This window comes from Phoenix dactylifera, chromosome 4 (assembly GCF_051530095.1).
Source record: "Phoenix dactylifera cultivar Ajwa chromosome 4, Ajwa_hap1_PhDact_Kaust_v1.1, whole genome shotgun sequence".
NCBI lineage: Eukaryota > Viridiplantae > Streptophyta > Magnoliopsida > Arecales > Arecaceae > Phoenix > Phoenix dactylifera.
In genome coordinates, this window is record NC_143193.1 from 15,069,112 (window position 1) to 15,141,200 (window position 72,089).

General features: G+C 43.3%; 1 protein-coding gene and 1 non-coding gene across 2 annotated transcripts; both read left to right on the forward strand.

Annotated features, from left to right (window-relative positions):
- Nucleotides 1-25,542: 25,542 nt before the first annotated feature.
- Nucleotides 25,543-27,979, forward strand: LOC148703738 (protein DETOXIFICATION 29-like). Its single transcript, XM_088719769.2, has 2 exons — nucleotides 25,543-26,078; nucleotides 26,156-27,979. Exons 1-2 carry the CDS (start codon nucleotides 25,635-25,637, stop codon nucleotides 26,723-26,725), a joined length of 1,014 nt encoding a protein of 337 aa, XP_088575895.2. The 5' UTR covers nucleotides 25,543-25,634; the 3' UTR covers nucleotides 26,726-27,979.
- Nucleotides 27,980-40,234: 12,255 nt separating this feature from the next.
- On the forward strand, nucleotides 40,235-40,340 carry LOC149753674 (small nucleolar RNA R71). Its single transcript, XR_016409280.1, has one exon. It is a non-coding gene; the product is annotated as a small nucleolar RNA R71 (small nucleolar RNA).
- The last annotated feature ends 31,749 nt before the right edge of the window (nucleotides 40,341-72,089 follow it).

Here is a 72,089-nt window from a genome sequence, read left to right on the forward strand (position 1 = left end):
TGCCTTTGGGTCGACTCATGTTAACTTGGGGTCGACTCAAGTTTCATTTGGGTCGACCCTCTCAGGATTTCCAGAGAACTGTTTTCTTGAGGCTTGAGGATTGGGTCGACTCATCCTTTTCTTGGGTCGACCTAAGTACTGTTCATCCGTGCCATTTTTGCAGAAGTGTGCCAGATGGTTTCTTGATGTGCTGGGGTCGACTCAATCAATCTTGGGATCGACTCAATCCATACTTTGCTGCAACTTAAGGTTAGATTCATCCATATAATCAATGAAATAACCTTTAAACAATTTTGAATATATGTCATGGTAGTGCTACATACTCCAAACAATGAAAATTACTATTATCCACTTAAGAGTATGTTTCACTTGAAACTTTGCCGAATTAGAATTTAGAATTCACTATCCCTTTCCTATCACAAATTTTATCTCTTTAATAATCATTAAAATACATCTTAATCTTATTATACTAATGTATCGAGAGTGACAGACTTATTAATGATGTATCGAATTAACTTGTAACATACTCTTAATCATTGTATTAATCATCAAAATACCACTATCATCCTCATCTAACTCAGATTTATGAAATCTAAAGAGAAGATTAAAATTAAAAACTAGATTAACTTTCAGATCTACTACAATTCTCAATTGTAAAGGATTTATAAAGATCTAATCTTTACCTTTGAGCGGGTAGAACTTCACCACTATCTGATGATCGTTGGATTTAGTTTGCTTGAAGCCGCACAAGTGTCCGGCCTCTACAAGTATCTAGACGAGGTAGATCGTTCCAAGGTCCTTGATCTCACTGGGGTGCTAGCTTCCTTGCAGAGATTGCTTAGATGGCTGATTTTCTTTCCCTTTAATCAACTCTTTGATTATTTTGAGAGGAAGAAGAAGGAGGATGAAGAAGGATGAAGGTGAAAAGAAGAAGACGCCTCTTTTCTTCTTTCTTGTGCTCACGCCAGGGAGGAAGAAGGAGGAAGGGGTGGGCGGATGATTCAAGAGGAATTTTCCACTGCTTTAATGCCTCATGCCTGGCCCCCTTTTATAGACATCTCATGCCCATACAAATAAGTAATATTCTTAATGATAAATCACTCTTTGATTCATCGCTCCAAGTTCTACCACACCCCTTACTTAATTCTATCACACCCCATACTTAAAAAGATTGGAGAGAATCTAAGGGCTGAGCTTGCGCCATGTGGCAAACTGCGTGAACGAGGAGGAGGAGGAGGGACGGATGCCCCTCCTCTTGGCGTGTGGACCAATAAGGAAAGGAGGGGCGGACACCCCTCCTTCCTTTGGGCGTGTGATTAGGAGGAGGGGCGGATGCCCCTCTCTCTTTCCTTCTTTGCCTCACATGCATGAAGGAAGGGATCTTTCCCTTCCTTCCATGCATACGTCTCCTAATCCAATTAGGAATTACATAGTCTCACTTGATCAATTGAATCCTAATCCAATTAGAACCTAATATGTCCTCCAATTTGATTTATGTGAATCCTAATCCAATTTGGATCCAAATTGGACTTTATGAATTAAGTTTCTTATCTAATAAGGAGTTCTAATTAATTAGGTCCAATTGAATCAATTAAATTGCAATCCAATTGCAAATCCTTCTTTTCTAACTCACTAACTCTTAGTCGGTTAAACCAATTGTCAATCAAATTGACAATCAAGATCAATTGCGATTCTAAATCGCAATCCAACCGTCGGAACGATCAAAACCACTAATGTGTGTGATCCCGTAGGTTCTATTCTGTCTCGTAGTGAGATATATTATGATCTCTATCATAATATCATTGAAACTTCTTTCAATGGGTTGAAACAATTTCAACTCTTCTCCTAGAGTTTACTGATCACCAAGTGAATGACTTTGAGTCTCACAATCCACTAGTGATACCTAGCAGCATATAGTGGCAACCCAGCAGAACGAAATGGATGAACCTCTAGGTGCAGTTAGCGTATGATATAGTACCTCTATCGTGGATCCCGACGAGACGGAAGTTATGAATAACTCGTCAAACCCCATCGTTTGTCTTATGTCAAATTTATTTGACTCAAGTTCGAGATTGAAAAATTCTTTTTTCAGAACTGCCCTGACTAAGGTCTTTTGAACTTAGTCTTATAAATCACATAGGATCACTTCTAATCTATCAAGGTTGATAGATCCTGTTACGGGGGAACTTAGCCACCATGCCCCACGTGACCGGCACGCGCGCCCAGGAAGACTACGGCAGCCCCTTGATCCAGCAATCCGACCCCGAGTCGGACATCTTCGGCTCCGCAGCCCGACCCCGAGTCGGCTGCCCCTTGATCCAGCAATCCGACCCCGAGTCGGACATCTTCGGCTCCGCAGCCCGACCCCGAGTCGGCTGCCCCTTGATCCAGCAATCCGACCCCGAGTCGGACATCTTCGCCTCCGTAGCCCGACCCCGAGTCGGCAGCCCCTTGATCCAGCAATCCGACCCCGAGTCGGACATCTTCGGCTCCGCAGCCCGACCCCGAGTCGGACATCTTCGGCTCCGCAGCCCGACCCCGAGTCGGCAGCCCCTTGATCCAGCAATCCGACCCTGAGTCGGACATCTTCGGCTCCGCAGCCCGACCCCGAGTCGGCTGCCCCTTGATCCAGCAATCCGACCCCGAGTCGGACATCTTCGCCTCCGCAGCCCGACCCCGAGTCGGCTGCCCCTTGATCCAGCAATCCGACCCCGAGTCGGACATCTTCGGCTCCGCAGCCCGACCCCGAGTCGGCAGCCCCTTGATCCAGCAACCCGACCCCGAGTCGGACATCTCTCGACAACGACAGGCTATTCCCCAGAGTTACGCCGCAGCCTCCTGCTCCACTACTCCCTGCAACGGTTGTATCTGGCGCTACTCCACGATCCCCTGTAACAGCCGTACAAGGCGGAGCTCCACTACGCCCTGTCACGGCCGTACCCAGTGCTGCCCCACGACGCCCTGTAACGGCCGTGTCAGTGGCAGCTCCATCGTGCCCCACGATGACGAACCCCCTCTGAAAGACCCCCCAACCTGGTATATATGCGGCTGGGGGGAGAAGGGGGGGTAAGCAAGAACTTTCAGTGCATTCTCTTGTTAGATGTATGCCCTAGAAGCCAATTTGGCTGACACATTGTTGATTCTAGGGACATAATTTTGTACTTGACTATTTATTATTGAATAAATAAAAGGCATCTTTTTCATTCATATTGTTTATGTGTCTATGAATCGTCCAAGAAATTAATAAGATGATGATACATATTCTCAAGAGTTGAGAATTTGAGCCATGTATCATTGGTGATTAATTTCTAAATGCTCCTGATCAAAGGATCATCACGAGGACGGTGATCGATCCGATCAGTGCACAGATCACTCTCCTTCTGGATGGACGAGACTTGAGTCCACAGTGTAGGGACACTGAAGTGATAGTGCAGATGCTTGTTAGAGAACAAGGGTACTGAGCGTGACCAATACAAGAAGTCACTTGGATGTCTATCCACTCGTCAGTGACTTGCTTGATGTTGCAGTAGTGTGACTGGTCCTTTGACCTGCGGCGCTTCGGCTACTCACAGTGAGGTTATTGTAGTTTGACTGCACACATACATGGTCTCTAGCCATATGGGTCCATGCAGTGTAGATTGGCTGCAGTAAGTTCACTGTAGGAGTAGGGTATGCACCTATATGGAATCTATCGACCTTGATAGATAAGGAGAGATCCTATGTGATTTATAAGACTGAGTTCGTAAGACCTCGGCCGGGGCAGTATGCACAGTGGAGAAAGAGTTTTTTCACTATCGAACTCGAGTCGAATAAATCTTGACATATGACAGACGATGGGGTTTGACGAGTTGTCCATGACCTCCGTCCTGTAGGGATCCACGATAGTAGGACTGTATCACATGTTAACTGCACCTAGAGGTTCATCATTCCATTCTGCTGGGTAGCCACTACATGCTGCTAGGTGTCACTGGTGGATGGTGGGACTCATAGGGATTATCTTGATGATCGATAAACCCTAATGAGTTGAGTTGGAATCGTTCCAACCCATTGAAAGGAGTTTTCAATGATATAGTGATAGAGATCACAATATATCTCACTACCAGTCAGAATAGAACCTATGGGGTCACACACACTAGAAGTATTGACCGATCCGATGGTTGAAATCGTGATTAGGAATCACAAGAAATCAATTTGATTGATAAGAAGTTGAAGAAGAACAAAGGGAATTAATTAATTAGACTTAAACACAAATCCTACTTCGGGTAGGATTCCTAGAGTCCTAATTGGATTAGGGCTGGGAATCCTAGTTGGAGTAGGACTGGAATTCCTACTTGGAATAGGATTCCTAAAATCCTAATGAGATTAGGAGTTTTGAATTAAAATTGGATTCCTACTTGGAGTAGGATTCCTAGAAATCCTAATTGGATTAGGACTAAAATTAAATACATCCTAATTAGATTAGGATTCCTTAAGTCTAAATTAATTATTAATCTAATGAATCAACATGACTCCTAATTGGATTAGGATTGAAGAGTTCAATTGAGTCATGGTTCATTCAAGTCCTAATTGGATTAGGACTAGTATAGATTGAACCCAATTTGGCCAATCCTAATTAGATTAGGATTAAACCATGAGAGAGGCACCTAATCCTCTTTGGAAGAGGATTAGGTTAACCAAGTAAGAGGGGCATCAGCCCCTCTCATCTTGGATGGTGCGGATTGAAGGAGAGAGAGGGGCCGGCGCACCCCCCCTTTCTTTCTTTGGAAAACCATCTAGGGCTCCTACTTTGGAGGAGCCCTTGATGGCTATAAGAAGCACCATGAGGCCGGCGCCCTAGGTATTGGAGCCATCCTCCTCTTGCTGCCGCCACCCTCCCCTCTCCTCTCTTAGTTCAGCCGCAAGCAAAGGAAGAGCAAGGTCCAAGCGTTGGCGCCTTCCTCTTCCTCCAATCCTTCTTCCAACGCAGGGAAAAGAAAGAAGGCTGCAGAAGCTGTGTTCTTCTTCCTTGAGTTCCTTCTTCTTCTTCCTCCTCTCAAGCACTTTCAAGAGTTGAAAGAAAGAGAAGAGATCAGCCATCAAAGGAGTCTTTGCAAGGGAGCTAGCACCCCGGGAAGACAAGAAAGCTTTGATCGGTTCTCTACTTCGTGTGGATACCCGTAGAGGCCGGACGTTTGAACGGCTTCAAACGAACCCTCTTCCAAAACCACGAATTCAGATTCGCGGTGATCATCTACCCGCGCAAGGTGAAGATTTGATCTTCCTATTAGTTCTAAAAGTTTTAATTCTTACCTAATTACGAAAGGTCTCGAAACAAGCGTTCATGCGATGAACGTCGAACCCGTGCATGCCGATTCCGCTGCCATCTGAAAATTTTTGAAATATCAGCGGCATGGGCGGGTTCCCAACAGTGGTATCAGAGCCTAGGCTTCGTAGATTAAGGTAAGAATTAAATATCTAAAGGCATATTAGATCTGAAAATTAAATGATCATGCATGCTGAAAAATTCTGCATGCAGATTTTTCAGGGGTGCTGATTTTTTACATGCTGATTTTTATGTGATAAAAAGATGATTCTAATTGCATTGTTAATGGGATTACAAAGTTTAGAATCATGATTAGCATGATCAGCGACCTATGTCATGATATAATCAGTTAGTTTTCAGATCTGAAATTATAATTGTAGCATACGGTGATGATCATAGGATTCAACCCCTTTTGGTATCAAATGTAATGACCTGCGATGTGATCTGCGATGTCATGTAATTTTTCAGATGCTTGCATGCATCTTATTTGATGTTTTGAGAGGCCTGCGTGCCTCCTAAAAGGAGATGTAAATTATTTTTATTTTTATTTTACATCTGGTTGTATTTCTGTGATGTGATGTACATCAACGATCAAGTTGAAGCAAAGGCATGAGATGAAAGGTGATCTAAGCGGTTGATGGCGATGGGATCAAGAGTTGATCAAGGATCGAATCAAGGAAGCTTGGATCCAATTCAAGAGTTGAAGACCACTTGATCGATTGATGTGCATATGCTTGTAATACGACCTAATTAGAATCCATGATCATCACCTAGTTAAAGTTTAGCTTTAATTATTGCCGCGATTATAACTGCCTGCAATGCGCCGTTTGCATGTGATGTGAATGAGAGTCGGGTAGATAGGTCTACATGTGATGTAGCAAACCCAATTGAGACCTAAATCAAAACCTCCTCAATCAAGTCGAGAGTGAACCGACATGAGCAAGTCATATTAGATTAATTGATCTAATTGGTGTCTAGGAAAGCATGAAAGGTGGTTACTTAATTAGGACCTTACTCTCTGAGTAAGGGGAGCCTCCCACCTGCTTACCTGGCCAATTGTTCGATTACCTCTTATGAAAGGCTCAAGTTGCAAACACTAAGACCTGATTAACCAATATTAAGTCAATAGGTCTTCCACTGTAGTAGAGCTGCTAAGGCCTTTCTGATGTTGACTTGTCTCGGCTGGATACAGTGGTCAAGTTGCATTGGGGGGCTGGACCTCTCTATAGACATGAGATGTTGTAGGGTAAAGGTGGGGTTGGGCACCAATAACTGTTAGGTGAGGACCCAATGACGACTTTATTCCTACGGTTATACGGTGGGTCTGACTTAACTAAGAAATGAGACCAATAACTGTTAGGTGAGGTCTTCATGGCTTAGAGACCAAGTTGCACTGCAACATGCTTGAGAAGCATTGTACAAGAGTTGTACACTCATCCATCTATGTGTCACCAATAACTGTTAGGTGAGGTGGCATGTAAATTGGTGGGACCGCAGTACCCACTAGAAACCCTAGTCGTGTGGGATTACCGTTTTCCTACCAGGGGAGTGTGAGGAATTCGAGAAAATAGTGGGAGTCACAATTTGTTCTAAAAGACCTTAGGACAGATTAGGATCAAGTACAAAAGTCTAACTAGAATCTTTACTCTCTGCAGATACAATGTCGGCTTCAAACCCTTTGACCCGTATTCTTGAGACCAACCGACTGACCGGAACCAATTACAAGGACTGGCTTAGAAATCTCAAAATAGTTTTGAACTGTGAGAAGATAGGCTACATACTCGATTCAGATATCCCCACATTACCAGCACGTCCCACTGATGTTCAGCGTGAGATGCATAAAAAGTGGTTGGACGATGACATTAGAGTAAAATGCTATATGATGGCATCTATGTCTAATGAACTCCAATGCCAGCATGAAAATATAAAGACTGCTAGGGACATACTGGCACACCTGCAAGAGTTGTATGGTGAGCAAAGTCGCACAGCTCGTTTTGAAGTGTCCAAGAGGCTTTTCAAAGCGAAGATGCGCGAGGGGCAGTCTGTCCATGATCACGGTCTGACCATGATCAAGGACCTAGAGGAGCTTGAGAAGCTCGGTATGGACATGCACAAGGAATTGCAAGTGGATTTGATCCTACAGTCACTTCCTGATTCATTTGGTCAGTTTATAGTAAACTACCACATGAATAAGATTGAATGCACTAAGACTGAACTAATCAACATGTTGGTAACTGCTGAGGGAGCCTTGAAAGGTTCAAGGGGCAATGTCCTCGCTGCTGAGTTGACTTCTGGTTCCAAGAGAAAGTCTACTTGGAAGAAAAAGAAGCCTGCAAAGAAGCAGAAGAAAGACAAGAAGCCAAAGAAGGAAGTTCAAAAGAAAAAGGCTAACGACAAAGAAAAATGTTTCCACTGCAATGTCGAAGGCCACTGGAAGAGAAACTGTCCTTCATACCTCGAGAGCCTGAAGAACAAGAAAAGGTGACACACCTTCAGAAGGTATAGACTTGCTCATTATTGAAACTAATCTAACGGTTTCTTCTACTTCTAGTTGGGTTATAGATTCTGGTTCTAGTGCTCATTTGTGCACTACCATGCAGGGTCTAAAGGAAAGTAGAAGGCTGGCGGAAGGTGCAGTAACCCTTCGGGTTGGCAACGGGGCAAAAGTTGCTGCTGTGGTTGTGGGCACCTACCATCTGCGACTACCGTCTGGATTTAGTTTAATACTTAGAGACTGTTATTATGTACCTGTTGCTAGCAGAAATTTGATTTCTGTTTCATGTCTAGCACAGGAAGGTCATGTTTTTACATTTGACAAAGACTGCTGTTCTATTTATTTAAGAAATAAAATAGTCGCACGTGGTTTCATGATTGACAGTCTCTATCATTTACATATGGATGTATCTGTGAATGTTACCGAGCAAGATGTGAGTGCCAAAGGATCCAAAAGATCCAGAGATGAGATAAACCAAAGGTATTTGTGGCACCTTAGGCTTGGCCATATTGGAGAGGACAGAATGAACAAAATGGATAAAGATGGGCTTTTAGGCTCATTGACTTTCGAGTCATATCCAGTTTGCGAGTCCTGTCTTCAAGGAAAGATGGCTAGACTGCCCTTTGTAGGACATAGGGAGAGGACCACCGAAATACTTACCCTAGTACATACAGATGTATGTGGCCCATTCGATGTGCTAGCCAGGGGACGTTATTCATACTTCATTACCTTTACCGATTATTATTCACGGTATGGGTATGTGTATCTTATGAGACACAAGTCTGAATCCTTTGAAAAGTTCAAAGAGTTCAAGAATGAAGTAGAAAAACAAACTGGAAAACCTCTTAAGGCCCTTCGATCAGATCGAGGAGGAGAATACCTTAGTGGGGAATTCCGGGACTATCTCAAAGAAAACGGCATAGTCTCACAATGGACACCTCCGGGAACACCTCAACTCAACGGGGTGTCAGAGAGGAGAAATCGGACCCTATTGGATATGGTCAGGTCCATGATGAGCTTCACTGATTTACCTATGTTCCTTTGGGGAGATGCCTTACTCACAGCGATTTATTTATTGAATAGAGTTCCCTCTAAATCCGTTCCTACCACACCGTATGAGATATGGCATGGTAAGAAACCAAGTCTGGGTCATCTCAAGATTTGGGGATGTCCGGCCCACGTCAAGCGACTACAGGCGGACAAGTTAGAGGCTAGGACCATAAGTGCTCGTTTTATAGGATATCCTAAAGAGTCATTAGGATACAATTTTTACGTCTCAGAGGATCACAATGTGTTTGTGAGCCGTCATGCCATCTTCTTGGAAAATCAGTTTATCCTTGATAGAGGCAGTGGGAGGAAAATTGAGCTTGAAGAGAAAGTCTCTGAAAAGCAACGAGTCATGGATCCTATAGAACCTATTCATAAGGAGCCAGTACACGATGTCCCTCAACCACCTCGTAGATCTAGTAGAGTCTCCCATCCTCCCGATAGATACTTAGGTATACTTGAAGAGGATACTGAGGAAATGTTCCTAGTGGGAGATAGGGATCACATACAGGATCCCAAAACATACAACGAGGCGATATCTGATATCGATTCCGAGAAATGGCTGGAAGCTATGAAGTCAGAGATAGACTCCATGCATTCCAACCAAGTCTGGACCTTAGTAGATCCACCAGAAGGTATTGTACCTATTGGATGCAAATGGATCTACAAAAGGAAGATAGGTTCGGATGGAAAGGTAGAGACCTATAAGGCAAGGCTTGTGGCGAAAGGGTATAGTCAGCGCGAAGGCATTGACTATCAGGAGACCTTTTCACCTGTAGCCATGCTAAAATCCATCCGAACATTGCTTGCCATTGCAGCATTTCATGATTATGAAATCTGGCAGATGGATGTGAAAACTGCTTTCCTGAATGGATATCTTGATGAAGATATCTATATGGAACAGCCTTTGGGTTTCACTTCCAGTGATGGAGATCACAAGGTCTGCAAGCTGCAAAGATCCATCTATGGACTAAAGCAAGCCTCTCGGAGTTGGAACACTCGTTTCGATGATGCAATCAAAACGTTTGATTTCATCAAAAACGAGGAGGAACCATGTGTTTATAAAAAGGTTAGTGGGAGTGCTGTCGTTTTTCTCGTACTGTACGTAGATGACATTCTCCTGATTAGGAATGATATTCCCATGCTAACCTCAGTCAAGGTCTGGTTGTCAAAAGAATTCTCCATGAAAGACCTTGGGGAAGCATCCTATATTTTGGGAATAAAGGTCTATAGAGATAGATCTAAAAGGATGCTTGGCCTGTCACAGAAAATGTACATAGAGGAGGTGCTGAAGAGGTTCAGCATGGAAAACTCCAAGAGGGGTCTCTTACCCCTAAGGCATGGAATTCATCTCTCCAAGAAGATGTGCCCCAACACATCTGAGGAGATTCAACGCATGAGCAAGATTCCTTATGCATCGGCAATAGGAAGCCTCATGTATGCCATGCTATGTACACGACCTGATATAGCTCTTGCTGTGAGTGTCACAAGCAGATATCAGTCGAATCCAGGTGAAGAACACTGGACAGCTGTGAAGAATATTCTTAAGTACTTGAGAAGAACTAAAGATTTATTCTTGGTTTTTGGAGGATCATCAGAGTTAAAGGTAGAAGGGTACACAGATTCAGACTTCATGACTGATGTCGATGACAGGAAGTCAACATCTGGATACGTGTTCTTGTGCAATGGTGGTACGGTGAATTGGAAGAGTTCTAAACAACCGATCATTGCTGATTCGACTATGGAAGCCGAATACATCGCCGCCTCTGAAGCTGCTAAGGAAGGCTTCTGGTTCAAGAAATTCATTGCAGAGCTGGATGTGATGACATCAGATGCCATAACACTCTACTGCGATAACAATGGCGCCATAGCCCTTGCTAAGGAGCCAAGGTCTCATCAGAAGTCTAAGCATATAGAGCGGCGCTTTCACCTCATACGCGACTATGTGGAGAAGAAATATGTAGAGGTGCAGAGAGTAGACTCCGCGGATAACGTGGCAGACCCTTTCACTAAGCAGCTGAGTCAGCAAAAGACTGAAGCCCACCTTGAGAAGATGGGCCTAAGATATATGACCAATTGGCTTTAGTGCAAGTGGGAGATTGTTAGATGTATGCCCTAGAAGCCAATTTGGCTGACACATTATTGATTCTAGGGACATAATTTTGTACTTGACTATTTATTATTGAATAAATAAAAGGCATCTTTTTCATTCATATTGTTTATGTGTCTATGAATCGTCCAAGAAATTAATAAGATGATGATACATATTCTCAAGAGTTGAGAATTTGAGCCATGTATCATTGGTGATTAATTTCTAAATGCTCCTGATCAAAGGATCATCACGAGGACGGTGATCGATCCGATCAGTGCACAGATCACTCTCCTTCTGGATGGACGAGACTTGAGTCCACAGTGTAGGGACACTGAAGTGATAGTGCAGGTGCTTGTTAGAGAACAAGGGTACTGAGCGTGACCAATACAAGAAGTCACTTGGATGTCTATCCACTCGTCAGTGACTTGCTTGATGTTGCAGTAGTGTGACTGGTCCTTTGACCTGCGGCGCTTCGGCTACTCACAGTGAGGTTATTGTAGTTTGACTGCACACATACATGGTCTCTAGCCATATGGGTCCATGCAGTGTAGATTGGCTGCAGTAAGTTCACTCTAGGAGTAGGGTATGCACCTATATGGAATCTATCGACCTTGATAGATAAGGAGAGATCCTATGTGATTTATAAGACTGAGTTCGTAAGACCTCGGCCGGGGCAGTATGCACAGTGGAGAAAGAGTTTTTTCACTATCGAACTCGAGTCGAATAAATCTTGACATATGACAGACGATGGGGTTTGACGAGTTGTCCATGACCTCCGTCCTGTAGGGATCCACGATAGTAGGACTGTATCACATGTTAACTGCACCTAGAGGTTCATCATTCCATTCTGCTGGGTAGCCACTACATGCTGCTAGGTGTCACTGGTGGATGGTGGGACTCATAGGGATTATCTTGATGATCGATAAACCCTAATGAGTTGAGTTGGAATCGTTCCAACCCATTGAAAGGAGTTTTCAATGATATAGTGATAGAGATCACAATATATCTCACTACCAGTCAGAATAGAACCTATGGGGTCACACACACTAGAAGTATTGACCGATCCGATGGTTGAAATCGTGATTAGGAATCACAAGAAATCAATTTGATTGATAAGAAGTTGAAGAAGAACAAAGGGAATTAATTAATTAGACTTAAACACAAATCCTACTTCGGGTAGGATTCCTAGAGTCCTAATTGGATTAGGGCTGGGAATTCTAGTTGGAGTAGGACTGGAATTCCTACTTGGAATAGGATTCCTAAAATCCTAATGAGATTAGGAGTTTTGAATTAAAATTGGATTCCTACTTGGAGTAGGATTCCTAGAAATCCTAATTGGATTAGGACTAAAATTAAATACATCCTAATTAGATTAGGATTCCTTAAGTCTAAATTAATTATTAATCTAATGAATCAACATGACTCCTAATTGGATTAGGATTGAAGAGTTCAATTGAGTCATGGTTCATTCAAGTCCTAATTGGATTAGGACTAGTATAGATTGAACCCAATTTGGCCAATCCTAATTAGATTAGGATTAAACCATGAGAGAGGCACCTAATCCTCTTTGGAAGAGGATTAGGTTAACCAAGTAAGAGGGGCATCAGCCCCTCTCATCTTGGATGGTGCGGATTGAAGGAGAGAGAGGGGCCGGCGCACCCCCCCTTTCTTTCTTTGGAAAACCATCTAGGGCTCCTACTTTGGAGGAGCCCTTGATGGCTATAAGAAGCACCATGAGGCCGGCGCCCTAGGTATTGGAGCCATCCTCCTCTTGCTGCCGCCACCCTCCCCTCTCCTCTCTTAGTTCAGCCGCAAGCAAAGGAAGAGCAAGGTCCAAGCGTTGGCGCCTTCCTCTTCCTCCAATCCTTCTTCCAACGCAGGGAAAAGAAAGAAGGCTGCAGAAGCTGTGTTCTTCTTCCTTGAGTTCCTTCTTCTTCTTCCTCCTCTCAAGCACTTTCAAGAGTTGAAAGAAAGAGAAGAGATCAGCCATCAAAGGAGTCTTTGCAAGGGAGCTAGCACCCCGGGAAGACAAGAAAGCTTTGATCGGTTCTCTACTTCGTGTGGATACCCGTAGAGGCCGGACGTTTGAACGGCTTCAAACGAACCCTCTTCCAAAACCACGAATTCAGATTCGCGGTGATCATCTACCCGCGCAAGGTGAAGATTTGATCTTCCTATTAGTTCTAAAAGTTTTAATTCTTACCTAATTACGAAAGGTCTCGAAACAAGCGTTCATGCGATGAACGTCGAACCCGTGCATGCCGATTCCGCTGCCATCTGAAAATTTTTGAAATATCAGCGGCATGGGCGGGTTCCCAACATCTCTTACTTGCTACTATTATCTCTCCTTCTCCTCCAATCTCCTCTGACTTGATCGTCGGAGGGCCCCCACTACCCCAGTGGTGGTGCGAGGCTTGCTTGCAGGTTTCCCGGTGGAAGGTGGAGCGCAATCAACACCAACCAAGGCAACTCAAACGGAACCCCGTTCACACCGCTGTGCCAATCGTTCTCGGTTTGGACCACCAGCAACAGTTGGCGCTAGAGGAAGGGCAACCGAATCTCAGAGCGATCGTAATGGCACGGCGAGGTGGTCGTGGAGCTTCCAATGCCTCCAGTCGCGGGGCCTCTCGCGCCTCCGGCCGGGAGGCCGCTGCATCTCCAACACATTCTCAGCAACACTCCACGGTTCCACCCCCCATTCAGATGGTCGAGGCCGCTCAGTTCGACCAGTTAGCCCAGCAGGTTCGCACCCTCGCGGAGGCAGTGCAGAACCTGCAGGGTGTGATGTCTCGGGCGCCGCAGCGGGCCCAGGAGCCGCTGCTCCCTGAGCGCTCACCTGTCCTCCTCAACCCGCGCTCCTTCCTCTCCCATGGGGAGGAGCGCCGGCGCGAGGAAGATTCTCGAGCACGGTCCATTCTGCCGGGACCTTCCCATCGGAGCTGCGCGGGGTACGAGAGGCGGGCCCGGGTGCGTTCCCAGACCCCTCAGTCCTCAAGGAACCCGCGCTCCAGTCGGTCCCCCTCTCGGTGCTCCTTGTCTCCCACCCATCGGTCGCGCTCCCTGGACCGGCGGGTGGACGATCTCCACCGACAACTCCAGGTCCTGAAGGGCCACTCCAAAGATCCCTTCGCCGACTTGGAGATCTCCTCCCAGCCGGCGCTTGCCTCGAGGATCCTGCGGACCCCGAATCCGCCGGGGTTTAAAATGCCGGCGATCGAGCCCTATGACGGGGCGGCGGACCCGCGGGATCACGTCGAGAGTTTCAGGACCCTTATGCTCCTCCACGGAGCATCAGATCCTCTCCTCTGCAAGGCCTTCCCGGCGACCCTCCGTGGCCCGGCAAGGGCGTGGTTCGCCGGCTTGGAGGCTAACTCAATCCAGTCCTTCGACCAGTTTACTCGCCTCTTCATCACCCATTTTGCCGTCAGTAGCCGGCGGCGACTGGTCTCCGACTCCCTCTTTGATGTCCGGCAAAACGAGGGAGAAAGCTTGCGGGATTATCTTACCCGCTTCAACAAGGCTACGCTGGAAGTCCGGAACCTGAGCCAGGAGGTGGCTCTTTCAGCCCTGAATCGTGGCTTCCGAAAGGGCAGACTCACCTTCTTCCTGGACAAACGCCTGCCGCGGAGCTTCCCGGAGATGTTGTCCCGGGCGAACCAGTATGCGGACGCCGAGGAGGCGGCCGCCCACCGGAGCAAGGAGGCCGCCGAGATCCCTCCAAAGCTCGGGAAGAAAAGGCGAAAAGAGGCACGCCAGAGGAGGAGCCCGACGCCTCAACGTCGGCGCAGAAGCCTGTCGCCGGCGAGGAACCACGGCGCCCTACGCCCTCGTTCTCCGCCCCGACGCTTCAACCGGTACACTCCTCTCCTGACTCCCCGGGCCCAGATCCTCATGGAAATCAAGGGGCGGGAGGACCTCCCATTCCCGAGACAGATGAAGAAGATTCCTGGGAGGAGGCCCTCTCGGGCGTACTGTGAGTACCACCGGGACCACGGCCACGACACCAAAGACTGCTTCCAGCTTCGGGACGAGATCGAGGCTCTCATCCCCCGAGGGTGTCTCGGTCGATATGTGAACGACCGACGTCCCCCCGCAGACCCGCGTCCGGCCGACCCGGCCCCTCAGGAGCCACGGGAGCAGAATCGACCCGTCGCGGGCGTGATCCACACTATCACTGGGGGCTGCCCCCGGCCCGAGAGGAACGCAGGGGGCTCGACTGAAGCGTCAGGGGCGGCCGTCGCAAAGAGGCAGAGGGTCGGTAATGTAATCACTGCACCCTGGCCCTTCGCCCAGTGGGGAATGGATATCCTCGGACCATTCCCCGTCGCTTCAGCTCAGCGGAAATTTTTGATTGTTGCAATCGACTACTTCACCAAGTGGGTGGAGGCAGAGCCGCTGGCCACTATCACGGAGGCACAAGTCCGGAAGTTCGTGAAGAAGAACATCATTGTCCGATTTGGGGTACCTCGGGTCCTCATCTCGGATAATGGCCGACAGTTCGACAACAAGCATTTCCGTGACTTCTGCGAGGAGTTCGGGATCGAGCATCGGTTCACATCTGTGTCGCATCCCCAAACCAACGGCGAGGCCGAGGTCACAAATCGGACAATCCTCCAAGGAATCAAAGCGCGAATCGGTCGGACGGGGCAAGCTTGGGTCGAAGAACTCGAGAATGTCCTTTGGGCGTATCGGACCACGCATCGGACCCCTACCGGGGAGACGCCTTTCAGCCTAACCTATGGCACGGAAGCCGTTGTCCCCGTGGAGCTCGGACTCCCCTCACCTCGGGTGGCCGTGCACCGACCCGAGGCCAATTCGGAGCAACTCCGAGGGAACCTGGATCTCTTGGAAGAAGCGAGGGAAATGGCGCAGGTTCGGATGGCGATGTATCAGCGGAGGGTGGCCCGATATTACAACTCCAAGGTCCGACCGAAGCTTTTCAGAATCGGAGATCTGGTGCTAAGGCGAGCTAAAGCATCTCAACCTGCGGAAGGTGGGAAGCTAGCGCCAAATTGGGAAGGCCCGTATAGGGTTCGCTGGGTAAACCGACCTGGCTCCTACCAGTTGGAGGCCCTAGATGGTCGAGAAATTCCAAGGAGCTGGAATTCCGCTAACCTGCGGATGTATTACCAGTAGAACGACAATGCCAGAAAGACAGTTCGAAAATGTATAACACTTTTCATTTCAATAATTTCTGGTTACAACGGCGTGCTCGTGTGATTACAAGGAATTCCCAGAGGGGAATTAGGGTGTAAAGAAAGTAAAGAAGAGGTGGAGACTCCGAGGAGCTGGAGATCTGGGATCCCGAAACCTCCATCCGAAGCGGCTGCAATCCCACCGGAAGTGGGTGCTTCCAACCGGAGGCGCCATCGACGTCTCACGAAAAAGACGAAGAGCCAGCGCGGATGAAGAAGAAGTGGACGAAGGAGAAGTCCACACTGCTCCTACCCAGAGGCGCCATCCACGCCTCATGAAAAAGACGAGGAGCCGCCGCAGACGAAGCTCCCGCTGCCTCCAGGGGAACGCCACCTCCAAGGGATATTCCGGTCCTCCCCAGTGTTAGGAGAGAGAAGGAATACAAGGGAGAAGAGCATATGGAGGCGCGGTCCCGGATCAAGCGCCTGGTGCGGAGCTCAATCGGAAGGCCGAACTTCAAGGAGGGGAGACGTGATCCCGAATGAAACGCCTAGAGCGGAGTTCCGCCGGGGAGAACCTCCTTGTTGATCCCAGATGAAACGGCTAGTTGGCGGAAGTCGCGAAGGGCGCGCCTCCCGTTCCTTCGGTAGGGGTCTTTCAACCATGCGCCGGAGAGGAGGCCCATGATCCATGGCAACCTGAACAGCTCCGGCTTGGCAGGCTCCATCGCACCTGCACCTATATTTATAGCCAAACTGCGGCCCCCCGGTCGTTCCGATGTGGGTGGCTCCAATAAATGCGGGCGCATTGAATCCGGAGCCGATCCGGCTCTCGAGGCGTATCTTCCCGCGATTTCCTAAGCGTTATTCTTCTTAATCGCATTCTTTGTGCAGGACACTCCGGGTGGCCTGTACCCCTAGGTCCACATATCTCCGCTCGCGCCCAGGCCGCATCCGCCTCGAAGAACGCGCGTATCGCGGCCGCTTAACTGACACTCCTCGCAAGCAGCAACTGGCGATCCGATTTCCCAGGTAACCCCTCAATTAGCATTTAATGCCCATCTGGTGTTCCCCAGGCGACGCTTGGAGAGGAGGAGAAACACGATCGCAGCTGGCCGTGGAGAAATTCCGTCGGGCGGCAAGCGACAGGCGCACGACCAGCGAGCGGAATTTCCCGAGGCTCGGCCCTCGGATGCCAGGCTAACCCGATGATCATCCCGGGAGCAGACTAGCCTGAAGCCCCGACCGGTCGCCTCGGCTTGCGCCAGCCTTGGCCGACCAACGAGCAGAATTTCTCGAGGCTCGGCCCTCGGATGCCAGGCTAACCCGATGATCATCCCGGGAGCAGACTAGCCTGAAGCCCCGACCGGTCGCCTCGGCTTGCGCCAGCCTTGGCCGACCAACGAGCGGAATTTCCTGAGGCCTGACAACCCTCAGATGCCAGGCTAACCCGATGATCATCCCGGGAGCAGACTAGCCTGAAGCCCCGACCGGTCGCCTCGGCTTGCGCCAGCCTTGGCCGACCAACGAGCAGAATTTTTCGAGGCTCGGCCCTCGGATGCCAGGCTAACCCGATGATCATCCCGGGAGCAGACTAGCCTGAAGCCCCGACTGGTCGCCTTGGCTTGCGCCAGCCTGGGCCGACCAACGAGCGGAATTTCCCGAGGCTCGGCCCTCGGATGCCAGGCTAACCCGATGATCATCCCGGGAGCAGACTAGCCTGAAGCCCCGACCGGTCGCCTCGGCTTGCGCCAGCCTTGGCTGACCAACGAGCGGAATCTCCCGAGGCTCGGCCCTCGGATGCCAGGCTAACCCGATGGTCATCCCGGGAGCAGACTAGCCTGAAGCCCCGACCGGTCGCCTCGGCTTGCGCCAGCCTTGGCCGACCAACGAGCGGAATCTCCCGAGGCTCGGCCCTTGGATGCCAGGCTAACCCGATGATCATCCCGGGAGCAGACTAGCCTGAAGCCCCGACCGGTCGCCTCGGCTTGCGCCAGCCTTGGCCGACCAACGAGCGGAATTTCCTGAGGCCTAACCCTCGGATGCCTGGCTTAGCGCCGGAAGAAGTTCCTGAGGCCTAACCCTCGGATGCCTGGCCTAGCGCCAGAAAAATTTCCTGAAGCCTAACCCTCGGATGCCTGGCTTAGCGCCGGAAGAAGTTCCTAAGGCCTAACCCTCGGATGCCTGGCTTAGCGCCGGAAGAATTCCCTGAGGCCTAACCCTCAGATACCTGGCCTAGCGCCAGAAGAATTTCAAGAGTCGGGAGTCAGCGAGACGCTACCAAGAGTTAAAAAGAAGAAGGACGAAAGTGAAATGAAGAAACTCTATTTGCATTAACTTTCATTGTTTCAGGGCCGAGACCCATACAACTTGGCAAAACGCCAACACACAAAGAAAAGAACAAAAATACAGAAGGTCAGCTTGGAGGAACCCCCGGGTCGGGAACGCCGGGCACGTCCGCAGGGGGTAGGGAGACGGTTGGAGAAGCAGCAGGCAATGGCGCCGGAGGGGAGTTGAGAAGGGAGATCCCACTCAGGTCAATTTCGGGGTACTTAGCCGACACCCTTGCTAGGCCTTCCTCGAAGCCTAAGACAAAGGAGTCGGACCCCGCGTCCGACATGTCACGGACGAACTCGTCAGACTGACGATAGGCCTGTACCGCCTCCGACATATCACGGGTGAACTCGGCGGACTGACGATAAGCCTGTACCGCCTGACGCCCGATCTCCGCACTCTTCTCGGCCAGCGCCGCCTCTGCCCGCTCCATAATCTGAGCCTTCGCCTCCAAGACCTTCGCCACAATCCGGTCATCCGCCTCGGAGGAGACCCTCAGCAGATCAGCCTGAGCCTCCTTGTGCTTCGCCTCGGCAGCAATGCGAGCAGCCTCAGCCTCCTCCAGGCGCGAATGAAGCTCCTGGTCGCTCGCGCGGAACTTCTCCAAGGCCGACTCCAATTCGCCCAGCTTGGCTTCAAGAGACCGGGTTCGGTTGCGGGCGTTGTCGGCTGACCGCTGGGCCTTCTCCCACCTCTCCCGGTAGTCGGCAGCCTTCCGGGACTGCTTCTCGGCCCGCTCCTCCGCCTTCTTGATCTCGCCCTCGAGACCCGAGGCAACCTTGAGTTGCTCCTGGGCCTCCAACAGTTGCTTCTCGAGGGTGGCGAAGCCGAGTGCCCGCTCTTCGGCCACCTGGAGCCTCGTCTCGAGGTCCCTGGTCGTCCTCCCCGCCGCAGCCTGACCTCTCTCCTCTACTGCCTTCAGTTGGCTCTCGGCCCTCGCCAGAAGCCTCGCCTGTTCCTCGTAGCACTCCTCCAGGCGGATCATGTACTGGGCGAGCTAAGAGATAAGAAAAACGAGGGCGTCAGGCGGGGATCAACAGAGCCTATAAATGATGAAAGCGACCAAAAGAACACTCACCGACATGAGACAGACGCAGCTGGCGGCCCCAACGTCAGGGACCCTCATCTCCCGGACCCGCCTGCGGTCTTTCTCCAGCAGCACCGTCTCGATGAGGTTTCGGGCGCCGGCGAAAGTGAAGGCCGACCCCGACTTCTCTCCGGAGTCGGACGGTGGTTCTGCAGCCTTACCCTTACCCATCGCTTGGGGAAAAGTCATGCTGACCATGCTCGGGGCGGGGACCGCCCCTGGAATTGACAGGGTCCTGCTCGGCTGGGGCCTCGGCGCGTCCCTCCTCGTATCATCCGGAGCCGACCGAGTCGAAGGCTGGGCTGGTGACCGATCACGTCCGACCCGTCCATCTCGGGCGCGCCCGGGTGATGCCTCCGGAGAAACGGTAGTCTCGGCATCGGAGGGCTGATACAGCGTCAACTGCCGGTCCGCACCCGCGGCGTCCCCCTGATCGGTGGGTCCGGACCCGTCTGTCGGCGTCGGAGTCACCTGCTGGCGGGACTTCTTCGCCGGTGGGGCCCCGCTCGGAGGAACTCGTTTCTTCCTCCGGACTGCTTCCAGTAGGGACGTCCTACCAACAGCCGTTGCCTTGTCCGACCGCATGACGTCGTCGATCTCTGCAAAAAGGACGAGGTGGTCGGAGGTTGAGAAACTGAAGGAAAGAACAAGACGAAAGAGGAGAAAAGAGCTAAAAAAGAAATGGTGGCGGGCTCACGGTCAGTGGGGACCGAGCTCAGACCAACGTTCACCAAGGTATCCTCGGAAATAAGGCAAGCCACCGGGGGGAGCCGGCCCTCGGCAACCAACCCCTTCAAGACGGCGACGCCATCGGATTCCTCCCTCGACAACCTCGATAGGCCAATCGGGGACTTCATCGGCGTCTCCCAGGTTGCCCTGATTCCCCAAGAGGGATCTACGTCAATAAAAAAGAAACGCTCCTTCCAGCCGTGAATGGAGGAAGGAGCCTCCTTGACGAGGCCGCACCCTCGCCGCGCCGCAAAGCACCACCACCCTTTGTCCTGGGGGTGGCCGCTCAGGCCGTAGCATTCCCAAAAGACATTCAGGGTAGGAACCTCGTGCATGCGGCAGAGAACCTGGAAGGCCGTCAGGGCGCGCCATGAGTTCGGCACCAGTTGCGTCGGCGCCACTCTTAAACCCCGAAGCACCTGCACAACTAAGTCCGAGGGGGGAAAGCGAAACCCGGCCTGAAGAATGCCCTCATTGATGGCGACCTTCCCTGGAGGAGGATGGGACATCCTCTCCTCAGGCCCCGAGAGCGTAACATTGCAGGCCTCGGGAAGGTGGTATCGAGCCACGAACCTATCTAGGTCTTTAGCGACCAGCTCCGACTTAATGCGGTCTGCTCTCACTTCGCCCATCCCTAATGGCCAGTGAATCTACGGTCAGGACGGGGTCAAGAAGGGGGAAAGGACCGGAACGACTGGAGTACCCTAATACAAAAGGAGAAAGTATGGAGAGCCTTAAATTGAAGAATGGGGCAACTCACCGGAAGAAAAGGAAGAACGGCTCCGAGAGCGTCAAAGGAGGAGCAAGCGAGCAGTCCGACGGCAATGACGGCAGCGCAAAGGAGAAACTCGGAGATGTCTGTAAAGAGAGAGGCGGACGGAGGAGGGCCCCCGGTTAAATAGGCGGAAAGGTGGGTGACGCCACGGTGAGGACGCCTGGCTGCCGAAGGGTCGCTCGCGCCCCAAAGGCGAATCGACGCCATTAAGGAGGGATGTCCGCCGAAATCCTCAGACTGCCAGGTCAGCAACAACCGCCATACGCCATAAAGAAGGTGGGAAGCTCGAAGCGCGCGCGCCTCTCCGAGGGATGGCGGCAATCACGAAACATCACTCCCTTCACCCGTTCCCCTTCTGGTTCCAGGCTCGGAAGTGGGGGGCTACTGTTACGGGGGAACTTAGCCACCATGCCCCACGTGACCGGCACGCGCGCCCAGAAAGACTACGGCAGCCCCTTGATCCAGCAATCCGACCCCGAGTCGGACATCTTCGGCTCCGCAGCCCGACCCCGAGTCGGCTGCCCCTTGATCCAGCAATCCGACCCCGAGTCGGACATCTTCGGCTCCGCAGCCCGACCCCGAGTCGGCTGCCCCTTGATCCAGCAATCCGACCCCGAGTCGGACATCTTCGGCTCCGCAGCCCGACCCCGAGTCGGCTGCCCCTTGATCCAGCAATCCGACCCCGAGTCGGACATCTTCGGCTCCGCAGCCCGACCCCGAGTCGGCAGCCCCTTGATCCAGCAATCCGACCCCGAGTCGGACATCTTCGGCTCCGCAGCCCGACCCCGAGTCGGCTGCCCCTTGATCCAGCAATCCGACCCCGAGTCGGACATCTTCGCCTCCGCAGCCCGACCCCGAGTCGGCAGCCCCTTGATCCAGCAATCCGACCCCGAGTCGAACATCTTCGGCTCCGCAACCCGACCCCGAGTCGGCTGCCCCTTGATCCAGCAATCCGACCCCGAGTCGGACATCTTTGGCTCCGCAGCCCGACCCCGAGTCGGCAGCCCCTTGATCCAGCAACCCGACCCCGAGTCGGACATCTCTCGACAACGACAGGCTATTCCCCAGAGGCACGCCGCAGCCTCCTGCTCCACTACTCCCTGCAACGGTTGTATCTGGCGCTGCTCCACGATCCTCTGTAACAGCCGTACAAGGCGGAGCTCCACTACGCCCTGTCACGGCCGTACCCAGCGCTGCCCCACGACGCCCTGTAACGGCCGTGTCAGTGGCAGCTCCATCGTGCCCCACGATGACGAACCCCCCCTGAAAGACCCCCCAACCTGGTATATATGCGGCTGGGGGGAGAAGGGGGGGTAAGCAAGAACTTCCAGTGCATTCTCTTACTTGCTACTATTATCTCTCCTTCTCCTCCAATCTCCTCTGACTTGATCGTCGGAGGCCCCCCACTACCCCAGTGGTGGTGCGAGGCTTGCTTGCAGGTTTTCCGGTGGAAGGTGGAGCGCAATCAACACCAACCAAGGCAACTCAAACGGAACCCCGTTCACACCGCTGTGCCAATCGTTCTCGGTTTGGACCACCAGCAACAGATCCCATGTAGATGCAATCCTAATCCAATAGCGAACCTACTGCAGCCAATCTGTACTACAAGGACCCTTAGGGCTTATGTTTATGTGCTCGTCAAACTACAGCAATCTCACCGTGATTAGCTGAGGCATCGCAGGTCTAAGTACTAGTCATACAACTACAGCATCAAGTAAGTCACTGACGAGTGATAGACATCCAAGTAACTTTCTGCTTTGGTTACGCTCAGTATCGTTGTTCTTTAATAAGCACTTGCACAATCACTCCAATGGCCCCATACTGTGGACTTACTACTCATCCATCAAGAAAAATGATCAGTGCACTAGTCGCATTGGATCGATCACTGTCCTTCGTGATGATCCATCGATCAGAAATAATTCAGAAATTAATTATCTAATTACACATGTCTTAAATTCTCAACTTCTGAGAATATGCGTTATTATCTTATTAATTCCTAGAACGATTCATGGATACATAATAACAAGAATTAATAAATTGCCCAATTTTATTAATTAATAAAAAGATCAGGTACAAATTTTATGCCCTAAAACAAATACAATGCGTCTGCCATATTGGCTTCTAGGGCATACTTCTAACAATCTCCCATTTGCACTAAAAACAATCAGAAATATATCTAAGCTCCATCTTCTCAAGATGTGCTTCTGTCTTCTGTTGACTCAGCTGCTTAGTGAATGGGTCCGCCACGTTGTTTGTGGAGTCTACTCTCTGCACCTCTATATACTTCTTTTTTAGGTTGTCGTGTATCATATGATATCGCCCCTCTATGTGCTTAGACTTCTGGTGAGACCTCGGCTCCTTAGCTAGTGCTATAGTGCCATTATTGTCGCAGTCGAGTGTGATGGCATCTGATGACATCACGCCTAACTCTTCAAAAAATTTTTTATACCAGAATACTTTCTTTGCAGCTTCAAAGGCAGCAATGTACTCAGCTTCCATGGTAAAATCTGTAATGATCGGTTGTTTGAAACTCTTCCAATTTACCGAACTACCATTGCACAAGAACACATACCCTGATGTAGACTTTCTATCATCAATGTCAGTCATAAAGTCTGAATCTGTGTATCTAGCTTCTACCTTTAATTCTGATCCTCCTCCAAAGACTAAGAACATATCCTTAGTTCTTCTTAAGTACTTAAGAATGTTCTTCACAGTTGTAGAGTGCTCCTCGCCTGAATTTGACTGATATCTGCTCGTGACACTCAGAGCATGTGCTATATCAGGTCGTGTACGTAGCATGGCATACAAGAGGCTCCCTATAGCCGAAGCATAAGGGATCTTGCTCATGCGTTGAATCTCTTTAGATGTGTTGGGGCACATCTTCTTGGAGAGATGAATCCCATGCCTAAGGGGTAGCAATCCTCTTTTAGAGTTTTCCATGCTGAACCTCTTCAGCACTTCCTCTATGTACATTTGACAGGCCAAGCATCCTTTTAGATCTATCTCTATAGACCTTAATCTCCAAAATATAGGATGCTTTCCTAAGGTCTTTCATGTAGAATTTCTTAGACAACCAAACCTTGACCGAAGTAAGCATGGGAATATCATCTACGTACAATACGAGGAATACAATAGCCCTCCCACTAACCTTTTTATAAACACATGGTTCCTCTTCATTCTTAATGAAATCAAACAATTTGATTACATTATTGAAATGAGTGTTTCAACTCTGAGACGCTTGCTTAGTCCATAGATGGACCTTTGCAGTTTGCAAACCTTGTGATCACCATCACTGGAAGTAAAACCCAAAGGCCGCTTCATATAGATATTTTCTTCAAGATATCCATTTAAGAATGCAGTTTTCACATCCATCTGCCATATCTAATAATCATGATATGCTACAATAGCAAGCAATGTTCAAATGGACTTTAGCATGGCTGCAAGTGAAAAGATTTTCTGATAGTCAATGCATTCATGCTGACTATAACCTTTCGTCACTAGTCTTGCCTTATAGGTCTTTACCAGGCCATCCGAGCTTAATTTCCTCTTGTATATCCATTTACATCCAATAGGTATTATACCTTCTGGTGAATCTACTAAAGTCCAGACTTGGTTGGAATGCATGGAGCCTATCTCTGACTTCATCGCTTCTATCCATTTCTTGGAATCGATGTCTAACATCGCATCTAACATCGCCTCGTTGTAGGTATTGTGATCCTTACAATGATCCTTATTTCCCATAAGGTACTTTTTAGTATTTTCATGATATTCAAAAGCTAGTAAAAGATCAATTTGTTATTGCATATGAATGGCACTATGAATACTCATATCATGTTGCTTCGAATCAGGTATTGCGTGATGAACTAATATCTTTGCATGAATAAGAAGGATTATATGTTTATAACTTACCGAGGGACCTTTTTGTAAATTTTTCAGCAAAGTTAAGGTGCATGATTCATAAATGTAAATCTTAACAATTTTCTAGTAACTGGCATGGATAACAGTATGTGAAAAATGCTAAAGACGATTACTATAATATTCAGCTTGGTATGGGATGCTTGGGTTTTGGGCTGGACTACACCCAACCCTCATCGGCTCATACCCTCAAACCGCTTATTGCACCAACCTTTTATATGAACCAAGGATCTGACTTGTGAAAGGACCGATTATGGGTAGCATTACTCGGCCTATTTATCCTTTAATTAAGAGGTTTCTGCTAACTTACTCTTCCTATGGATGTCAGCACAGCTACCCAAATAACACCCCGACTGAAGGAAAACGAAGAACATAACTCGACTAAAAGTCTCGAAGTAGTGTTGGAATTATTTGCCAATGCCAGCCACATTCATTACTAGGTTGGGTTTGGAAGGTATATGACAAAACGCGTAGAGACCGTTCAGATCACCCACCGCCTTCCAAAACTTGCCGAGGATAGCGTTTTACCATATCGATCTACGGCAATCAATGCTATCTTTTTTGGTAACTTTCTGCAATAAGTGCATCGAATGGGACAGAAAGCTAAGTTGCCCTACCAATGATAAATAATACTTATGCAACCTCATCACGTGAAAAAAAAAAGAAGATACCCACCGGGGAGCTCTCTTCCATCAATTTAGCTGGTGTATGGCAGTGGTCCCGCATGATTAGTAGTTTTGTGGTGCATGATCTTCCAGCGAGAGCAAACCGAAAACAAAGGGACAATAAAGGCATTCGATCGGCCGTCGTCGCCCTTGGAAGCATGGCCACAACGAGCGAACCGCTGCTCTCCATGAGCTCTCGTCAAGATGAGCGTAGCGAAGAGCATGGCAGCGCTATCGCCGCCCATCCGTCAACTGTCTTCGTGGCGGAGATCGGAGAGCTCGGAGATATCGGCTCCATAAGAGGACCAGGAGATTTCTGGAGGGAGTTCGCAGTGGAGTCCAAGAAGCTATGGTACCTCGCCGGCCCCGCCATCTTCACCTCCATATGCCAGTACTCCTTGGGCGCCATCACCCAGATGTTCGCCGGCCAAGTCGGCACGCTCGAGCTCGCCGCCGTCTCCGTCGAGAACTCCGTCATCGCCGGCTTCTCCTTCGGTATCATGGTAACAACAGATACAAAAATATCCTATATAAGAAACGTGTAAATTAATTAAAAGTTTTGCATGATCGTTGTGGGAAGTTGGGGATGGGGAGTGCTCTGGAGACGCTGTGCGGGCAAGCGTACGGGGCGGGGCAGCTGGACATGATGGGGGTGTACATGCAGCGGTCGTGGGTGATCCTGATCACGACGGCGCTGCTGCTGAGCCTGCTCTACGTGTTCGCGGGGCCGGTGCTGCGGCTCATCGGGCAGACGGAAGAGATCGCGGGCGCGGCGGGGACGTTCTCGGTGTGGATGATCCCGCAGCTGTTCGCGTACGCGATGAACTTCCCCATCGCCAAGTTCCTGCAGGCGCAGAGCAGGATGATGGCGATGACGGTCGTGTCGGTGGTGGCGCTGCTGCTGCACGCGTTGTTCAGCTGGTTGTTGACTCTGAGGCTGGGGTGGGGTCTGGTCGGGGCGGCGGTGGTGCTCAACGCCTCCTGGTGGCTCATCGTGCTCGGCCAGCTCGCCTACATCTTCGGCGGAGCCTGCGGCCGGGCTTGGTCGGGTTTCTCCTTGAGGGCCTTCGCCAACCTTTGGGGATTCGTCAGGCTGTCTCTCGCCTCCGCCGTGATGCTTTTTTCTTGCATGTCTCTAATTCATAATTAATCTTAATCGTATATGTATATATCTAGGTTAACGGTATCTGCCACAAACCGGTCGGGTGTCTTTAGATTATTTATTTATTTATTTATATGGGTTTCTGCAATACGAGGTTGGACTTGGTCATCAGGCACGTTCCGGCACCGAACATGCAGCTCGGAGATCTTAGATTAAGAGAGCCCCGCTGGCGTAGTTGACTTTTAAAATGGACCCTGGTCGATGTAATCTTAGTATATCTTACTTGATCAAGGCATCTTTGTCTTTTCTTAAAAGAAACCAGTGATGGTTAGGTTATTGAGAAATAGAGTTTAAAATGAGAAAGAAACTTATGAAGTCATTGTAATGTAACGTGGCTCTAGAGTCCAGGTCAAAGATGGGAACGGTGGAAGAGCCTACCATCTTAAGCTACCACGTTTATTGACTGTGACAGCGAGCTTGCCTTCTGTCGGGACGCAATGATGATAAAGACATAGCTTAGGTTCTTTCGCCTCTTTGCCTTCGCATTTTTCGCTTCTTCGACCAATTCTGCGTCAGATTTATTGGACATAATGCACAGCTTCGTTGACTAGGTGCAGCTTTCAGGCCTAACGGTCACATGAGGACACTCAGACCTCCAAGAGGTGCCCGATGAATGGAAATAAACAAACCACGGTGCCTTCAGGAATTCTTCTTCTGTGTGCACGTCAATGATTTCAGCCGAGTCCACGGCTGGCATGGGCATAAAAAATGCTACTATAAGTATATATGCACTATAGCATTGTCAGCACTTTATGTCACTTAGGGACACGAAAAAAAAATGGTGTGACTGGTCCCGATGCTTTCGAAAGCATGGAACAAGCATCGGAAACATAGATGTGAAAATATAATTTTACCACATTTTTGGTCCACGCCCTGTATTGATGCAAAGGACGCTTTTAAACATCACTAATCAACAATGCTTTATGATGGGAATCAAGCGTGCATGAAGCCCAACCAAAGGCGTGCGGGTGAAGCCCAACCAAGAGCGTGCCTGAAGCCAACCAGGAGCACGTACTCTGCCATGTAGTTAGAGAGTCCTTTTGTTTTGCTTTGGTTGTTTACTTGTTTCATTCAAAAATTTGATTGTTAGCGAGTCCTTGTTTAAAGTCTGAGTTTGATTTATCATCTCAAACTTCTAGTCTTGAGTGGATAAGTGCTGGTTGTTAGTGTTTTCTTTACTTCCAACCTCTTGCACTATAAAAAGAGGGATGATGAATAAAGTCGGCAGAGTTGAGTTGAACATTCAATTTATTTTTTTTTTGAAGTGAGATGCCTCTCCTTTCCCTAGTAAGACGCCAAGTTAATTGAGAGTTTGAGTGAAGGTGAGACTCCTCCACCCATCCTCTTACGTATCTTGTCCTTTCCACGCCAACATATTTGAGAGTTTGAGTGAAGGTGAGACTCCTTCACTCACCCAATCTAGCCACGTCTTCACCCAATCTAGCACGCCTTCACCCAATCTAGCAACGCCTCCGCTCATTGTATCATGCCTTCAACATTTCCATCCTCACCCAAGCCGCATCCGCATCAAGAGAAAAAACAAAATTGTCATGCTTTTCTCTGAATTCATCCTTCTCTATCCCATCCTCTGCATCAATTTTGGTATCAGAGCGGTGGTTCCATGAGAGCTGCCATCATCATGAGTACGAACAGTGGTCGTGCTTACAACACCGGTCGGCTATCACAACATCAACGAGATGAGTTGCTGGTCGACGTTGCCAACCAAGTTACTGTCTTTTTGCAGAAGATGGATGCTGTTTGGGATCAGGTTTTTTTAGAGCAGAGGAACATGGTAAACCTGGTGGCCCTGACAATCCAGAAAATCAAGAGGCACTAGCAGGAGAAGACCCTGAAGCCGAGTTTCGACCACCTAGGGGTCCTCCTCCCCAGCCACCTTCATGGGGTCCTCAAGCACCACCACAAATTAATCCTCGCATAGGGATGAATTTTGGGAACTCTTACTGGAAGCAGCATAAGCAATGGGATCATGATGCTTTTGACGAAGCATCGAAGCGGGTCCGTGTTGACGTCGCTAATTATAGTGGGAGCTTGGATCCGAGCAGTTTTCAAGACTGGTTGATGTCGTTGGAAGCTTACTTCGAGTGGTACAATATGACTGTCAGATTACCTCCGCACGCATTGTAACGAACGCAGCGGAAGGACACGCATGGGGTTGTTCATCTCATGAATATTCTAGGGAACGTAGATTTCAAAAATTTTCTTGAGTTCTCTAACTCAGATTTATGAAATCTAAAGAAAAGATTAAAATTAAAGACAAGATTAATTTTTAGATCTAGTACAATTCTTAATTGTAAAGGATTTATAAAGATCTAATCTTTATGTTTGAGCGGGTAGAACTTCACCGCTATCTGATGATCATTGGATTTGGTTCGCTTGAAGCTGCACAAGTGTCCGGCCTCTACAGGTATCCACACAAAGTAGATCGTTCCAAGCTCCTTGATCTCACCGGGGTGCTAGCTCCCTTGTAGAGATCGCTTTGATAGCTGATTTTCTCTTCCTTTAATCAAATCTTTAATTACTTTAAGAGGAAGAAGAAGAAGGACGAAGAAGGACGAAAAGGAAGAAGAAGAATATGCCTCTTCTCTTCTTTCTTTTGCTCACACCAGAAAGAAAGAGGAAGGGGTGGGCGGCTGAATGAAAGCTCCAATTCTTCTATGCCTCACGCCTGGCCCCCTTTTATAGGCATCTCATGACCATACAAATAAGGAATAATCTCAATGATAAATCACTCCTTGATTCATCCCTCCAAAATCTGCCACATCCCTTACTTAATTATATCACACCCCTTACTTAAAAGAGATTGGAGAGAATCTAAGGGCCGAGCTTGCATAGTGTGGCAATCCGCGTGAACGAGGAGGAGGAGGAGGGGCATCCGCCCCTCCTCTTGGCGTGTGGACCAAAAAGGAATGGAGGGGCGGACGCCCCTCCTTCCTTTGGGCGTGTGAGAAGGAGGAGGGGCGAACGCCCCTCCCTCTTTCCTTCTTTGCCTCACACGCATGAAGAAAGGGATCTTTTCCTGCCTTCCATGCATGGGTCTCCTAATCCAATTAGGAATTACATGGTCCCACTTGATCAATTGAATCCTAATCCAATTAGAACCCAATGTGTCCTCCAATTTGATTCATGTGAATCCTAATCTAATTAGGATCCAAATTGGACTTCATGAATTAAGTTCCTTATCTAATAAGAAGTTCTAATTAATTAGACATTCCTATCCTTATCTAACAAGGTTAAGCCTAATTTAATTAAGTCCAATTGAATCGATTAAATTGCAATCAAATTGCAAATCCTTCTTCTTTAACTCACTAATCCTTAGTGGGTTAAACCAATTGTCAATCAATTTGACAATCAAAATCTATGATGATTTTAAATCGTAATCCAACCGTTGGAACGTTCAAAACCACTAATGTGTGTGATCTCGTAGGTTCTATTCTGTCTGGTAGTGAGATATATTATGATTTTTATTATAATATCATTGAAACTTCTTTCAATGGGTTAAAACAATTTCAACTCTTCTCTTAGGATTCATTGATCACCAAGTGAATGCCTTCGAGTCTCACAATCCACTAGTGACACCTAGCAGCATATAGTGGCAACCCAGCAGATCGGAATGGATGAACCTCTAGGTGCAGTTAGCGTATGATACAGTACCTCTATCGTGGATCTCGAGATGACAGAGGTTATGGATAACTCGTCAAACCCCATCGTCTGTCTTATATCAAATTTTTTTGACTCAAGTTCAAGATTGGAAAACTCTTTTTCTAGAACTGCCCTGGCCAAGGTCTTTCGAACTTAGTCTCACAAATCATATAGGATCACTCCTAATCTATCAAGGTCGACAGCGAACCTACTGCAGTCAATCTACACCATAAGGATCCTTAGGGCCCATGTTTATGTGTTCATCAAACTACAGTAACCTTACCACGATTACCTAAGGCATCGCAGGTCTAAGTACTAGTCATACAACTGCAGCATCAAGTAATTTACTGACGAGTGGATAGACATCTAAGTGACTTCTTGCTTTGGTCACGCTTAGTATCCTTGTTTTCTAACAAGCACTTGCACAATCACTTCAGTGTCCCCACACTGTGGACTTAAGACTCGTCCATCAAGAAAAGTGATCTGTGCACTAATCTTATTGGATCGATCACCGTCCTTTGTGATGATCCATCGAGTAGGAGCAATTCAGGAATTAACTAACTAATGACACATGTCTTAAATTCTCAACTCTTGAGAATATGTGTTATTATCTTATTAATTCCTACGATGATTCATGGACACATAATAACATGAATGAACAAAATGCCTAATTTTACTAATTAATAAAAAGGACAAGTATAAATTTCATGTTCTAGAACAATTACAATGCATCTGCACTAATGCCAATCAGACATATATCTAAGCCCCATCTTCTCAAGATGTGCTTCTATCTTCTATTGACTCAGCTGCTTAGTGAATGGATCCGTCACGTTATCTATGGAGTCTACTCTCTACACCTCTGTATACTTTTTTTCGAAGTAGTCGCGTATCAGATGATATCGCTGCTCTATATGCTTGGACTTCTGGTGATACCTTGGCTCCTTAGCCAGTGCTATGGCGCCATTGTTGTCGCAGTAGAGTGTGATGGCATCTGATGACATCATGCCTAACTGTTCAACAAACTTTTTGTACCAAAATGCTTCTTTTGTAGCTTTAGATGCGGCAATGTACTCAGCTTTCTTGGTAAAATCTGCAATGATCGGTTGTTTGGAACTCTTCCAATTTTCCGAACCACCATTGCACAAGAACACATATCCTGATGTAGACTTTCTATCATCAATCTCAGTCATAAAGTCTGAATCTGTGTATCCTTCTACCTTTGATTCTGATCCTCCTCCAAAGATCAAGAACATATCCTTAGTTCTTCTTAAGTACTTAAGAATGTTCTTCACAGCTGTCCAGTGCTCCTCATCTGGATTTGACTGATTTCTGCTCGTGACACTCACAGAATGTGCTATATCAGGTCGTGTACATAGCATGGCATACATGAGGCTCCCTATAGCCGAAGTACAAGGGATCTTGCTCATGCGTTGAATCTTGGGGCACATCTTTTTGGTGAGATGAATCTCATGCCTAAGGGTAGCAATCCCCTTTTAGAGTTTTTCTTGCTGAACCTCTTCAGCACTTCCTCTATGTACATTTTCTATGACAGGCCAAGCATCCTATTAGATCTGTCTCTATAGACCTTAATCCCTAAAATTTAGGATGCTTTCCCAAGATCTTTCATGGAGAATTCTTTAGACAACCAAACCTTGACCGAAGTGATCGGTTCTTTTCAATTTCAAAAATAAACCACGCAATAGCACGTATCCTGTAGGATAGTGGTTACGGGTGTCGGTCCACAGGGATTGGAGAATAAGTTATTTTTCTTTTAAAAATAAATCAAGAAGAAGGATTTGCTAACTTGATTAAACTAAATTAATCTATGAGTACGAATTGAAATTTTATCAAAGTAAATAGATCTAGGGTTCGGAATCCACCACATAGCATTGCATCAAGAATTGTGTTCTTAATTTTTATCTTTTGGAGAAGCATGCAATTTTGGCTACAAGCCTTTTAAAATAAAAGCATAAAGAGTGTTAGGAAGATCCATCTTCGGTGTAGCATGAAGTGTCTACCTAAGTATGCTAATCTAGGATGCAGCACACTTCATCTTCCTAGGCATGGATCATCTTAGACTACTTTAGCAAACATGATTAGTAACTAGCATGCTCAAAATTTAAATATCATGAAGAAATATTTCATTGGAAATAAGAATTTAAACAAGCTCCAAAATAATTAAAAAAAATAAGAACCACAATGCCCTGATACATTGCTAGGGCTTCATCCAGCCCTAGACTAGATGTTTAGCCGATCATGGCTTCCGGACGACCTCCCATCTTCAAATGAAATTGAGCACCTCTCATTCTTCCCAAAATATCACAAATATTCTCTTTCCCTCTCTCTCTCTCTTCTTTTTTTTTTTTATTTCTTTCTCTCGGCTGGTGGCCTCTTTTCTTCTTCACCGAAACAGAGTATCCTCTGTTTCTTTTCTCCCCCCCGAGCTCTCCCCCCTTTTGCCACCGAACGATGGCCTCCTTTTATAGGTCCCCAGCAAGCTTGGAGAGGGCGGAGGGCGTCAATCCGTGGCTGGATTTCGGGCGGAAGATTGGCACGCGGATGTGGTTGCTGCTGGGATGACGGGAGAGGGGCTGAAGATCATGGTGCGGATGCTGTGATTCCGGGACGAGATTTGCAGATGCTGGTGGCTGGTGTGGTCGTTGGATGCTGCTGGAACGGGCTGATGTGGAAGATGTCTGGCTGCGGGATCGACGGAGGAACGGTCGCAGGCAGAACACCCGGGGACGACGACGATGCCACAGGTGCTTGAATGCGGAAAATGCCTGGCTGGATGCATCGCGGGAGAAAGGGGAACGTGCGGAGAATCTGGCTATGGCTGCTGGGATTGGATCCGGATGAAAACGGAGGCGCTGGATGCGGTTGGGACGTCGGGATCACGCTTGCAGTCGGACTGAAAGGACTGGATCACGGGCGGAAGGGAAGGGCAGACGCCTGGATGGGTGAATCACGAAGGAGTTCATGGAAGATGTTGAAAACGTGGATCCGTCGCGTGGAACTCGTGGCTGGAACGGGAGGGAGGAGCATATTTCGGCCGTGATGCTCAATTTGGGGCGCCTGAATTTCTGTAGTACCCTGTGTGACTTGTGTTCGAACCCAACCAAGCAGCAGCCAAGGATTGGATCCTATTCAGCAGGCGAAGACTGACTAATACAAATCAGAACCAAGTAGAGGAGGATTAGGCGCCTAAAGTTCAGCCTCTTAGTGCTGAACCTTGGGTCAACACAATCTCCTCCTTGAATGTTTTTATGAAAGATCTCAACCAGAAGAGAAACAAATTCAGAGTCTGTTTTAAGAAAAGTATTATTTACCTCTTACCATAATTTAAATTTATTTCATTGTTTATTCAATTTCTTGGTAAAACAAGTAGTTATCCATTTAAGATCATTGATAAGTGCTGGAAAAAGAATATTAAATTATAGATTAATCAGCACTTATCACACCCCCAAACCTATGTTTTGCTAGTCCTCGAGCAAAATAAAATTAGAAAAGAAAAACTCTAACTCACTTTCGCAGGCATCGCGATTGCATTTACCATATGCAACATGGCTTTAAACCCCTAGGTTACCCTAGTGGACGAGTTATAGTCTCGTGAGAGTTTTCAGTGAAGATATCCACAAACTTCAATAATTCATATATTTTTTTTTAAATTATTATTATTTTTTATTATTATATTATTTTTATTTTATTATTATTATTATTATTATTATTATTATTTTTTAGATCGATTGATCTATGAAGTAAAAATCGAATTCCAAATGCATACTAGTAAAGAATTTCAAAACCTCTCTTTTTTTTTATTATTATTATTATCTAAGATACATAAATGATAAGAATTTCAAAGCACACACGGTTTTATTTACTAAGTCAGCCCAAATTCTAGGTTAGTATGCAATCTAAGTTAAAGTCATTAAGTTTCCTTTTAGGGAGTTGTAAGACTTATTTATACTGGAGTGCTCGATGAAATCTGGACCGTACACAAGCTAAGGGTTCGGATCTCCAAAATATTGTTAATACTAGTAGTTTCCAAGGATTGGTCGAAAAGACCTACTCACTGATTCAAAATCATCTTATCTGCAGGATTTCGAGAGTTGTGAATGTTTACTTTAGTACCTCACGGGCTTTATCTGTAATATTCCAGTTTACTCGAATTTATACAACGACGGCTTTCACACTATTGTCTTTTCGGTCAATACAACATTTTTTTCCTTTTTTCCTTTTTTTTTTTCAAGAAAGATATATAAATTGTGCACTTTTACTCTTGTGGTGATTTCTCCGTGTAACGAGCAATCAGTCGACAACTCTCACACCAGTTGGCATAAGGTGTCGGGCATCAAGACTCCCCTACGGACTTATGCTCGGAGTCCTCATCACAAGCCCACTTGACCTTTGACAATAGGTAGCCCTTTTCGATGTTCCTGACTAAATCCATTTTTATTGTTTTTTTTTTTTTTTTTTTTAGTATGATTCATCAGGGTCCAAGGTTGCTACCATACTCTCAACATAATATCGAGCCTAGACCTTAGAAGAGTCGGCCAGTGTGTAGTGAAATTCCAAAGTATTAATTAGCTTACAACTCCCTAAGAGAGACTTAATAAAAAGAACTTAAATTTATATTACTTCCCACTAGTCATTGGGCTTTTTAGATTTTATATACCTTATGTGTTTATCATTCTCGCATAAATGTATATAAATTAGGGTTTTTTTTTTTAACAAAACTTTTTTTTAATATTTTTTTTTATTATTATTTTATGAAAATAAACATATTTTAAAATTTTTTTATTTTTTTTTAAAAAATATTTTTTTTTATTATATTTTTTTTTAAAACTTTTTTTTTTGATGAAAATCAAGATGAATACCCCCAAACCTAAACTTAACATTGTCCTCAATGTTAAGAAATAATCTAAGAGAATTGGGTTGCCTCCCAACAAGCGCTAAGTTTATTGTCTTCAGCCAGACACAGTGGGTCCTTAATTATTTTGATAAACAGGGTTCGTTAAATTAAGAGATTCGATCAATTGCCCGTCGGCAACACAGTCTACATAAGGTTTTAACCTTTGACCATTGACTTTTAAAACATGTCCACCATTGAGGTGTTGGATCTCTACTGCACCATAAGGAGAAACCTTTTTCACTACGAATGGTCCATCCCACCTAGAGCGAAGTTTATCCGGGAAGAGTCGCAACTTGGAATTGAACAGCCAAACCTTTTGACCAGGTTCGAAGGACTTACGGTTAATATTTTTATCATGAAAAGCCTTAGTCCTTGCTTTATAAATTTTAGCATTTTCATAAGCCTCATTACGCAATTCTTCAAGTTCACTTAGTTGGAGTTTTCGGTGAGGACCAGCTACTGCCATGTCTAAGTTAAATTTTTTTATAGCCCAGAAAGCTCTATGTTCAAGTTCTACCGGTAAGTGACAAGCTTTACCAAAAACTAATCGGTAGGGGGACATGCCAAGAGGAGTTTTGTAGGCGGTACGATAAGCCCAGAGTGCATCATTTATCCTTTGAGACCAATCTTTCCTATCGGAACGTACCGTTTTCTCTAAGATGTGTTTTAGCTCTCTATTGGACACCTCGACTTGTCCACTCGTTTGGGGATGGTATGGGGTAGCAACTTTGTGGGTGATGTTATATTTGCGAACCAAAGCCTCGAAAGATCGGTTGCAAAAATGAGATCCCCCATCACTGATAATGGCTCGGGGTGTACCAAAACGACAAAAGATGTTTTCATGTAAAAATTTAATCACAACCTTGTGGTCATTAGTTTTAGTGGCGACAGCTTCTACCCATTTTGAAACATAATCAACCCCTACCAGAATATATTCGAAACCAAAGGATGGTGGGAAAGGGCCCATGAAGTCAATACCCCAGACATCAAAGATTTCTACAATTAAAATAGGATTGAGAGGCATCATATCTCTACGAGAGATGGTACCCATCCGTTGGCACCGTTCACAAGTTTGGCAAAAGTTATGGGCATCTTTGAAAAGTGTGGGCCAATAAAATCCACTTTGTAAAACTTTTGCTGCAGTTTTTCTACCCCCAAAATGTCCCCCACAAGCTTGTGAATGGCAGAATGAAAGAATACTTTGAAATTCACATTCAGGGACACATCGACGGATGACTTGATCGGGACAATACTTGAATAAATCAGGATCATCCCAATAATAGAACTTTACTTGTGAAAAGAATCGGTTCTTATCTTGAGTTGACCAATCATCAGGAATTCGTCCTATGGCAAGGTAATTCACTATGTTTGCAAACCATGGCGTTTTTATTCTTTGTACCTCAAATAATTGTTCATCTAGAAAAGAATCGTGCAAGGGTGAGGTATTTTTACAAGAGGGCTCAAGAAGAATCCTAGATAAGTGGTCTGCTACGACATTTGCAGTTCCTTTCTTGTCACGAATTTTTAGGTCAAATTCTTGTAGTAAAAGAATCCATCGAATCAGACGGGGTTTGGTATCCTTCTTTGCAAGAAGGTGTCGAAGGGCAGCATGATCAGTGAATACGGTAACCTTGGATCCTAATAAGTAAGATCGAAACTTGTCTAGTGCGAATACTACCGCTAGCAATTCTTTCTCAGTGGTGGTGTAGTTTAATTGTGCATCTGAGAGTGCTTTACTAGCATAGTAAATGACATGAGGTACTTTATCTAGCCGTTGCCCTAAGACTGCCCCAATAGCATAGTCGGATGCATCACACATTAGTTCAAATGGAAGGGTCCAATTAGGGGGCCGTATGATAGGTGCAGTGGTTAATTTCGAGCGAAGATTTTCAAATGCCTCCTCGCATGTTTTATCAAAGACAAAGGGAGTGTCCTTGGCAAGAAGATTGCACAAGGGTTTGGAAATCTTACTGAAATCCTGAATAAAGCGACGGTAGAAACCAGCATGGCCAAGGAATGATCGGATTTGTTTCACAGTTTTTGGTGGAGGAAGATTGGAAATAAGATCGACTTTGGCTTTATCTACTTCAATGCCCCTCTTGGACACGACATGTCCTAAAACTATGCCTTCTTGAACCATGAAATGGCTCTTTTCCCAACTTAATACTAGGTTGGTCTCCTTACATCTTTTCAAAACTAAGGTCAAATTGTTCAGACAATCATCAAAAGATAGGCCAAAAACTGAGAAATCATCAATGAATACTTCTAGAAAGTTTTCCACCATATCTGAAAAGATGGCCATCATGCATCGTTGAAAAGTTGCGGGTGCATTACATAGTCCAAAAGGCATCCTCCTATATGCAAATGTCCCAAATGGGCAAGTAAAGGTGGTCTTCTCTTGATCGTCCGGGTAGACAGGTACTTGGTTATATCCAGAATAACCATCTAAGAAGTAGTAGAAACCTTGACCAGCCAACCGTTCCAAAATTTGATCTATGAAAGGTAGAGGGAAATGGTCCTTCCTAGTTATTGAATTAAGTTTTCTATAGTCAATGCACACGCGCCAACCCGTGGTTGTGCGTGTTTGTATTAATTCTCCTTCCGTATTCTCAATCACAGTGATACCTGATTTCTTGGGTACCACTTGTGTCGGACTCACCCACTTACTATCAGAAATTGGATAAATGATTCCGGCATCTAATAACTTCACCACTTCTTTCTTGACTACCTCCTTCATGTTAGGGTTGAGTCTTCTTTGCATTTCTCGGGTAGGCTTTGCATCATCTTCGAGATGAATTCGATGCATGCAAACAGAGGGGTCAACCCCTTTCAAATCGGCTACAGACCATCCTATGGCATGTTTATTTTCTTCTAGCACCCTCAAAAGTTTACCCTCCTGTTCAGTAGATAAGTTGGCTGCGATAATTACAGGGAGGCTATCTTCTGGTCCTAGAAAGGCATACTTAAGATTTGTTGGAAGTGGCTTTAACTCAAGTTTAGGTGGTGAATCAATGGAAGGACAAAGTGGCGCGCTAGCAATGGGAGGAAGAGGTTCAGGTCGGCTCTTCCAAGGAAGGGAACTCACAGGAGATTGATTGTCAAGTAAGATGTTAACTTCTTCTATGGCTTTGTCTATATCAAAGTTGTCAATGTCAAAATGGGCCAGACATGCCTCTAAGGGGTCATTGGCTAAGATATAGGGAAGGGCTTCCTCTACAAGATCATCCATTTCGTCAATTAGGCAACACTCGTCTTCCCTCACATGTTGGTCAGCGGCATGAAACACATTCAATTTAATTTTCATGTTCCCAAATGATATATCCATTGCCCCAGTTCTACAATTGATGCATGCATTGGCTGTCGCTAAAAAGGGACGACCAAGAATCACAGGGATTTGTTTTTTTAGGTTGGGCACATGTTCCATGTCAAGGACGATAAAATCTACTGGAAAATAGAATTTGTCTACCTTGACAAGAACATCTTCAATCATCCCCCGTGGTATCTTCACAGATCGATCAACCAATTGTAAGGACACTGAGGTAGGTTTTAATTCACCTAACCCAAATTTCTCATAGACTGAATAGGGTAGAAGATTCACAGTTGCCCCTAGATCTAAGAGTGCTCGGTCAATGGAGTTATCTCCTATGACACAGGAAATAGTGGGAGCGCCAGGATCTTTGAATTTTGGAGGGGTGTTGTATTGGAGAATGGAACTTACCTGTTCAGTAAGTAAGACCTTTTTAGGCACATGTGTCCTAGATTTTCACTTTTGGGTGCAAAGGTCTTTGAGAAATTTGGCATAGGAGGGAACTTGTTTGATGGCATCAAGAAGTGGAAGGTTGATTTTAACTTGTTTGAACACCTCCATCATCTCTTCTAGTGAAGTTCCCTTCTTGCCAAAGGGAGTGGGTGCATTAAGTGCTTCAGGAAATGGAGCCTCTAGAGTATTGGTTGTGACAGATGGTGGACTAGCTGAAGAAGGTTTTAGGTTTTCATGTGAAACATTCCTCTCCTCTTCTTCATCCTCCTTATTGTTACCCTCCCCAACCTTATTATCTATTATACGTCCACTCCTTAGGGTAGTCAAAGCATTCGCTTGCTCATGATTTAGGCGAGTTTCTTGAGCCACATATTGTCCCCTAGGATTACTCATTGGTTGACTTGGAAGCTTACCTTCCTCTCGCTTGTTTAATGCATTAGCTAGTTGACCCATTTGGGATTCTAGCTTAGCAATTGATTGTGTGTGAGAGTGCAATAGTTGTGTATTTGCCTCCAAACCTTGAAGGGCAGTCAACACTTTCTCCTCAAAGGCTGTATTTCTTTGGGTTGGAGGAGGAGGATGCTGAAATTGAGTTGAGGGACGGTAGAGATGAAAATTCTGAGGGTTTTGAAAATTTTGGGAGAAGGGTTGGGAGGTATTAGAAGCTTGCTGCCTCCAAGAAAAATTTGGATGATTCCGCCATCCCGGATTATATGTATTGGAAAATGGATCATTACCCGGTCTGGGCTGTGTTTGGGCAGCATTGATGTGTTCTTGCACGAGTTCGGGATATTGGGGTGCTGAGGGGCACTCATGAATAGGATGCGATGGGCTAGAACAGATAGCACACACTTGTGCATGGGAAGAGCTAACGACATGTCCTCCTATCATTAGTTGGTCAATCTTATGGGACAATGCATCTACCTTGCTAGACAGGTCCATAGAATGACTTATTTCACAAATGGTCCCTTTTCTTTGAGAACTCGGGGGTGCTTGACGAGAACATGAAGCATGGTGGAGGGAGTTTTCATTAAGATTTTCAAATAATTTCCATGCTTCATGCTCATTTTGAAGCATAAAAGTGCCCCCGCATGCAGCATCGATCATCTGACGGTTTTGTTCTGTCAATCCGTCATAAAAACATTGCACTAATTGCCACTTAGGTATTTGATGATGAGGGCATTTACGGATTAGGTCCCTAAATCTCTCCCAAGTTTCATGAAATTCTTCTCCCTCAGTTTGGGAGAAGCTTGTCATGGCACGTCTAAACTGGTTCGTTCTTCCTATGGGAAAGTATTTTTTAAGGAATTCTTGTTGCATTTGATCCCAAGAACGAATTGAGTTAGCTTCTAAAGAATTCAGCCATTGTTTGGCTCTATCTTTAAGGGAGAAGAGGAATAACCTAAGTTTCAGAGCATCATCAGTGAAATTCTGAATCTTGACAGTGGTGCAAATCTCAAGGAATTCATCTAGGTGTTTATATGGATCTTCATTGGTGAGCCCATAAAAAGATGGAAGCATTTGGATCACACTAGACTTTATTTCATATTGTACAGCTGCTACCTCAGGTAATCGAATGCAAGATGGGGAAGTGTAAATAGTGGGAGTAAAATATTCCCTCAGGAGTTTGGGTTGTTCTTCAGCCATCTTAAGAGGTGGGGATGATCCTAATGTTTTGATCTTAGCTCGAATGTTCCTAAGGGTTCGTTCTATTTCAGGGTCAAAAGGTAATAGGTTTTGTACGCTAGAACGACTACCGTGCATACACTAGTACTCGATCAATCAAGCATGCAATAAAAGAGAAAAGCATATCAATCCTAGTCTTTGTCCTAAAATCACTAGACAGCTCCTAACTGGTTTGAAGAGGGCACCTAAGCCTCCAATCCGGTCTAATGAACCAAGTTGACCAGGTAAGCTCCCAGGTAAGTGGAGGGGTCACGATGCGTTCGCAAAGGTCCCACTTAAAACCCACTTGCCTCGAACAGATGAACTGTCTCCCTTATAGGGACAAAGCTTGCCTAGACATCAACTAAGCCACAGAGCGAAATTGGTGCAACTTTCGGTGATCTTCGTCCTATTGAGCTCGAATGTCCCTAGGGGCCAACGTCTAATTGATTTTAATTAAAGATGACACTATGTGAGATTGAGTTCACCTAAGTTGGGCAAGAGTCCGGTGATGAAATCCGGCTCTTATCTTGTTGGGGTGATTGCCCTTACTATGTGCAAATTGATTTGTGTATGTGTATCAAGCATGCATTCACAATTTTGCTATAATTAAAATCAAACAATCACCACAAAATTTCAAACCAATAATTAATTTAAATAAGAAAAGTTTAGAGGTTACCAAAGGGAATTTCTCCAGCAATTTATTTTTTATTTTTTTGCAAACCTCTACAGTATTTCTTTTCCGGCAGTTCTCCTTTTGATCATCCCAGATTTTTTTTTCTCGATTCCTGAAAAAAACTAAATAAATAAATAAAAATTAGTAAGGGAGAAAAAGAAGATAAGAAAAGTAACAATAATAGAAATTTTTTTTAAATTTTTTTTAAATTTTAAATATTTTTTTTAATAAGAAAAATAACTATGCTAGCAATCCCTGGCAACGGCGCCAAAAATTGATCGGTTCTTTTCAATTTCAAAAATAAACCACGCAATAGCACGTATCCTGTAGGATAGTGGTTACGGGTGTCGGTCCACAGGGATTGGAGAATAAGTTATTTTTCTTTTAAAAATAAATCAAGAAGAAGGATTTGCTAACTTGATTAAACTAAATTAATCTATGAGTACGAATTGAAATTTTATCAAAGTAAATAGATCTAGGGTTCGGAATCCACCACATAGCATTGCATCAAGAATTGTGTTCTTAATTTTTATCTTTTGGAGAAGCATGCAATTTTGGCTACAAGCCTTTTAAAATAAAAGCATAAAGAGTGTTAGGAAGATCCATCTTCGGTGTAGCATGAAGTGTCTACCTAAGTATGCTAATCTAGGATGCAGCACACTTCATCTTCCTAGGCATGGATCATCTTAGACTACTTTAGCAAACATGATTAGTAACTAGCATGCTCAAAATTTAAATATCATGAAGAAATATTTCATTGGAAATAAGAATTTAAACAAGCTCCAAAATAATTAAAAAAAATAAGAACCACAATGCCCTGATACATTGCTAGGGCTTCATCCAGCCCTAGACTAGATGTTTAGCCGATCATGGCTTCCGGACGACCTCCCATCTTCAAATGAAATTGAGCACCTCTCATTCTTCCCAAAATATCACAAATATTCTCTTTCCCTCTCTCTCTCTCTTCTTTTTTTTTTTATTTCTTTCTCTCGGCTGGTGGCCTCTTTTCTTCTTCACCGAAACAGAGTATCCTCTGTTTCTTTTCTCCCCCCCGAGCTCTCCCCCCCTTTTGCCACCGAACGATGGCCTCCTTTTATAGGTCCCCAGCAAGCTTGGAGAGGGCGGAGGGCGTCAATCCGTGGCTGGATTTCGGGCGGAAGATTGGCACGCGGATGCGGTTGCTGCTGGGATGACGGGAGAGGGGCTGAAGATCATGGTGCGGATGCTGTGATTCCGGGACGAGATTTGCAGATGCTGGTGGCTGGTGTGGTCGTTGGATGCTGCTGGAACGGGCTGATGTGGAAGATGTCTGGCTGCGGGATCGACGGAGGAACGGTCGCAGGCGGAACACCCGGGGACGACGACGATGCCATAGGTGCTTGAATGCGGAAAATGCCTGGCTGGATGCATCGCGGGAGAAAGGGGAACGTGCGGAGAATCTGGCTATGGCTGCTGGGATTGGATCCGGATGAAAACGAAGGCGCTGGATGCGGTTGGGACGTCGGGATCACGCTTGCAGTCGGACGGAAAGGACTGGATCACGGGCGGAAGGGAAGGGCAGACGCCTGGATGGGTGAATCACGAAGGAGTTCATGGAAGATGTTGAAAACGTGGATCCGTCGCGTGGAACTCGTGGCTGGAACGGGAGGGAGGAGCATATTTCGGCCGTGATGCTCAATTTGGGGCGCCTGAATTTCTGTAGTACCCTGTGTGACTTGTGTTCGAACCCAACCAAGCAGCATCCAAGGATTGGATCCTATTCAGCAGGCGAAGACTGACTAATACAAATCAGAACCAAGTAGAGGAGGATTAGGCGCCTAAAGTTCAGCCTCTTAGTGCTGAACCTTGGGTCAACACAATCTCCTCCTTGAATGTTTTTATGAAAGATCTCAACCAGAAGAGAAACAAATTCAGAGTCTGTTTTAAAAAAAGTATTATTTACCTCTTACCATAATTTAAATTTATTTCATTGTTTATTCAATTTCTTGGTAAAACAAGTAGTTATCCATTTAAGATCATTGATAAGTGCTGGAAAAAGAATATTAAATTATAGATTAATCAGCACTTATCAGTAAGCATGAAAATATCATTTCCAATTAGAAGGATATCATCCACGTACAATACGAGGAATATAACAGCCCTCCCACTAACCTTCTTTTATACACATGGTTCCTTTTCGTTTTTGATGAAATCAAATGATTTGATTACATCATTAAAATGAGTGTTCCAACTCCGAGACATTCGCTTTAGTCCATAGATGGACATTTGCAGTTTGCAGACCTTGTGATCACCATCACTGAAAGTGAAACCCAAAGGCTGTTTCATATAGATATCTTCCTCAAGATATCCATTTAAGAATGCAGTTTTTGCATCCATCTACCATATCTCATAATCATGATATGTTGCAATAGCAAACAATGTTCGAATGGAATTCAGCATGGCTACAGATAAAAAGGTTTTCTGATAGTCAATGCCTTTGCGCTGACTATAACCTTTTGCCACTAGCCTTGTCTTATAGGTCTCTACCTAGCCATCCGAACTTAATTTTCTCGTATAGATCCATTAACATCCAATAGGTACTATACCTTATGGTGGATCTACGAAGGTCCAGACTTGGTTGGTATGCATGGAGTTCATTTCTGACTTTATCGCTTCCATCCATTTTTCGGAATCGATGTTTAACATCACCTCGTTGTAGGTATTGGGATCCTTACAATGATCCCTATTTTCCATGAGAAACACTTCTTCTACTTCCTTTGTAAGCATACCTAAGTACCTTTCAGAAGAATGGAAAATCCTACTAGATCTACGAGGTGGAGAAGGTTCTACGTGTATTGGCTCAATATGAATAGGTTCTATAGGCACAGTGGCTCATTGCTCCTTAGAGACTTTCTCTTCGAGCTTAATTTTCCTCTCACTATCTTTATCAAGGATAAACTGTTTTTCTAGAAAGACAGCATGTCGGCTCACAAACACTTTGTGATCCTCTGGAACGTAAAAATTGTATTCTAATGACTCTTTTGGATATCCTATAAAACGAGCACTAATTGTCCTAGCCTCTAACTTGTCCGCCTGTTGTCGCTTGACGTGAGCCGGACATCCTCAAATCTTGAAATGACCAAGACTTGGTTTCTTACCATGCCATATCTCATATGGTGTGTAGGAACAGACTTAGAGGGAACTTTATTCAATATATAAATTACAGAAAGTAGGGCATCTCCCCAACGGAATAAGGGTAAATCAGTGAAGCTTATCATGGACCTAACCATATCCAATAGGGTCCGATTCTTTCTTTCTGACACTCTGTTGAGCTAAGGTATACCAGGAGGGGTCCATTGTGAAACTATACTATTTTCTTTGAGATAATCTCGGATCTCTCCACTAAGGTATTCACCTCCTCGATCTAATCGAAGAACCTTAATGAGTTTTCCTGTTTGTTTTTCTATTTCATATCTGAACTCTTTGAACTTTTCAAAAGCTTCAGACATGTATCTCATAAGATACACATATCCATACCGAGAGCAATCATCAATAAATGTTATGAAGTAAGAATAATCTGAAAGAGTAGATGCCCTACAAGCCAATTGCAATATGTATTGCGAAGGGTTTTTCTTTTGATTTGTCCAAATCATGTACATGACATTTAAATATGAATAAAGGCATTATATTTTATCATATGCTGTTGATTATATTTATGATAAACTCCTTAGATTAGGGCAATGGTTTTAAGACTATGATGAGATCATACTAGTGAGACTTAAAATCCTAAAATTCTAATCTTAAATATTCTCAGTCATTGGTACATTGAGTCGGAGATCAATGATTACCGGAAAGACTGGCATGTCTTATGTATGCTCGATGCAGAGGATGATTGATCTCACAATCATTTGTGTGGAGACACTAATACAAAGATATGGGCGCTCATTAGAAGAATGAGTTCACTGAATTGACCTACAAAGAGAAATCTTATGAAGTCTTACTTACATGTCAAAAGATGATTCTCTTAGTGGGAGTTGTGCAACTGATCCTTTGACCTGAGACCACCATGGTATCTTGTGCACATGAACCTATGTTTTGGTTTACACTCATTCATGACAATAAGTTATGTACGAGGTCTTCTGGATATGGTGGATTGTGTACGAAGATTATGAGTAGGTCAACAAGGAATTAATCACTTCTAGTAAGAGAAGATAGCATCCTATTTATTCTAATCATATGATAATTCAGGAAGCCTTTGATCAAAGCAGAATGAAAATTAGAAAGAGTTTCTAATGTTTCATTATTTGAATTATCATTAAAAGATCGAGAAAAATATGAATATGAAATTGAGTTTGACATATATTCATACTCATATACATATTTGGGATGCAGTTTGATTAAAGGATTGAATTGCATGGTAACTTGCCACTGAAGGGTATTTTTGGTATTTCCACCAAATTCCATATTTTCCGGATAGACATGACACGTTGCTAGACGTCAATCTTGTCTTATAGGTTTGATCGAATTAAAGAGTTTAATTCGATCACCAATTAGAAAGGATTCTAATTGTTAAGTTTGGGTTCGCGCAGTTTGGACTTAAATCGATTAGAAGAGTTCTAATCAAGTTGGGTCAACTCGCACTCACACCTATTGCTGGCTAAGTATGGAACCCAATGGGTCACACACAAGAAAACTTATCAAGGGTCTAATTGGATTAGATCATGTTTGCAAGATAAACATCCTAGCAGGTGTTGCAAACCTTAGCTCCTGATTCGAACTGGATTCGAATCTGATTCGAATTGGATTCGAATCTGATTCTTAATTGATCTAATTTGATTAGATCATATTCTAATATGGGTTAGCCAAGAGTTGGCACCTAATTGGCTTGGTTTGAGTCTAATTGGATTAGATTTGATAAATCATTCATTTTTGACCGTTGGATCAACATTTGGATGAAGAGATGGATCAAATGGATGGCGCCATGAATTGGAGCCATTGGATTTTCATCATAGGATGATGGGAGATCATGATGACGTGATGGATATCATTGGGAGGCGTGGAGATGAAAAATAGGTGAAGGAAAGAGAGAGAATACGTGAAGATTAAATGGATAAGGATGAACCATTTATTTGATCTTATCCATTCTCTCTCTTCTCTCTTCATCACGCCTAAGGGATATATGGCGCCTTCTTTCATGGCCTTTGGATCATCATCAACCCTTGATGAATGGATAAGGTTGGTTCCTATTTTTGTTGCGTGAGAAGAAGTGAAGAAAGGGAAGAGTACGGCGCATTTTCATGAAGAGGTGCTTAGGGAATCAAGCGCCACATCATAAGCGCTTGATCTTATCTTAACCACTTTTGATACGCCTCTCCCTATTTTTGTGGCGCCTTCTCTCCTCTTATCACGCCCCATCTGAAGGATGTGTGGATGGGATGCATCCTTTGGTGATGCATCCCCACGCCATCTATAAATAGGAATGCTCCCGGTGTTTTCTGATCATCGGAAATCAATCCAACTCTCTCTCTCTCATATTCCTTCTTTCTTACATTAGTTTCTTTCTTTCTAACATTGCTTCTAGTGTGTCCTAAGCCAAGACAAGGTGGTCTTCATTAGGACAAAAGGATTAGAAGTGATTTTAGAAGGCTAAAGAAAAATAGAAAGGAAGGAAAGCAAGCCATTAGAGTTCTTTAGAAGAATTCTGCATTAAGGATCAAAAGTCTTTGGAGCTAAAGTCTTGATCAAGTTTTCGTGTGGATCACCATTGGAGGGCGGACACTTGGACGCCTCGTGGAGATTGTACACTTTGGATTAGCATTTGAGGTATTCTACTAATTCTGCATTTATTTTATATTATTTGATTGTAATCATTAAGGTGATCTAGGCTTAAAAGGGTTTCATGCATAGGGACTTTATTAAGAAAATTTTTAAAATCCCTAGCTTCCGCTGCCCATTATGACATGCTAGAACCCTACAGTGGTATCAGAGCTATCCTTAATTGGTTCAATCAAATAATAATGCATGATGTATGATTATTAATTTACTATGAGATAGTAATGTCATATGCTTAATGAAATGCTGAAATATATGATTCATATATGATATGATATGTAATAAAATGTCATGATATGAAATTTTCCATATGAAGATATGTTGAAGCATGTTAATTAGTTGCTTATGATTTATACATGCTATGAGATAGCTATGATGCATGATAGCTTATTTTAGATATGTTAAATATATGTTACAATTAAAGAATGTGCTAGAGACTAGTAAGCCCTCAATAAAAAGTATATTAAGTCATAGTGTTAAAAAATTTTGAGCTAACCCATTCTAGAACAATTAATTTAATTGGTGTCTAAGGAAAGCACTAAAGGTGGTTACTTAATTAGGACCTTACTCTTTGAGTAAGGGGAGCCTCCCACTTGCTTACCTGGCCAATTGTTTGATTGCCTATTATGGATAAGCTTAATATTGATATAACACTATTGATAGCCTTCCTTCATGCCTCGATATTATTATGTCAAGATCCATGCTAGTTTGTTGTGCTAACACAAAACTTGCAATGGGGACTGATGTTATACTGTCTTGGTGCATTAAGATGCTTATGGCATATTTTAATATATTGCCTTGTTGTGCAACCACAAGGGCAATATTATTCGAATATGACTATATGGAAATGAAGGATTTGACTTAACTAAAATATTATTGTTTGTTGTGCTAACACAAGGCAATAAGTATTTTAAGAGGACAAGATAAAGTTGAGAATTGCATGAGATGCAATCGGAAAGAGTTTCCTACCTTTGAACTCATAAAGGTTTGTTGTGTAACCACAAGGCTTTTTATGATGAATTAGGATCTCAACCCTACTAAGAAAAATTATATTTTCACGTTTATCATAGGAGAGGGCTATGATATTCGATAAGAATAGTAGGAGACAAATTAGATTAAAGTCCTTATCTAGTTGCAAACATGTCATCATGATTGGTCTGCTTATATTAGTTATGTTCTTGCATATGTAGAATTATTAAATGGCTTCTTCACTTTCACTAAGAGGCATCTTAGATGCCAACAAGTTGACCGGACCAAACTATGTGGACTGGTTGAGGAATTTAAAGATAGTACTCACTCAGGAGAAAATTTCCTATATACTTGAAACCCCTGATCTTGGAGATCTAGGGGATGATGCTACAGAAGAGGAGGTTGCTACACATAAGATGTGGAAAAATGACAGTTTGACTGTCAAATGTATCATACTTGCCTCTATGAGCAATGAATTACAGAGGCAACATGAAGGCATGGACACTCAATCCATACTTCTCAATTTAAAAGAGTTGTATGGAGAACAAAGCAGGACTGCTAGGTATGAGATATCTAAGCAGTTGTTTCGTGCTAGAATGAATGAAGGAACTCCAGTGCAAAACCATGTTCTTATGGTTATAGACTTAATCACTAGATTAAGTCAATTAGGTTTTGCTATGGATAGTGAGCTCAGTCAGGATTTGATCCTGCAATCACTGCCTGATTCATTCTCTCAGTTTGTTGTGAACTTTCACATGAACAAGCTGAACACCTCCCTGCCCGAGCTGTTAAATATGCTCAAAACAGCTGAAGGCCATATTAAGAAGGATAAAGGTCCACTCCTTCTTATAGATGGCACCTCTAAGAGAAAATCGGGCAATAAGGGTTCTAAGAAACGATTGAACCCTAAGAGTAGCATCAAAAAGAAAAAAGGAAAGAAAAACTCCGGATCAAGTACCTGTTTTCATTGCGGCAAAGCTGGACACTGGAAAAGGAATTGCAAGAGTTTTCTTGCAAGTATGAAGACCGATGCAAGAGTTGCATCAAAAGGTATGTTTATGTTACATGCCAACTTGTCATTAAGTTCTTCAAATTCAAATTCATGGGTATTGGATACCGGCTGTGGTTTTCACATTTGCAAATCTTTGCATGGACTACAGAAAATTAAAATTTTGAAGAAAGGTGACTTCGAGCTGTATGGCGCTGGAGGAGAGTCCATCCAGGCTGAAGCTGTTGGAACCTACAACTTGGAGTTACCTTCGGGAGAGCTCCTACAATTAGAAGATTGTTATTATATGCCCAAAATTATTAGAAATGTAATTTTCATTCCTTTGTTGTTAAAGAAAGGATTTGAAATTAATGGAAAGGGCAATGGTTGCTCTATTTATTTTTCTAATAAGCATCTTTGCAATGGTATTATGGAAAATGGTCTTCTTGTTTTATTACTTAATGACAATGTCTTTCATATTAATAAAAGCAATAAAAGAAAGAGAGAGGAAGTGAATAACACCCTTCTTTGGCATTGCCGACTTGGTCACATAAGCGAATCAAGAATCAACAAGTTATACAAAGAAGAGTTCTTTGATCCTTATGATTATGAATCATTAGGAACTTGTGAATCTTGTCTTATGGGTAAAATGACTAAGTCTCCATTCACTGGACATGGAGAAAGGGCAAGTGAGTTATTAGGACTTGTACACACAGATGTATGTGGTCCTATGACAACTCCAGCTAGAGGTGGATACTCTTACTTCATCACATTCACTGATGATTTATCAAGGTTCGGATATGTGTATCTTATGAAACATAAATCCGAAGCTTTTGATAAGTTTAAAGAGTATCAAAGTATGGTTGAAAAACAAACCGGAAAGTGTATTAAAATCCTTCGATCTGATCGAGGCGGTGAATACCTTTCTAGTGAGTTTTTAAATCATCTTAAAGAAAAGGGCATTCTCTCTGAATGGACACCTCCGTATACGCCATAATTAAATGGTGTAGCTGAACGGAGGAATCGTACTCTATTAGATATGGTAAGGTCCATGATGTGCTTTACTGATCTTCCTATTTTCTTCTGGGGTTTTGCCCTAGAGACCGCTGCACTAATATTAAACAGGGTACCTTCTAAGTCTGTACCTAGCACTCCATATGAGATATGGAGAGGAAAGAAGCCTAATCTTAAGTATCTTAAGATATGGGGTTGTCAAGCTTATGTCAAAAGAAATTTTGGACACAAGCTAAGTGCTAGATCAGATAAATGTATTTTTGTAGGTTATCCTAAAGATAGTATAGGATACATCTTCTATCATCCTACCGAACAAAAAGTTTTTGTAGGTAGGCATGCCATTTTCTTAGAAAAAGAGTTTATCTTAGAAAAGGGCAAGGATAGGAAAATTGAACTTGAAGAAGTTCAAGACCTACAAATAGAAACACAAGAAATTCTTCAACCAGATGTACCCATTGATGAGGTACAACCACAACACACATCTCCTCTCCGAAGGTCAGATAGAGTGCGAAGAGCACCTGAGAGGTATGGGTTCATCATTGGGAATGATGAAGCCCACATTGTTCAGAATAATGATCCTCTGACCTATTCGGAAGCTGTCATGAGTAGTGACTCTGACAAATGGCTAGAAGCCATGAAATCCGAAATAGATTCTATGTATACCAACCAAGTATGGACTTTGGTTGATGCACCAGAGGGTGTAAACCCTATAGGTTGCAAATGGGTCTATAAGAAAAAGATTGGAGCAGATGGCCAAGTAGAAACCTACAAGGCTAGATTAGTGGCAAAAGGTTTCAGGCAAAAGCAAGGAATTGACTATGATGAAACTTTTTCGCCAGTAGCTATGCTCAAATCTATTCGGATTTTGCTTGCAATAGCTGCATACTATGATTATGAAATCTGGCAGATGGATGTCAAAACCGCCTTCCTTAATGGTTATCTTGAGGAAGAGGTTTACATGACACAGCCAGAAGGATTTGTCTCAAGTAAGAGAGCAAATCAAGTATGCAAGCTTAAGAGATCCATTTATGGATTAAAGCAAGCATCAAGGAGTTGGAACATCCGTTTTGATACAACAGTCAAAGAGTTTGGTTTTATCAAAAATGTGGATGAACCATGTGTGTACAAGAAGACTAGTGGGAGTGCCATTGTCTTCTTAATATTGTATGTAGATGACATACTGATCATTGGAAATGATATTCCAATGTTACAATCGGTCAAGACTTGGCTGTCAAAAAGCTTTTCCATGAAAGACTTGGGAGAAGCATCCTATATACTTGGTATAAAGATCTATAGGGATAGATCTAAAAGGATGCTAGGCTTGTCCCAGTCTAGGTACATAGATAATGTGCTGAAAAGATTCAGCATGGAAGAAAGTAAAAGAGGTTATTTGCCTATGAGTCATGGCATACGTCTCTCTAAGAAGATGTCTCCTAAGACATCTGAAGAGAGGAATAGAATGAATTCTATTCCCTATGCTTCGGCAGTAGGATCGATTATGTATGCTATGCTATGTACTAGGCCTGATGTTGCTTATGCCTTAGGCATAACAAGTAGATTTCAGGCTGATCCAGGAGAGGATCATTGGATAGCTGTGAAAAATATTCTTAAGTACTTGAGAAGGACTAAAGATATTTTTCTAGTTTATGAAGGATCTGAGTTGAAACTAGAAGGATTTTCTGATTCTAGTTTTCAATCAGATCCAGATGATAGCAAGTCCACTTCAGGGTATGTCTTTACCCTAAATGGTGGTGCAGTGAGCTGGAAGAGTTCCAAACAGCAAACTGTAGCTGACTCAACTATTGAGGCAGAATACATTGCCGTAAGTGAAGCCGCTAAGGAAGCTGTCTGGATGAAGAAGTTCATCTCTGAGTTAGGAGTAGTTCCCGAGATTGCTGGACCAGTCCCAGTTTATTGTGATAACACTGGAGCTGTTGCTCAAGCGAAGGAACCAAGGTCTCATTACAAATCCAAGCACATTCTAAGACGCTTCCATCTTGTTCGAGAGATTGTCGAGAGACAAGACATAGTCATTGAACGAGTAGACACCAAGAACAACTTAGCAGACCCGTTCACTAAAGCTCTACCACAACAGCAGTTCGATCGCTACCTCGATTGTATGGGGATAAAATATAAGAGCGATTGGCTTTAGTGCAAGTGGGAGATTGAAAGAGTAGATGCCCTACAAGCCAATCGCAATATGTATTGCGAAGGGTTTTTCTTTTGATTTGTCCAAATCATGTACATGACATTTAAATATGAATAAAGGCATTATATTTTATCATATGCTGTTGATTATATTTATGATAAACTCCTTAGATTAGGGCAATGGTTTTAAGACTATGATGAGATCATACTAGTGAGACTTAAAATCCTAAAATTCTAATCTTAAATATTCCCAGTCATTGGTACATTGAGTCGGAGATCAATGATTACCGGAAAGACTGGCATGTCTTATGTATGCTCGATGCAGAGGATGATTGATCTCACAATCATTTGTGTGGAGACACTAATACAAAGATATGGGTGCTCATTAGAAGAATGAGTTCACTGAATTGACCTACAAAGAGAAATCTTATGAAGTCTTACTTACATGTCAAAAGATGATTCTCTTAGTGGGAGTTGTGCAACTGATCCTTTGACCTGAGACCACCATGGTATCTTGTGCACATGAACCTATGTTTTGGTTTACACTCATTCATGACAATAAGTTATGTACGAGGTCTTCTGGATATGGTGGATTGTGTACGAAGATTATGAGTAGGTCAACAAGGAATTAATCACTTCTAGTAAGAGAAGATAGCATCCTATTTATTCTAATCATATGATAATTCAGGAAGCCTTTGATCAAAGCAGAATGAAAATTAGAAAGAGTTTCTAATGTTTCATTATTTGAATTATCATTAAAAGATTGAGAAAAATATGAATATGAAATTGAGTTTGACATATATTCATACTCATATACATATTTGGGATGCAGTTTGATTAAAGGATTGAATTGCATGGTAACTTGCCACTGAAGGGTATTTTTGGTATTTCCACCAAATTCCATATTTTCCGGATAGACATGACACGTTGCTAGACGTCAATCTTGTCTTATAGGTTTGATCGAATTAAAGAGTTTAATTCGATCACCAATTAGAAAGGATTCTAATTGTTAAGTTTGGGTTCGCGCAGTTTGGACTTAAATCGATTAGAAGAGTTCTAATCAAGTTGGGTCAACTCGCACTCACACCTATTGCTGGCTAAGTATGGAACCCAATGGGTCACACACAAGAAAACTTATCAAGGGTCTAATTGGATTAGATCATGTTTGCAAGATAAACATCCTAGCAGGTGTTGCAAACCTTAGCTCCTGATTCGAACTGGATTCGAATCTGATTCGAATTGGATTCGAATCTGATTCTTAATTGATCTAATTTGATTAGATCATATTCTAATATGGGTTAGCCAAGAGTTGGCACCTAATTGGCTTGGTTTGAGTCTAATTGGATTAGATTTGATAAATCATTCATTTTTGACCGTTGGATCAACATTTGGATGAAGAGATGGATCAAATGGATGGCGCCATGAATTGGAGCCATTGGATTTTCATCATAGGATGATGGGAGATCATGATGACGTGATGGATATCATTGGGAGGCGTGGAGATGAAAAATAGGTGAAGGAAAGAGAGAGAATACGTGAAGATTAAATGGATAAGGATGAACCATTTATTTGATCTTATCCATTCTCTCTCTTCTCTCTTCATCACGCCTAAGGGATATATGGCGCCTTCTTTCATGGCCTTTGGATCATCATCAACCCTTGATGAATGGATAAGGTTGGTTCCTATTTTTGTTGCGTGAGAAGAAGTGAAGAAAGGGAAGAGTACGGCGCATTTTCATGAAGAGGTGCTTAGGGAATCAAGCGCCACATCATAAGCGCTTGATCTTATCTTAACCACTTTTGATACGCCTCTCCCTATTTTTGTGGCGCCTTCTCTCCTCTTATCACGCCCCATCTGAAGGATGTGTGGATGGGATGCATCCTTTGGTGATGCATCCCCACGCCATCTATAAATAGGAATGCTCCCGGTGTTTTCTGATCATCGGAAATCAATCCAACTCTCTCTCTCTCATATTCCTTCTTTCTTACATTAGTTTCTTTCTTTCTAACATTGCTTCTAGTGTGTCCTAAGCCAAGACAAGGTGGTCTTCATTAGGACAAAAGGATTAGAAGTGATTTTAGAAGGCTAAAGAAAAATAGAAAGGAAGGAAAGCAAGCCATTAGAGTTCTTTAGAAGAATTCTGCATTAAGGATCAAAAGTCTTTGGAGCTAAAGTCTTGATCAAGTTTTCGTGTGGATCACCATTGGAGGGCGGACACTTGGACGCCTCGTGGAGATTGTACACTTTGGATTAGCATTTGAGGTATTCTACTAATTCTGCATTTATTTTATATTATTTGATTGTAATCATTAAGGTGATCTAGGCTTAAAAGGGTTTCATGCATAGGGACTTTATTAAGAAAATTTTTAAAATCCCTAGCTTCCGCTGCCCATTATGACATGCTAGAACCCTACATAATCTTTTCTAGCCTGTACATCGAATGGGCCGCACACATCAGTGTGTACTAGAGCAAGTATTTCAGGGAACTTCTCTCCGTGTCCTATAAAGGATAATTTGGCCATTTTTCCTTGAAGGCAGGATTCACAAATCAGATATGACTCGGAAGTCAATGAGCCTAGAAGCCCATATTTCTCCAATATGTTTATTTTGTCTTCTCCAAATGACCAAGCCTGAGGTGCCACAAATACTTTTGATTTATCTCATCTCTAGATCTTTTAGATCCTATGGTACTCACTGTTCACTCAGATACATTCACAGATACATCCAAATGTAAGTGATAGAGACTGTCAATTATAAAACCATGTGCAACCATTTTATTTCTCAGATAAACGGAACAGTAGTTTTTATTGAAATTGAATTCAAAATCTTTTTGTGCTAGACAAGATACAAAAATTATATTTCTGCTAGCAGCAGGTACAAAATAACAGTCCCTAAGTATCAAACTAAGTCTAGACGATAATCGTAGAGGGTAGATGCCCACAGCAACAGCATCAACTCTTGCTCCATTGCCAATCCGGAAGGTCATCGCACCTTTCGTAAGCCTTCTACTTTCCTTTAGATCCTGCATAGTAGTGCACAATTGAGCACTAGAACCAGAATGTATAACCTAACTAGAAGTAGAAGAAACCGTTAGATTAGTTCAATAATGAGCATATCTGACATACTTTCAGAAGTCGTGTCTCCCTTCTTGCTCTTTATACTCCCCATATAGATTGGACAGTTTCTTTTCCAACGACCGTCTTCGTTGCAATGGAAACACTTTTCCTTGTTCTCGGCCTTTTTCTTTAGAACATCCTTTTTCGGCTTCTTCTCGGTCTTTTGCTTCTTCGTAGACTTCTTCTTCTTCCAGGTAGACTTTTTCTTAGAAGTAGAAGTCAACTCGGCAGCGAGAACTGTGCCCCTTGAACTCTTCAATGCTCCCTCAGTTGTTACCTACATGTTTAATAACTAAAGTTTGGTGTATTCAATCTTGTTCTTGTGGTAGTTTACTATAAACTGCCCATATGAAGAAGGAAGGGCTTGCAGGATCAAATCGGTTTGCAATTCCTTATGGATGTTCATGCCGAGCTTCTCAAGCTCCTCCAAGTCCTTTATCATGGTCCAACCATGATCATGGACAGACTACCCATCACGCATCTTAGCCTTGAAGAGCTTCTTGGACACTTCAAACCGAGCTGTGCGACTCTGTTCACCATACAACTCTTGCAGGTGATTCAATATGTTTGTAGTAATCTTTATTTTTTCATACTGGCATTGTAGTTCATTGGACATGGATGCCAAAATGTAACTGTTGGGGGCCTGCCCATGCCGCAGAAAAATTAAAAAAATTCAGATGGCAGCGGAAGGCATGCGCGAGATCCCGTTCATCGCATGAACATATTTCAAAAACCGTCGTTCGTTGATAAATTAGGATTAAAACCTTTTTCATACAATTAGGAAGATCAGATCTTCACCTTGTGCGGGTAGAAGATCGTCGCAAATCTGATGATCATGGATTTGTTGAAGGTTCGCTTGAAGCCGCACACGCGTCCGGCCTCTACGGGTATCCACACGAGGCAGAGGACCGTTTGAAGCCTTTAAATCTCCCCGGGGTGCTAGCTCCCTTGCAGAGAAGACTTTGGATGGATGAATCTCTTTCTTCTTGCAGCAAACAACTCCTTGATTGCTCTCCCTTGAACAAGAAGGATTGGAGAAAGAAGAATAAAAAGGGAGCAACAAGTTGCAGCCTTTTTATTTTGGTGGAAGAAGGAAGGGAGAAAGGAGAGCCAACGCCTCCTCCTTTTTTTCTTTTGTTGGCGGCTGCTAATAGGGATTAGAGAGAGTCTTTTCACGGCTGAAAGAGGGTTGAAAATCCCTCCTTTGGCGTGGGCCCCTTTCCCTCTTTTAATTAGCCGTGTGGAGCTCCTAAAAAATAGGAGCTCCATGTTTATCTTTTAGAAAAGAGGAGGGGCGGTACGCCCCTCCCTCTTTTCTTCACGTAAAAGGCATGGGAGGGGTGTGGGCCCCTCCCTCTTAGTCCCTCTTTAATCACACCCCACTTAATCATATTAAGTGGGGTGGTGTAGCCACATAGATAGGGTCTAATCCTCTTCTAAAGAGGATTAGGTGAACCCAATTCCTTCTTTCATTCAAATCCTAATCTAATTAGAATTCAATTGAACCATGACTCAATTGAACTCTTTAATCCTAATCCAATTAGGAGCCATCTTAATTTATTAGATTAAAATTAATTAGGACTTAAGAAATCCTAATCTAATTAGGACATATTAAATTTCAGTCCTAATCTAATTAGGACTATAGAAATCCTACTCCTAGTAGGACTCTAATTTAATTTAAAATCCTAATCTAATTAGGATTCTTAGAATCTTACTCCAAGTAGGACTCGTGTCTAATATGATCAAGTCCAATTAATTAAATCCAATTAATTAAATTAAATTACAATCAAATTGCAATTATTCCTTCTTCAACTTGCTAGTTATCAATCAAATTGATAATTATAAATTATTTGTGATTCCTAATCACAATTCAACCATCGAATCAGTCAATACCTCTAATGTGTGTGACCCCATAGGTTCTATTCTGTCTGGTAGTGAGATATATTGCGATCTCTATCACAATATCATTGAAAACTCCTTTCAATGGGTTGGAACAATTCCAACTCTTCTCATTCGGGTTCACTGATCACCAAGTGAATGCCTTTGAGTCTCACAATCCACCAGTGACACCTAGCAGCATGTAGTGGCAACCCAGCAGAATGGAATGATGAACCTCTAGGTGTAGTTAGTGTATGATACAATCCCTCTATCGTAGATCCCGACAAGACGGAGGTCATGGATAACTCGTCAAACCCCTATCGTCTGTCATATGTCAAGATTTATTCGACTTAAGTTCGAGAGTGGAAAACTCCTTTTTCACTATACATACTACCCCGGCCGAGGATTTACAAACTCAGTCTCATAAATCACATAGGATCTCTCTTAACCTATCAAGGTCGATAGATTCCATCTAGATGCACCCCTACTCCTACAATGAACCTACTGCAGCCAATCTGCACCACAAGAACCCAATTGGCTAGGGCTCATGTTTATGTGCTCGTCAAACTACAGCAACCTCACTGTGAATAGCCGAGGCATCGCAGGTCAAAGGACCAGTCATACAACTGCAGTATCAAGTAAGTCACTGACGAGTGGATAGACATCCAAGTGGCTACTTGCTATGGTCACGTTCAGTACCCTTGTTCTCTAACAAGCACTTGCACAATTGCTCCAGTGTCGCCACACTGTGGACTCAAGACTCGTCCATCAAAGAAAGCGATCTGTGCACTAATCTCAGCGGATCGATCACCGTCCTCGTGATGATCCATCGATCAGGAGCAATTCAGAAATTAATCACCAATGACACATGCCTCAAATTCTCAACTCTTGAGAATATGCGTCATCATCTTATTAATTTCTTGGACGATTCATGGACACATAAGAACATGAATGAAAAGAATGCCCATTCTAATAAATTCATTATTAGGTCAAGTACAAATTTATGTCCCAGAACTAAATAATGTGTCAGTCAAATTGGCTTCTAAGGCATACTTCTAACAATCTCCCACTTGCACTAAAGCCAATCAGCTATAAATCTAAGCCTCATCTTCTCAAGATGTGCTTTAGTTTTCTGCCGACTTAGCTGCTTAGTGAATGGGTCTACCACGTTGCCTGTGGAGTCACTCTCTGTACCTCTACTTATTTCTTTTTGAGGTAGTCGCATATCAGGTTAAACCGTTGCTCTATGTGCTTAGACTTCTGGTAAGACCTTGGCTCCTTAGCTAGTGCTATGGTGCCATTGTTATCGCAGTAGAGTATTATGGCATCTGATGACATTATACCTAATTTTGCAATAAACTTCTTGAACTAGAAGGTTTCACTGCACCCTTAGAGGTGGCGATACATTCAGCTTCCAAGGTAGAATCTACAATGATCGATTGTTTGGAACTCTTTCAAATTACCGAACCACCATTGCACATATTCTGATGTAGACTTTCTATCATCAATATATGTGTATCCTTCTACCTTTAACTCTAATATTCTCCCAAAGATCAAGAACATGTCCTTAGTTCTTCTCAAGTACTTAAGATTGTTCTTCACAGCTATCCAGTACTCCTTGCCTGGATTTGACTGATATATGCTCGTGATACTCACAACATGTGCTATATTAGGTCATGTACATAGCATGGTATACATGAGGCTCCTTATAGCCAAAGCATAAGGGATCTTGCTCATCCACTGTATCTCTTCCGATGTCTTGGGGCACATCTTCTTGGAGAGATTTATCCCATGCCTAAGGGGTAATAATTCCCCTTTTAGAGGTTTCCATGCCGAACCTCTTCAGCACTTCCTCTATGTACATATCCTGTGACAGGACAAGCATCCTCTTAGATCTATCTATATAGACCTTAATCCCCAAACTATAGGATGCTTCCCCAAGGTCTTTTATGGAGAAATCCTTAGACAACCATACCTTGACCTAAGTTAGCATGGGAACACCATTTCCAATTGGAAGGATATCATCCACGTACAATACGAGGATGCAATAGCCCTCCCACTAACTTTCTTATAAACACATGGTTCCTCTTCGTTCTTGATGAAATCAAACGATTTGATTACATCGTTGAAACGAGTATTCCAACTTCGAGATGCTTGCTTTAGTCCATAGAAGGACCTTTGCAGTTTGCAGACCTTGTGATCACCATCACAATATCTCATAATCATATTATGTTGCAATAGCAAGCAATATTCGAATGAACTTCAGCATGGCTACAGGTGAAAAAGTATCTTGATAATCAGTGCCTTCGCACTGACTATAATCTTTCGCCATTAGCCTTGCCTTATAGGTCTCTACCTAGCCATCCGAACTTAATTTTCTCTTATAGATCCATTTACACCCAATAGGTACTATACCTTCTGGTGGATCTACTAAGGTTCAGACTTGGTTGGAATGCATGGAGTCCATCTCTGACTTCATTGCTTCCAGCCATCTCTCGGAATCGATGTCTAACATCGCCTCGTTGTAGGTATTGGGATCCTTACTTTGATCCCTATCTCCCATGAGGAACACTTCCTCTACATCCTCGTTGTAGAGCATACTTCTAACAGTCAAATTGGTTTCTAGGGCATACTTCTAACAGTAACACCTAACTTTATTGTCATCATCCGTCCACTTAGCATGCGTCTCATGCTGTTCAGCAGTCGGACAGGCTGGTAAACCAGGGTGTCATGGTCCAGTACATACCCTAATTTCTCGCAACTTAAAACAATTTTCAAGTTGCGGAGCCAATCCGTATAATTGGGTTCGGTCAATCGGTTGTTCTCAAGGATGCGGGTCAAGGAATTAGAGGCTGACATTTTTATCTACAGAGAGTAAAGATTCTAGTAAGAATTTTGTACTTGAATTTGAATTTCTATTTATTTTAGGAACTTTTAAAACAAACATCTTCCACTATTTCCTGTCCACCTAAAAATATGCTAGACAGATCGTTGTTAGAACCGACGAACAAAAGTTAAGGACGAGATATTCAATGTGCGCAGCCTGGTCCAAGCTCAATACTGAAATATGAGTGACGTCAAGGACGACATGAAGAAGATGCGAGACGGCATCAGACATGAGCTAGGGAGCTAGAGCCAGGGTGCAGAGAGACTAGCCCAAGCACTGCTCTCCAAGTTGGACACCCTTCAGGCGAGTGTGACCGAGCTTACCACGATACAGTCTAGGGCCACCTCGGAGATCATCAAGCAACTAGGGAACATCTCGGAGGGGATAAGCTTAGTCTTGCAAGTGACTAGGCTTAGAGCAAAAGCTGCATCCTCCACTGCAAAGAAACCCTAGTGTAGCTTTGTTTGCAATCTTATGATGTATTTGTTTTCTATATTTTTTTTCAATTGTACTCAATTCAGCATCAATACAATGAGTAGACATTTTATTTTTTTTTACAAACTGTGCAATACTTTTCTATGTTCTGCACTTCTTTTTGCGATGATGACAAAAAGGAAGAGAAAATATATTGAATTGAAATGTAAAGAAAATCACTAAAAAGAAAATTCTTAAAGCAAAAATTAATTTGTTCTAAGTGGATTCGATACCTCGAGGCTCATTATCTCTCTGATTGGGGCTTCTAAAGGAGTAATCTTCAGAATCTATTCAAGGAATATTCGGAGATTAGTTGAATCTTACTCAAGAACAAATTATCAGATTTTCCCTCTAAAACTAAAAATTTAAGCTCAAAAGCTTCAAGACATTAAAAGAAAATTCAGAGAATCTAAACAAAATTGAATGCATATATTGAGGGGGAGAATCTGAAATCTTAAGAAAGTGAAATCATTAACTACAAATAAGCCAAACAATTGATTGCATGATATGAAGGCTTATATAATTCCAAATAAAAGGGAGAGCTTTAATTTCAGGATTTACTGATCCATACCTTTCAATTTTGGATAGATTAAAATAACCAGACATTTGAATTTATTTCAAAACTTTTACTGAATGATTGAGCAATTCACTTCAAAAATATTCAATGTTTTGTCATCATCAAAAAGGAGAAGATTGTGGAGTGATTGATTATAACCCTATTTGATTTTGATGAGCACAAAGCCATTGAGTATATTTTATGTTATACTAATGAATTTAATCCAGCATATCAGGCAAAATTTGTAAGAATCCTCTTTTGAGTGCATGTGGAAATCAGCTTAAGTCAAAGGCTGAAACTCGAGTCGACTCCGGAAGATTTCGAGTCGACTCCAAGTATTTCAGATGTTCTGGCATAGGCTCGAGTCGACTCCGGCACACTGCGAGTCGACTCCGACTGAGAACAGACAGCAGGACAGAAAGATGAATCTCAGACCCTGTCACCGAGTCGACTCCTGAAGAATTCGAGTCGACTCCGATGCTTGCCGAGTCGACCCCCGATAGTTCCGAGTCGACTCCAAGGAGTAACAGACAGAAAGACAGAGAAGTTGTTTTGGACTCTGAGAACCGAGTCGACTCCAGAAGAACTCGAGTCGACTCCAACGTTTGGCGAGTCGACTCTCAGAGGAATGCAAGACTAAAAGTCAGAGAGCCAACTTCGGTGTCTGAGAGCCGAGTCGACTCCAGTAAAGTGCGAGTCGACTCCGAGGCAGTTCAACTCCAAAGACAGAAGACCAGTTTTTCAGGCTCTGAGAGCCGAGTCGACTCCAAGAGAATCCGAGTCGACTCGAGGAAGTAAACCCGAAAGAAAGATCTTTGGATTCCTGAAAAATGAGTCGTCTCCAGAAGGGAGAGTCATCTCCGGACATTGGCGAGTCGACTCTAGGTTTGGCCGAGTCGACTCCAGAACGGGACAGCACTTTATTTCAAATTTTGAATAGTGGGCGAGTCGCCTCCCGTAAAGCATGAGTCGACTCCAGCAACAGCCGAGTCGACTCCAGATCGAGCGAGTCGACTCCGATCCCAACGGATACTGTGTCAGGAGTTGCAGATTGTGCAGAACGGCTCTAAAAGTGTGTCTAACGGCTAGTTTTCGATGGGAATTGCTTAAATAGCCAGAGTAAACAGTAATAGAGACAGAGAGAGACACTCCATTCAAAGCAAAAAGAGATTTCCACCTACCAAAGCTTCTCAAGAGTAAATACCAGTGAAAGAAGGAAGAAGTGCATTAAAAGTCTATCCTCCAAACGTCTTCCTCGCATTCAAGGCTCCCCTTCTGACAGCAAATCTTCAGCACACTCAAGAGGAGTTGTAGAGTTTGAGAAGCCCCCTTCGTCACATTCAAAAATCTGTTTGAGGGCTTCTAACTCTTCTTTATTAATATTGTTTATATTTGCTTTTCAAGAAGCTATCCTTGTACTCTTTTCAAATTGCTTTTTTTACTTGATTCAATCAGGGGATTGAATCAAGGGTGTGAAGGTTGGTTGGTGAGCCGAGGGTAAAACCAACGTGTAGGGTTCGATTGTGCTCCCGGGAAAACAATCGGGTGGTTCTAGTCGGTGAGCCTGTGAAAACTGACTGAGTTCGTTGTGATCTCGTAAAACAACAAGTTGGGTTGTGAGCTTGTAAAACAACTGGCTGTAATCCGAGGGATTATAGTGAACTCTCAAGTGAAGCTTGAGGAGTGGACGTAGGAGCAAGGGTTAGCTCCGAACCACTATAAAATCTCTTGTGTTTGTGATTGTATAATTGTCTCTCCCATTTCCTTCATCCACTGCATATAGTAAACTAATTAATCCACTTGCAATAAGGTTTAATTAGTTATTCATTAAGTTTTAATTTGCAATTATTACTTAAAACCCAATTCACCCCCCCCCCCCTCTTGGGTTGTCTTCTTGGGCAACAGATTTTTATTTACATCTCATGTAAAGATTGCTTAACATATATAATACATCTAATGCATATATCAATTTTCTTTTAAGCATAAGCCTAAATAAAATTATCTTTTAATTATAATGAATCCATGATTTGATCATATCTTTTGCGTCTCATGCATATATCAATTTCCTTTTAAGCATAGGCATAAATAAAAAATTATCTTTTTATAATTATGAATCTTTGATTGAATCTTATTACATGTATCTTATGCATATAATTTCAGATCTGAAAATTTTAATTAAATATGCTATCAACTAAAATTGTGATCATGCAAGATATGATTTCAATTATTGCAATCTTATTGAAATTAAAATTAATCATACAAGATCTAGATTTTTCAAACAAAAATCTGCACGCTGAAATCTATAATTTTAGCATGCAGAAATTTCAGCAAGCATATAATATTTTCAGATCTTAACCCCACACGCGTTGCGACGATCGCAGCGGAAAGACACGCACGGGGTCGTTCATCTCATGAACGTTTTAGGAAACGTAGAATTCAAAATTTTTTTTAAGTTCTCTAACTCAGATTTATGAAATCTAAAGGGAAGATTAAAATTAAAGACTAGATTAATTTTCAGATCTATTATAATTCTTAATTGTAAAGGATTTATAAATATCTAATCTTTACCTTTGAGTGGGTAGAACTTCACCGCTATCTGATGATCGTTGGATTTGGTTCGCTTGAAGCCGCACAAGTATCTGGCCTCTATAGGTATCCACACGAGGTAGATCGTTCCAAGCTCCTTGATCTCACCGGGGTGCTAAATTCCTTGCAGAGATCGCTTTGATGGCTGATTTTCTCTCCCTTTAATCAACACCTTGATTATTTTGAGAGGAAGAAGAAGAAGGACGAAGAAGGACGAAGAGGAAGAAGAAGAAGACGTCTCTTCTTTTCTTTCTTTTGCTCATGCCAGGGAGGAGAAGGAGGAAGTGGTGGGCGACTGAATGAAAGCTACAATTCTTCTATCCTCACACCTGGCCCCCTTTTATAGGCATCTCATGCCCATACAAATAAGGAATAATCTCAATGATAAATCAGTCCTTGATTCATCCCTCCAAAATCTGCCACACCCCTTACATAATTCTTTCACATCCCTTATTTAAAAAAGATTGGAGAGAATTTAAGGGCCGAGCTTGTGCCGTGTGGCAATCCGCGTAAACGAGGAGGAGGAGGAGGGGCATCCGCCCATCCTCTTGGCGTGTGGACCAAAAAGGAAACGAGGGGCGGACGTTTGTCTTTCCTTTGGGCGTATGAGAAGGAGGCGCCACTCCCTCTTTCCTTCTTTGCCTCACATGCATGAAAAAAGGGATTTTTCCCTTCCTTCCATGCATGGGTCTCCTAATCCAATTAGGAATTACATGGTCTCACTTGATCAATTGAATCCTAATCTAATTAGAACTCAATGTGTCCTCCAATTTGATTCATGTGACTCCTAATCCAATTAGGATCCAAATTGGATTTTATGAATTAAGTTCCTTATCTAATAAGGAGCCCTAATTAATTACACTTTCCTATCCTTATCCAATAAGATTAAGCCTAATTTAATTAGGTCCAATTGAATCAATTAAATTGCAATCCAATTGCAAATCCTTCTTCTTTAACTCATTAACTCTTAGTGGGTTAAACTAATTGTCAATCAAATTGACAATTAAGATTAATTGCAATTCTAAATCACAATCCAACCATTGGAACGATCAAAACCTCTATTGTGTATGACCCCATAGGTTCTATTCTGTCTAGTAGTGAGATATATTATGATCTCTATCATAAATATCATTGAAACTCCTTTCAATGGGTTGAAATAATTTCAACTCTTCTCTTAGGGTTCACTGATCACCAAGTGAATGCCTTCGAGTCTTACAATCCACTAGTGACATCTAGCAGCATATAGTGTCAACCTAGTGAACGAAATGGATGAACCTCTAGGTGCAGTTAGCATATGATACAGTACCTCTATCGTGAATCATGATATGACGGAGGTTATGGATAACTCGTCAAACCCCATTGTCTGTCTTATGTCAAATTTATTTGACTTAAGTTCGAGATTAGAAAACTCTATTTTTAGAACTGCCCTGGCTAAGGTCTTTCGAACTTAGTCTCATAAATCACATAGGATCACTTCTAATCTATCAAGATCGATAGATCCCATTTAGATGTAACCCTAATCCAACAGCGAACCTACTGCAGCCAATCTGCACCACAATGATCTTTAGGGCCCTTGTTTATGTACTCATCAAACTACAGCAACCTCACCGTGATTACTTGAGGCAACGCAGGTCTAAGTACTAGTCATACAACTGCAGCATCAAGTAAATCACTGATGAGTAGATAGACATCCAAGTGACTTCTTGCTTTGGTCACGCTTAGTACCCTTGTTCCCTAACAAGCACTTGCACAATCACTTCAGTGTCCCCACACTGTGGACTTAAGACTTGTCCATCAAGAAAAGTGATCTGTGCACTAATCTCATCGGATCGATCACCGTCCTTCATGATGGTCCATCGATCAGGAGCAATTCAGAAATTAACTACCTAATGACACATGTCTTAAATTCTCAACTCTTGAGAATATGTGTTATTATCTTATTAATTTCTAGGACGATTCATGGACACATAATGACATGAATGAACAAAATGCCCAATTTTATTAATTAATAAAAAGGATAAGTACAAATTTTATGTCCCAGAATAATTACAATGCGTCTACCAATTGGCTTCTAGGGCATACTTCTAACAATGACCAGCGAGAGGAAGGTTCGATTTGTCAAGATGAAGTTAATGGGCCAAGCACGAGTATGCTGGCATATTGTGGAGGAGAAGCTTCATCGTCTTCGACAACCTTCCATAACTGATTGGGATGAGATGAAGCTATGGCTGAAAGAAAAATTCCTACCCTAGGATTATGAAGAAACTCTTTTTGAAGACTTGTTGAAACATCGCCAAGGGAGCTCATCTGTGGGAGACTATACAGCTAGATTTCATGAGCTCTCCATTCGCAGCCAAGTGACGGAGATGGAGCCGCAAGTGCTGGCTCCATACTAATTCGGGCTGCGGGAAGACATTCAAAGGGAGTTGGTAACGTCCCAATTATTCAGTTTGGAGGAGGCATACCAGCTTGCTCTTCGTGTGGAGGCACAACTACGACATCGTCACCCTGCCAGCGCTCAAATTGGGCGAAGACCGCCAGAAAGAAGCAATAGAGAGTGTGGAGTGATTGATTATAACCCTATTTGATTTTGATGAGCTCAAAGCATTTGAGTATATCTTATGTTGTACTAATGAATTCAATCTAGTGTTTCAGTCAAATACTTGTAAATTTATGATTAAGTGTCCCTAGATTTGGTTCAATATATTTTGGATAAGTAAAGAACTCAATTTGAACCAAAGTCTGAGACTCGAGTCGACTTCGGAAGATTACGAGTCGACTCCAAGCGTATCAGAAGCACTGGCACAGGCTCGAGTCGACTCCTGTACATTACGAGTCGACTCCGACTGAGAACAGACAGACGGACAGAAAGATCCATCTCAGAACCTGTCAACGAGTCGACTCTTGAAGAGTGCGAGTCGACTCCGATGCTTGCCGAGTCGACTCCAGGATAGTACGAGTCGACTCCAGGGAGTTACAGACAGAAAGACAGAGAAGTTATTTTGGACCCTGAGAGCCGAATCGACTCCCGAAGAACTCGAGTCGACTCCGATGGTTGGCAGGTCGACTCCAAAGGAAGCGAAAGTCGACTCCCAGTGTGATACAAGGCAAAAGTCAGAGAGCAAATTTCGGACACTGAGAGCCGAGTCGACTCCCGCAAAGTTCGAGTCGACTCCAAGACAGTGCGACCCCAAAAGACAGAAGACGATATTTTCATCTCTGAGAGGCGAGTCGACTCCAAGACAGTTCGAGTCGACTCCAAGACAGTTCGAGTCGACTCCAAGGCAGCGCAACCCCAAAAAGACAGAAGACTGTTTTTCGGATACTGAGAGCCGAGTCGACTCCGAAACAGTTCGAGTCAACTCCAAGACGGCACGAGTCAAAAGACAGAAGATCGGGAGTTCGGACTCTGAGCGCCGAGGCGACTCCCAGAATTTCCGAGTCGACTCGAGTGAGCAAACTTGAAAAATGTATCCCTGGATTCCTTACGTCGAGTCGTCTCCAAAAGTGCCAGGTCAGCTCCAGACTTTGGGGAGTCGACTCCGGGTTAAGTCGAGTCGACTCCCAGTCGAGACAACACTTTAATTCAAATCCGAAATAGTTGCCGAGCCGTCTCCAGAAAAGCACGAGTCGACTCCTGCAGCAGTCGAGTCGACTCCAGATCGCGCGAGTCGACTCCGATCCCAACGAAAACATTGTCAGGATGTGCAGAATGTGCAGAACGGCTAGGAGATTGTGTCTAACGGCTAGTTTCCGTGGAGAATGGCTTAAATAGCCACAGAGAACTGTAGCAAGGTAGAGAAGTGACATTCCATTCAAAGAAAACAAAAAATCTTCACCTACCAAAGGATTTCAAAGGAAAAGAAGGAAGAGGGGCATTAAACTCCATCCAACCAACTCTTCCCAGCATTAAAGAAGTCTCCTTCAGTCATCAAGTCTTCGAGACACTCAAGAGGAGACCCCGAGTTCGAGAAGCCCTCCTCTACATCTTTATAAATTTGTTTGAGGGCTCTTAACTTCTCTCTTATTTATATCGCTGAATATCTGCTTGTTAAGAAGCTTTATTTTTCTGTTAGCTTTTGTTCAAACTATTTGTTCCTTACGTGATTCAATCAGGGGATTGAATCAAGGGTGTAAAGGTTTGTTGATGAGCCTAGGTTGAAACCAACGGTGTAAGGATTTGATTGTGATCCCGAGAAAACAATCGGGTGGTTCTAGTCGGTGAGCCTGGAAAAACCGACCGAGTTCGTTGTGATCTCGTAAAACAACAAGTTAGGTTGTGAGCTTGTAAAACAACCGGCTGTAATCCAAGGAGTTATAGTGAATTCCCAAGTGAGGCTTGGGGAGTGGACGTAGGAGCAAGGGTTAGCTCCGAACCACTATAAATTTTCTTGTGTTTGTGATTGCTTTGTTGTCTCTTACTTTCATTTCATTCACTGCACATAGCATCTAATTAATCCACTTACAAAAAGTATTAATTAGTTATTCACAAACCTTTTAATTGCAATAATTATTTTAAAACCCAATTCACCCCCCCTCTTGGGTTGTCTATCTGGGCAACAAGTGGTATCAGAGCCGGAACTCTTTTACCCAAAGAGTAAAAGATCAAAATGACAATCCCATTTGGATCTTCTCATATTGAGGGCCAGTCCACCCATAGACCTTTATTCTTTAATGGATCCGACTACTCATATTGGAAGGCTAGGATGAGAATATTTATCCAAGCTCAAGACTATGAGATGTGGACCACCATACTTAATGGACCATACATCCCATCCATTTTTGTAGAGGATGTCACTATACCCAAACTTATAAAGGATTGGGATGACAATGACATAAGGAAGGCACAACTAAATGCCAAAGCAATGAATGTGCTTTATTGTACTTTAGATAGAAATGAATTCAATAGAGTCTCTACTTGCATTTCTACAAAAGAGATTTGAGATTGACTTGAAGTGACCCACGAGGGCACAAATCAAGTAAAAGAATCTAAAATAAATATATTAGTTCATAAGTATGAATTATTTAAGATGGATTCTAATGAAACAATCACTTGCATGTTCACTAGATTTACTGACATTGTCAATGGCCTAAAAAGCCTTGGCAAAAATTATACTAACAGTGAACTTGTCAGGAAGATTCTTCGTTGTCTACCAAGGTCATGGGAAGCCAAGGTAACGGCAATTCAAGAAGCCAAGGACTTGAACAAGCTGCCACTCGAGGAGCTACTTGGATCCCTCATGACGCATGAGCTAACAATGAAACAATACAATGAAGAAGAGTCCTCTCACAAGAAAAAGGTAATAGCCCTAAAATCTGTTTCTACTAACAAAGATTTGTCTTGCAGCAGTAGCAGTGAAGAGGAAGACAATGAGGGAGATGATGATGAGGCTCTTCTTGTAAGAAAATTCCGTAGATTCATCAACCGGAAGAAGTCCTCTCATCAAAGGAGAGGCCCCTCAAGTTCCTATCACAAGGATAAAGGTAAGAAAAGGAAAAATGAGGGGATCGGATGTTATGAATGTAAGAAGCCGAAGCATTTCAGAGTTGATTGTCCTTTGCTGAAGAAGGGGAGCAAGCACAAGAAAAAGAAAGTCCTCGTCTCCACCCTATCGGACTCCGATACATCATCATCATCATTGGATGAGGAATAAGAAGAAAAGGCCAACCTATGTTTTATGGCTAACGACAATGAGGTAACATCCGAAACACATTTAGACTTTACCTTCGATGAATTATATGATGCTTTCAATGAATTAATGGACGAGTATAAGACAATAAACCTTAAGAACAAAGAATTGAAACTAACTAACCAAACTCACCTCCGTAAGTATGATACATTAGTTAAGGATAAAGATGTTATCATTAAAGAAAATTCAGAACTTAAGACAAGCAACCAAATGTTAATTCAAAAGACTAATACCTTAATTAAAGATAATGAAAGACTGACCAAAGAAATATTACAACTTAAAAACAATAAACAAATCATAAAAGAGAGTCTCACAAAAGACCTAAATGGACTAAAAACAGAAAAACAAAAGTTGGCACTAGAACTTGAAAAGTACAAGCCTTTTGTAGAAAAGTTTACATATAGCTTTGAAAAATTGGAAATGATACTTAATAGTCAACGAGCTGTGTTCAATAGAGCTGGTTTAGGGTATAAACCTAAAAATAAGCAAAAGCTCCTTAGTAATTTCTTTGTAAAAGCAGGAAAAAGTAAAACTAATAAAATAACATATTTTGCTGTGGAACATTAGGACATAAAGCAAATGTGTGTGATTATAGAAAAAGAAAAACTAAAAAAAAAATTAAAAGGGTTTGGGTTCCAAAAGGAACCAACATTACTTACCATGAAGGACCCAAGAAAACTTGGGTACCTAAAATTGTATGATTTGCTTGTGTAGGAGTGTCTTGCAGCCAAGGTCGACAAAAATTATTGGTACTTGGATAGTGGCTGCTCAAGACACATGACGGGTGACAAAGACCAATTCTTCACCCTTGTGCCTAAGAAGGGAGGTGCTGTGACATTTGGAGACAATAACCAAGGTCACATCATTGGTATAGGTAAAGTACAAATCACCCCTTCAACCTTTATTGATAATGTTCGATATGTTGATGGTCTTAAGCATAATCTACTTAGCATTAGTCAATTGTGTGATAGAGGTTTTGATGTTTTGTTCAAACTTTCTTTATGCATCATAACCAACTCAAACGACAACAGTTTAGTTTTTAAAGGAATAAGACGTGGCAATGTGTATGTAGTAGACCTTGAGGATCTTGCCAAACATAACCCCTGTTTAGTTGTTAATAAAACTAAGGATAATGATGCAAGTTGGTTATGGCACCGTAAGTTAGGTCATGCAAGTATGGATACAATATCAAAACTAGTTAAAAGAGATTCCTTGATAGGTTTACCAAAACTAAAGTTTGAGAAGAATAAAATATGTGAAGCTTGTCAATATGGCAAACAATCAAGGAACTCCTTTAAATCCATAAATTGTGTCTCTACCTCTAGACCTCTTGAACTCCTACACATGGATCTATTCGGACCAACTAGAACCACAAGTCTAGGTGGAAATAAATATGATCTTGTTATTGTAGATGATTTTTCTAGATATACTTGGGTCATATTTTTAGCTCATAAAGATCAAGCATTTTCAGTATTTAAGAAATCATAAGGAAGTAACAAATGCTAGAGATACTTCAGTCATAGCTATTAGAAGTGACCACGGAACAGAATTTGAAAATCATCTATTTGATGAATTTTGTAGTAAAAAGGGAATATCTCATAATTTTTCTGCACTTAGGACACCACAACAAAATGGAGTTGTAGAAAGAAAAAATAGAACCCTTGAGGAAATGGCTAGAACCATGCTATGTGAAAGTAACCTCCCTAAGTACTTTTGGGGAGAAGCCATTAATACCTCATGTCATATATTAAATAGAGTTTTATTGAGACCCATTATAAAGAAAACACCTTATGAACTTTGGAAAAATAGAAAGCCCAAAGTAAACTATTTTCATGTTTTTGGATGTAGGTGTTTCGTTCATAATAATGGGAAGGATAACCTAGGTAAATTTGATTCAAAATCTGATGAGGATATATTTTTGGGGTATTCTACAACTAGTAAAGCCTATAGAGTTTTTAATAAAAGAACCCTTGTTATTGAAGAGTCTATACATGTTATTTTTGATGATCCTAGTGATATCTCTTCTAACAAGAGAGTTGATCTTGATGATGATGCTAAAATTCTTGAAGAAAAGATTGATGAGATGACATTACAAGAAGATGAACAAAAATTAATTGAAAATGCATCATCAAGCCAAGAGGCAATTGTGGATCATGGGCTGACTAAGGCTTGGAGGTATGCTCATGGGCATCCTAAGAAATTAATTTTAGATGATCCATCTCAACCTATTAGGACTAGAGCATCTCTTAGGAACTTAAATAATCATCTAGCATTTGTCTCACATTTTGAACCTAAACACATAGAAGAAGCTGAAAAAGATGTAAATTGGATAAATGCAATGCAAGAAGAACTAAACCAATTTACTAGAAACAAGATATGGAACCTAGTTGAACGACCCTCTGAATATTCAATTATAGGTACCAAATGGATATATAAAAATAAACTTGATGAAAATGGAATTGTGATTAGGAATAAGGCTAGACTAGTAGCAAAGGGCTATAATCAAGAAGAAGGTATAGACTTTGATGAAACCTTTGCTCCTGTAGCTAGACTTGAAGCAA

What these genes read in the sequence shown, in the direction of transcription:
- LOC148703738 (XM_088719769.2), top strand. Translation starts at nt 25,635, where the DNA reads ATGATTAGTAGTTTTGTGGTGCATGATCTTCCAGCGAGAGCAAACCGA. An exon ending in GCTTCTCCTTCGGTATCATG is followed by an intron (nt 26,079 to 26,155) that starts GTAACAACAGAT and finishes CGTTGTGGGAAG; the next exon opens with TTGGGGATGGGGAGTGCTCT.